The sequence below is a fragment of the Amblyomma mixtum genome, chromosome 8 (genome assembly GCF_055824585.1).
Source record: "Amblyomma mixtum isolate Tamu chromosome 8, ASM5582458v1, whole genome shotgun sequence".
In the NCBI taxonomy this organism is placed as follows: domain Eukaryota; kingdom Metazoa; phylum Arthropoda; class Arachnida; order Ixodida; family Ixodidae; genus Amblyomma; species Amblyomma mixtum.
Window position 1 is genome coordinate 113,277,958 of NC_143019.1, and position 72,089 is coordinate 113,350,046.

General features: G+C 48.3%; 1 protein-coding gene across 1 annotated transcript; it reads right to left on the reverse strand.

The window, feature by feature from the left end:
* Positions 1-38,152: 38,152 nt before the first annotated feature.
* LOC149333986 ((3R)-3-hydroxyacyl-CoA dehydrogenase-like) lies at positions 38,153-59,223 on the reverse strand. The gene is made up of 3 exons (XM_089556155.1): positions 59,073-59,223; positions 43,779-43,972; positions 38,153-38,569 (listed from the first exon to the last, which is right to left on the reverse strand). Exons 1-3 carry the CDS (start codon positions 59,221-59,223, stop codon positions 38,153-38,155), a joined length of 762 nt encoding a protein of 253 aa, XP_089412281.1.
* Between the last annotated feature and the right edge of the window lie 12,866 nt (positions 59,224-72,089).

Here is a 72,089-nt window from a genome sequence, read left to right on the forward strand (position 1 = left end):
ATGGCGAGCAACTTTACCTCGGAGGGCATACGAATCCAGCTTCCGACTATATGTCGCAGATAGCCGACTTGCGTTCTCCCAAGTTGACATTTTTCTGGCTTTACCGTGAGACCGGCGCTTTCTAGTTTAGAGAGCAGATTTGTCAGGTGAACCAAGTGCTCATCCCAGTCATCAGAAAAGATGGCCACATCATCTAGATACCGCACAGCATAGGCCTCCAGACCCCGCAACACGTTTCTCATTAGACTCGAAAAACAGAACGCCGCGTTCTTAAGGCCGAAACTGAGCACCGTCGGTGAGAACATTCCGAATGGTGTGACGAAGGTTGCGTACCTCTGAGCCCTCTCTGAAAGGGGTACTTGCCAATATCCTCTTACGAAGTCCAAAGTTGATATAAATTTTGCGGCACTAACCTGTTCAATCCTTTCTTCAATGTTAGGAATAGGAAAGATTTGTTCATTTGTGAGTACGTTAAGTTTTGTGTAGTCGATGCATGGTCGCGGATCTTTTCCCGGGGCCTCAACGATAATCATGGGTGAGCTATAGTCAATTACTACCTCTTTTATCGCCCCTAGCTCCAGCCTCTTGCGCACCTCACTCTCGAGAATGGCCAGCTGTTTAGGCGACATCCGGTAGGGCTTTGAACTCACGCGGGAGGCATCCTCTTTTAGCTCAATATCGTGCGTCACAAGGTTGGTATGCCCTGGTCGTTTTGAGAACATATCTTTGAATTCTCCGATGACCTCTCGGAGGCCTTGAAGCTGACGCGAATCAAGGACATGCGATTTTACGATCAGCTTCGCAATATCCTCGACTGAGAAATTTTGAGTGACGTTCTCCAGTTCAGGAATGTCCTGTGTAACCTCCTCCTGCAGGTTCACAGTCATATTCACGATTGCTTCGCGTTCCCTGTAAGCTTTCAAAAGGGTTGCGTGATAGATCTTGCAGATCTTTCGCTTGCCTGGCATTCTGACAAGATAATTAGTGGGGGACAGTTTTTCTAAAATAAGTGCTGAACCTTCCCATTGGATTTCTAATTTGTTTGCCTTCGAAGGCCTGAGGTACATAACCCTGTCGCCCGGACTGAATGTGAGCTCTCTTGCATTTCGGTCATAATATGCTTTTGCGCTGGCTCTGCTAGCGTCCATTTCTTTTTCTGCAAGCTTCTTAGCATTGTCCATCCTCTCTAGAAGAGTCAGAACGTACTCAACAACTGTTGTGTCCTCGCTTCGTCCTTCCCATATTTCTCGGAGCATAAGCATAGGTGACTTTAGGTTTCATCCGTAAACAAGCTCGGCCGGAGCGAACCCTGTCGATTCATGCGGCACTGTCTGAAGTGCAAAAAGTGTAGCTGGAATGCAGGTGTCCCAATCTTTTTTATGTTCATAGCAAAGGGCCCGAAGGTTTTTCTTTATAGTGGAGTGACTCCGCTCGACACTATTGGATTGAGGGTGGTACACCGAGCTATGAATCACCTGGATGCCGCACCGTTCGAAGAATGTGGTTGTCAATACGCTAGTAAACACGGAACCCTGATCGCTCTGCACCTCTGATGGGAAGCCTACACGTGCGAAAACAGACAGTAAACCATCGACCACAGCCGTGGAGGTTAGCTCTTTCAGCGGCACTGCCTCTGGGAACTTAGTAGCTGGGACACCATTGTGAGCAAATACTTATTTCCCTGATTAGTTAGCGGTAGAGGCCCGACAATGTCGATCACGAGGCGTTTGAACGGCTCCGTTATCACAGGAACTAGCTGCATTGGAGCTTTGACCTTGTCATGCGGCTTTCCTACTGGTTGGGAACTGTCGCATGAACGCGCGAACTGCTCTACGTGATGGAAACAATTAGGCCAGTAGAACTCCTGCAAGAGGCGTGCTTTGCTTTTCTTTACCCCTAGGTGACCCGACCAGCCGCTGCCATGACAGAGATTTAGCAAGTGCTGTCTGTACTTTGTTGGCACGACCAACGTATCGAAAATTGCCCCTCTGTTGTCCTGATAACGACGAACCAACAGCCCATTTCTTTTTAGCAGCGTGAATTCTTTCTAGCAACTCCTGCTCTGGCTGAACTGTGGAGTTTTCTTAATGTTTTGTCTGCCTCCTGGTCCTCAGTAAACTGCTCCTTGCTTACTGAGAGCAAGCGCTCGAAATGGTTGGACGACGGTGGTAACAACGAACTAGGTTCCGCCGATACTCTCCCTGTTTCCAACTCTCTCTCTGACTCGACCATGGTGCCATCGTCGCCGTCTAGGCCGTCAGAGCTCCTCTCCAGTTGCTTTTCCACAACATGCCCCGTTGTTTCATCTTCGTCTGTTCTAGGGTCACCTCGTACTTTAGCTGGCTTGCTAACTCTCTCGCTCTAGGGCGGGTTAGCGCGCAAACGTCTCCTTGCTCAAAGGTAGTTCCCCTCTCCCTGAGCAACATCTCAGACTTGTTAGAGAACAAATAAGGATACTCATTGGGCAGATTCTCGGAAACAGCGGCTTCCGCAGCAAGGGTACCGAACGGGCCCTCAATACATACTCGGGCTAAAGGAAGACAGGCCGTATCTTCCTGTACGACTTGCCTAATCCAGGCGCATTCCCCTGTGAAATCTGTTGCAGACACGTACGAGGGGTGAACTACATGCATGGTAGCCGCTGAGCCTCTTAGTACTCAGCATTTCTTTCCATTCACTGTGAATTCTCTCATGAATGGCTTAAGTAAAGCCAAGTTCCCATCAGCGTCGCTTACATAGGAAAACACTACTCGCTGATTTGGGCAACTTGAAGCAAAGTGCCCCGGTTGTTGACACTTGAAACATACACTCTGCCTTGGTGCTTCATATCTTTGATTTTTATTGTTTCCCTCCCTCCTCCTGTGCTGGAGGATGGTGGCTGAGCGACGCCGGCTTCGGCTCTCTTCGACTCCGCGTCCAGTTTCCTTTGATCAATGTCCTGCTGTCGGCGTGCTAACTCGAGCTCCTTCTCTCGAAGCTGAAGCTCTCGATCGCGTTGCTTCTGTTCCAGCTCGCGCTGTTCCTTCTCAGCCGCTTTCCTTTTCTTAATCAATTCCCATGTCTCGATAAGCTCTTCACCGTCCGCTCCGAAAGATATTATTGCCTCTATGATTTCCGGTTTCCGCATGGCCTTCCCAAGTTCAACCCCTAATGCTTTGCTAATCAAAATTAGATCCGGCTTTTGCAAAGATTTCAGGTCCATGATGCGCTCAAACACTCGACCGATCCCCTATCTCTTCTTAGCAATGCGTACAACAATCAGTACTCACAACACTGCCAAAAAAAAGCCTGCCAGCTAAATTCAAAAGCCTGGCAAAATACCTCAGGGAAGAAAGGTCGGACACCCAAAGAGCCGCGATCATGGGGTCCACCGACATGGGAGCTCTTGCAACTGCCAACGCTGCTAGGCGATGCGAAGAGCTGACTTCGATCCCACCGGTGCCATCCAGTTGTTGAGACGCGGGTTCTCAGTTGCCGTCGGGACGCGGGTCCGCTGTCGCCGACCGGCCGGAGCAATGATGAGACAGGAGGTTGATAAGGAGCAGAGTGAAAAAAAAAGTATATGTATTCACATATTTACAAGCACGATACACGGCACGATGTAACACGACAGGAAATGACAGAAACAAAGGAGACGGGAGCCCTTAAATATAGTCGGCACAGACTCCCGCCCCTTTTCGTCCAATCAGGAGCGTCCTGGTGGCTGATTGGCCTGCAAGGCTTGAACGCCAACCCCGGTAGCGTTCCGGCAGCTGTCCGGCCCGAACGCACAACGCGCTCCACGATGACGACGCGCGGGCTCGGAGAGACGCAGGCCTGGACGCCGTCCTTGGGGAGCGTCTCGGCAGCTGACCGGCCGAACGCGCAACACTCTCCACGATGTCGACGCGCGGGCTCGGAGAGACGCAGGCCTTGACGCCGTCCTTGGGGAGCGTCTCGGCAGCTGACCGGCCGAACGCGCAACACTCTCCACGAAGACGACGCGCACACTCGTTGAGACGCAGGCCTGGACGCCATCCTTGGGAGCGTTCCGGTGTTGGAAATTCAGGGTCACAACAGCACGCCCTCGCCCGGAAAATCGTGCACGAAGGGAAGAGGTCCGCAGCCACTTCACGAAGTGCCGAGGTCGGTGCTTAGTCTTTGTCCGCCGGCCATCAACGGCTCGCCAACCGGTCTCTCCAGATCTGGAATGGAGGTGGTCAGGACCGGAAACAACAACAGCCAGCCAATGCCCTTCCATCTCCCCAGATATCTGCCAGGCTTCTATCTTACCAACAATTTCGCTGACAGGCGACAGGTTCAATCGCGAGTGCACCGTCGCATCACAGACCATTTCCTTCGCGAGTAGAAAAAAGAAACAGAAGATTACAAAACAGCAAAAAAAATAACAGCCCGTCCAAACCCCTTCTTTTCCTTTCCCTTTTTAGAAGCATCGGCTTAAGCCATCTGCGTTGGCATTTGCCTTTCCTTTTTTGTAATGAACCTCGAAGCTTAATTGCTGCAGAGCAAGGCTCCAGCGCAGGAGGCCACCATTTTTGCCCGACATCCGTTCTAGCCAGATTACAGGACAGTGATCCGTCTGCACGATGAACTTCGTACACCCACACCAGGCACGCGCATTCCTTTTCAGAAGCACTGTTTGCTTCTTCCCTGGCAGTGAGCTTCCTGCTTGCATAAAGGATTGGGTGTTTGTTCCCTTGATCATCTGTCTGGCAAAAGACAGCATCCATTCCCCTGCTGCTCGCGTCACACTGGATTATGAACTGTTTTGTATAATCAGGGGACTTTAACACGGGATCCTTCATCAGGGATTCCTTTAGAGTTAGAAAGGACTTTTCTTTCGCAGGGTTCCAGGCGACGCGCTCTGGTTCAGTTTTGCGCAAAGCGTCGGTGAGGGCGCTAGCGATGTCCGAGTACAGCGGTATGTATTGCCGGCAGTACCCTACAAAACCGAGAAAGGCTCTCTCATCTTTCTTTGTTTTCGGCGGGAGGTACGTTGAAATGGCGAGCAACTTTACCTCGGAGGGCATACGAATCCAGCTTCCGACTATATGTCGCAGATAGCCGACTTGCGTTCTCCCAAGTTGACATTTTTCTGGCTTTACCGTGAGACCGGCGCTTTCTAGTTTAGAGAGCAGATTTGTCAGGTGAACCAAGTGCTCATCCCAGTCATCAGAAAAGATGGCCACATCATCTAGATACCGCAGAGCATAGGCCTCCAGACCCCGCAACACGTTTCTCATTAGACTCGAAAAACAGAACGCCGCGTTCTTAAGGCCGAAACTGAGCACCGTCGGTGAGAACATTCCGAATGGTGTGACGAAGGTTGCGTACCTCTGAGCCCTCTCTGAAAGGGGTACTTGCCAATATCCTCTTACGAAGTCCAAAGTTGATATAAATTTTGCGGCACTAACCTGTTCAATCCTTTCTTCAATGTTAGGAATAGGAAAGATTTGTTCATTTGTGAGTACGTTAAGTTTTGTGTAGTCGATGCATGGTCGCGGATCTTTTCCCGGGGCCTCAACGATAATCATGGGTGAGCTATAGTCAATTACTACCTCTTTTATCGCCCCTAGCTCCAGCCTCTTGCGCACCTCACTCTCGAGAATGGCCAGCTGTTTAGGCGACATCCGGTAGGGCTTTGAACTCACGCGGGAGGCATCCTCTTTTAGCTCAATATCGTGCGTCACAAGGTTGGTATGCCCTGGTCGTTTTGAGAACATATCTTTGAATTCTCCGATGACCTCTCGGAGGCCTTGAAGCTGACGCGAATCAAGGACATGCGATTTTACGATCAGCTTCGCAATATCCTCGACTGAGAAATTTTGAGTGACGTTCTCCAGTTCAGGAATGTCCTGTGTAACCTCCTCCTGCAGGTTCACAGTCATATTCACGATTGCCTCGCGTTCCCTGTAAGCTTTCAAAAGGGTTGCGTGATAGATCTTGCAGATCTTTCGCTTGCCTGGCATTCTGACAAGATAATTAGTGGGGGACAGTTTTTCTAAAATAAGTGCTGAACCTTCCCATTGGATTTCTAATTTGTTTGCCTTCGAAGGCCTGAGGTACATAACCCTGTCGCCCGGACTGAATGTGAGCTCTCTTGCATTTCGGTCATAATATGCTTTTGCGCTGGCTCTGCTAGCGTCCATTTCTTTTTCTGCAAGCTTCTTAGCATTGTCCATCCTCTCTAGAAGAGTCAGAACGTACTCAACAACTGTTGTGTCCTCGCTTCGTCCTTCCCATATTTCTCGGAGCATAAGCATAGGTGACTTTAGGTTTCTTCCGTAAACAAGCTCGGCCGGAGCGAACCCTGTCGATTCATGCGGCACTGTCTGAAGTGCAAAAAGTGTAGCTGGAATGCAGGTGTCCCAATCTTTTTTATGTTCATAGCAAAGGGCCCGAAGGTTTTTCTTTATAGTGGAGTGACTCCGCTCGACACTATTGGATTGAGGGTGGTACACCGAGCTATGAATTACCTGGATGCCGCACCGTTCGAAGAATGTGGTTGTCAATACGCTAGTAAACACGGAACCCTGATCGCTCTGCACCTCTGATGGGAAGCCTACACGTGCGAGAACAGACAGTAAACCATCGACCACAGCCGTGGAGGTTAGCTCTTTCAGCGGCACTGCCTCTGGGAACTTAGTAGCTGGGACACCATTGTGAGCAAATACTTATTTCCCTGATTAGTTAGCGGTAGAGGCCCGACAATGTCGATCACGAGGCGTTTGAACGGCTCCGTTATCACAGGAACTAGCTGCATTGGAGCTTTGACCTTGTCATGCGGCTTTCCTACTCGTTGGGAACTGTCGCATGAACGCACGAACTGCTCTACGTGATGGAAACAATTAGGCCAGTAGAACTCCTGCAAGAGGCGTGCTTTGCTTTTCTTTACCCCTAGGTGACCCGACCAGCCGCTGCCATGACAGAGATTTAGCAAGTGCTGTCTGTACTTTGTTGGCACGACCAACTTATCGAAAATTGCCCCTCTGTTGTCCTGATAACGACGAACCAACAGCCCATTTCTTTTTAGCAGCGTGAATTCTTTCTAGCAACTCCTGCTCTGGCTGAACTGTGGAGTTTTCTTAATGTTTTGTCTGCCTCCTGGTCCTCAGTAAACTGCTCCTTGCTTACTGAGAGCAAGCGCTCGAAATGGTTGGACGACGGTGGTAACAACGAACTAGGTTCCGCCGATACTCTCCCTGTTTCCAACTCTCTCTCTGACTCAACCATGGTGCCATCGTCGCCGTCTAGGCCGTCAGAGCTCCTCTCCAGTTGCTTTTCCACAACATGCCCCGTTGTTTCATCTTCGTCTGTTCTAGGGTCACCTCGTACTTTAGCTGGCTTGCTAACTCTCTCGCTCTAGGGCGGGTTAGCGCGCAAACGTCTCCTTGCTCAAAGGTAGTTCCCCTCTCCCTGAGCAACATCTCAGACTTGTTAGAGAACAAATAAGGATACTCATTGGGCATTCTCGGAAACAGCGGCTTCCGCAGCAAGGGTACCGAACGGGCCCTCAATACATACTCGGGCTAAAGGAAGACAGGCCGTATCTTCCTGTACGACTTGCCTAATCCAGGCGCATTCCCCTGTGAAATCTGTTGCAGACACGTACGAGGGGTGAACTACATGCATGGTAGCCGCTGAGCCTCTTAGTACTCAGCATTTCTTTCCATTCACTGTGAATTCTCTCATGAATGGCTTAAGTAAAGCCAAGTTCCCATCAGCGTCGCTTACATAGGAAAACACTACTCGCTGATTTGGGCAACTTGAAGCAAAGTGCCCCGGTTGTTGACACTTGAAACATACACTCTGCCTTGGTGCTTCATATCTTTGATTTTGATTGTTTCCCTCCCTCCTCCTGTGCTGGAGGATGGTGGCTGAGCGACGCCGGCTTCGGCTCTCTTCGACTCCGCGTCCAGTTTCCTTTGATCAATGTCCTGCTGTCGGCGTGCTAACTCGAGCTCCTTCTCTCGAAGCTGAAGCTCTCGATCGCGTTGCTTCTGTTCCAGCTCGCGCTGTTCCTTCTCAGCCGCTTTCCTTTTCTTAATCAATTCCCATGTCTCGATAAGCTCTTCACCGTCCGCTCCGAAAGATATTATTGCCTCTATGATTTCCGGTTTCCGCATGGCCTTCCCAAGTTCAACCCCTAATGCTTTGCTAATCAAAATTAGATCCGGCTTTTGCAAAGATTTCAGGTCCATGATGCGCTCAAACACTCGACCGATCCCCTATCTCTTCTTAGCAATGCGTACAACAATCAGTACTCACAACACTGCCAAAAAAAAAGCCTGCCAGCTAAATTCAAAAGCCTGGAAAAATACCTCAGGGAAGAAAGGTCGGACACCCAAAGAGCCGCGATCATGGGGTCCACCGACATGGGAGCTCTTGCAACTGCCAACGCTGCTAGGCGATGCGAAGAGCTGACTTCGATCCCACCGGTGCCATCCAGTTGTTGAGACGCGGGTTCTCAGTTGCCGTCGGGACGCGGGTCCGCTGTCGCCGACCGGCCGGAGCAATGAAGAGACAGGAGGTTGATAAGGAGCAGAGTGAAAAAAAAAGTATATGTATTCACATATTTACAAGCACGATACACGGCACGATGTAACACGACAGGAAATGACAGAAACAAAGGAGACGGGAGCCCTTAAATATAGTCGGCACAGACTCCCGCCCCTTTTCGTCCAATCAGGAGCGTCCTGGTGGCTGATTGGCCTGCAAGGCTTGAACGCCAACCCCGGTAGCGTTCCGGCAGCTGTCCGGCCCGAACGCACAACGCGCTCCACGATGACGACGCGCGGGCTCGGAGAGACGCAGGCCTGGACGCCGTCCTTGGGGAGCGTCTCGGCAGCTGACCGGCCGAACGCGCAACACTCTCCACGATGTCGACGCGCGGGCTCGGAGAGACGCAGGCCTGGACGCCGTCCTTGGGGAGCGTCTCGGCAGCTGACCGGCCGAACGCGCAACACTCTCCACGATGTCGACGCGCGGGCTCGGAGAGACGCAGGCCTGGACGCCGTCCTTGGGGAGCGTCTCGGCAGCTGACCGGCCGAACGCGCAACACTCTCCACGATGTCGACGCGCGGGCTCGGAGAGACGCAGGCCTGGACGCCGTCCTTGGGGAGCGTCTCGGCAGCTGACCGGCCGAACGCGCAACACTCTCCACGATGTCGACGCGCGGGCTCGGAGAGACGCAGGCCTGGACGCCGTCCTTGGGGAGCGTCTCGGCAGCTGACCGGCCGAACGCGCAACACTCTCCACGATGTCGACGCGCGGGCTCGGAGAGACGCAGGCCTGGACACCGTCCTTGGGGAGCGTCTCGGCAGCTGACCGGCCGAACGCGCAACACTCTCCACGATGTCGACGCGCGGGCTCGGAGAGACGCAGGCCTGGACGCCGTCCTTGGGGAGCGTCTCGGCAGCTGACCGGCAGAACGCGCAACACTCTCCACGATGTCGACGCGCGGGCTCGGAGAGACGCCGGCCTGGACGCCGTCCTTGGGGACCGTCTCGGTAGCTGACCGGCCTAACGCGCAACACTCTCCACGAAGACTATGCGCACACTCGTTGAGACGCAGGCCTGGACGCCATCCTTGGGAGCGTTCCGGTGTTGGAAATTCACGTTCACAACACCAGCCAGCCAGCCATCCCGTCCGGCCGCCCGTCCGCCCGTCCCTCCGCCCGTCCATCCGTCCGTCCGTGTGCATATCTGTCTGTCTGTCCATCTGTCTGTACACTGTAAAAAAATTTGCTCAAGTTTACGTAGAAACCTGGAGGCAATGCGTTGCCGAGCACTTTCCGCAATTCATAAACGGACGCTTTGAGAAACACGGCAAGTCCTTAAAGGGGTCGTGAAACGTTTTCCGAAAATTTTGAACGACGTGTGTATTTGGAATTCTGACCCTTCATTCTATAGTATACTTTGGTTCGTTTCATCGTCTGGGTTGATTGAATAGCGAAAAAAACTAAATTTCGGTTTCCCAGCGCGCGTCCCCCTCAACTCACAGCAAACGTCATTTTAAGAAGCCAATCAGAGGCTTCTGTCGTTAACACAACATGGCGGCTTAGCGGGGCCTCTTTAGCCATAGTTGACCGAGGTTACAGCACGCATATTGACTCGAATGTGGCAGCGTCGTCTGCTCAGAATGGAGTCTGCTAGCTGTCAAGCCATGGAGGTGTCAAGCTGACACATGTGCGAAAACTTCTACGGCGCGCCGCACCAGTCGCCGCTTGCGAACTGCCGCCTACAGCAAGCAGGGACACGGAGCGGCAAGCATCTTTGCGCCACTAGACTCATGCCCGGCCCACATCCGGTGTAACACTTTGCCACCGCACACCAGCGCCTGCGCGCTGCTACTGAAGTTCGCACCAGAAAACACAAAATAGCGATGTTATCAGAAAGACCGCCGGCTGTACTCGGGCGGCCACAAAGCATGCCTGCCCACGTAGTGCGCTTTCGTCAACGGCGCTGGACGCGGGCGCGCCGGGCGACGAACTGCACTGCTCTCTGGCTGCCCTGGTCGTCGCTAGGCCTGTTTCGCATTGAAGCCGCGATGGACAGCGCTTCGGAAGTAGCCTGGGTTATAATAAAATGCCTGCTTTTGGCATCGCTTTACTGTCAACAGCATCGTCTCACAACAAAACATATGGTCATTGTTGCGGTGCGCTCGGCAGCGGAGCTGTATAGCGGACGCCAGGCGCGCAAGCCGGACCGCAACGGGCAGCGGCAGCTGAGCGGCGGTCCGAGGCAGGCTGAGGCAATGCTTTCGTATTCAAAGCACTTAAGCAGTCTTAAGTGAGCTCAGTAAATTTTCCCAAAATTGCACAGTAGAGTTTGGTTGTCGCTTATGCCCAGCAACACTACTGTAGAACTCCCCGCCTCCGGTGTGTTTTTAAAGAGTAAATCTAAAACATTGGTTTCTCATGTCGCATCCAGGACGAATAAACGTCTGAAGAGCGTTACATATTCAAAGCAATTCTTTGCCACACCGGCCCGAAGCTCTACGACTAGGGTCGTATAGTGACTACCCAATTCGGGAAGATTTTTATCCACCGCTTACGGTTTTTGTTGCCTCGGTCAGCACACCTAGAATATTGACTTTACTTCCTGTGGGATGAGGCAACGAACATAACCACAACGGCCGACCACGATTCAATGCAATCTCCGCCCACAACATATCACTTTGACTGTACAGTATATGTCAATTGTTTGATAGCACACCACGGCATCCACTGACAAAAAAACACCTCCCCTGAAATGAATTTAATCCTTGCGATAACTAAACCCCTGGAAACACTTGTTCGTCCAGAGTGTCCACATTCAGAAAGTATTTAGTCCATACAAGAATGACGGATGGCTGCAGTATCTACGACGATAGAAAATCCATAACTTTTCTCTCAAACGACACTGCAATTCGCAGTAATTCACAACATGCAAGGTTTAGACCAAGGTTGCTGTTTAAAACTTTTAAACATAGATTTTCTTTTAGATAGCAGGGCGCTTTTTTCTGAATAGCATTGTCAACGCGGTAGTAAGCAAGAACGCAGCTCATACCTCCTAACAAGCAGTCTGGTTAACTGATTTTGAATAATTCACTTTTAACTATTACTGTCAGGCTCTTAGTGACAGTAAACATCTCTTAGTGACAGTAAAACCTGATATGGATATTAGTTACGGTGGACTACACGGCTCTTAATAATTAAATAGCCTAACAGCAACGGTTAAAAGTTATCTATTCAATATTAGTTAACCAGCCTGCTAATTAGCACGTCTTAGTTGTATTTTGATCTACTAACAGCTGACAATGTTGTTCCCAAAAAAGCGCTCTTATAAACTCAAAACGGCTATTTTTAAAAATTGTGGAAGCTCCTAAGTGAAACACTGTATATAGGCATCAGAAAGCAGACAAAACATAGAAAACGCAATAAAGACAAACACGAGAGATACGTTAACACAAAAGGTAGGTAAAGCGGAACACCAGCAGTGTATACGCTTGACACTGGCACAATTCTACAGCCTGGAGGCAAAGAAAGGACTCTCCCCGTCAGGACTAGAAGGCGTTTCGTGCGGATGGACAACGTGTTGAGCAGTAGCTTAGTTCCTCAGATAGTAGCGCCGCAGCTGGCGTTGGTTGTGGACGTTGGTATTCCGGGAACGACCTCACATGTCCGCACTTTGCAGTAGCACGAACGGAACTCTGAAAGAAATCATACTCGTTCAAATATACATGAACACAGCGAACACACAAAAACGGTAGTTTGGGCTTCATCAACTACAAGAGATACGAAGTCGTCTTTCGGCGATCACGTTTGGTTTAGTTTCGCTTGCGGAGAAAGGCCGATGTCCTGAATGTCGATGAGGGCGCGAATTCTCAGCCGGTAATGCGGAGCGTTGTCTCGGATCCTGCGCTAAGTGGAAGGTGAGCGTAACTGGCTACTCTATTGCGCTTTCACCGCAGTGTTAGTGTTGACTGTCGATGAACACTGTGCCGCAATACAGGAAAATTCGTTTGATTGCACCAAAGTTCTGCAAAAGGAAAATATTCCATCTCAGGACACCAGGACCAGAGGAGCGTAGCGCATTGTGCTTTTATCGCACACACGTCCTACCTAGCCCGAGTGCTAAGAGTAACACGTCACCATGCTAAACCGAAAAGGTTTCGAGCGTGCCAGCGTTTCTCAATCCAGTATCGTATGAGAAGCGGAAGCCGGACAGCTGGCAGTGCAGCACACTGATATGTATGTACCACAGAATTTTTCACTTTTTGTATGTTTCCACTGGAAATTCAATGAAAAGCATGCCACCTTATCCCTTAATTAAGGCTCTGATTTGTGCAAACTGGCACTGTTTAATTATTCAACAGCACGGGATGACTGGGCATACGAAAGAAACAACGCGCTTCTTTCTTTTTTCGGTCCTGTCCTGCAGGTGCTGTGGCGCATGTGCGGGCCTCGTGTTTTGATGCGCTTGCTGGGGTCACCGTACTTGCACTGCTTTGCCCCGGAAACGAGCTGTCGTAAAAGCTCGTGGCAGTGATCTGAGGAGGGCTAGCGCTGCTGCATCCGAATATGTAACGAGAGCAGCACTGTGCAGCACTGTACTCGAGCCGAGCTGAGTCGTCAACGTACCGGGAAGAAGGCACTAGTCAGCAATGTCTTTGAGTGGACGGTTGGCACTAGTGACGGGCGGCTCTGGCGGCATCGGTGAGGGGAACACGGGGAATCAAGTTTTGGGGAACACTAAAAACCCTCCCTTTCCTGTCGTCCTTTCGTCTATGGTAACTTCCAGCAGGAAGGCAATCACCACTTATTTGCATTACGTGTGGAAAACGTGATAGCATTGCACCGGCAAGGACGCCTTGGGAAACTTCGGGCCAGAACATGCCGGCGAAAAAACCCCGAATGGCAAGGGATACGAGCCCCTTTAGACGCCCGCGTTGTTGTTGGTTCGACTCCTGAATTATGTCCGATGAAAGTTACGACTAGCAATTCTGTTCTAGATCACCCCCCGGTTCGAACGCGACCAGTACAGCACTTGTGTGAGAATTTGGGGCCCAGAGTCTTTGCGCAAAAAAACGCCTCACGGGGCAAGATAATGTGTCGTCGCTCGGAGGGTACATATAAGGAAAGCCAAGTATCGTGCTCGTCGGAGCACATCTTCTTTGCTGACGTCACTTTCTGTCGTCATTAGCTGTATGTGGCGACATCTTTCGCGTTCGAATTCCTTCACCTGACCTTGTTATGTCACACACCTCTTGACTGATGACAACTCCGCGTCTTCTCAAGAATGGGCTCCGCGTGCTTATCGCTTATGGCCGGGTCAGTCATTTCCTCTGCTCTTGACAACGTTAACCAGTCTCATCTTTTTTAAGCCGGAGTGACAATATTTAGAATGTATTAAGTGTATATTTGCAGTTTATTTTTAATGCGATATATATATTTCATGTGCATTTTCAGTTTTTTTTTCAATGTATTATAGGTGTGCTAAGTGGGCAAAAGTTGTACCTTTGACGTATTTCTAAGAACATTCAAAATATTATTCCTAATATACTTGGAAAACATTCGTATTGCAATTTAAGCATAGGAACACAAAAATACGAAATTAATATGAAATAAATATGATATGGACGAAATACATTTTAACACACTCTTTTTTCGATAAGGGGCAGTTCCATTCGGCATTGTTATTACCTGAGAAGAACTGAATCGAGAGGCTTGGAAGAAGGAGTGTAATGGCAACGCTTTATAAAGTTTGTGAACCAGGACATATATTATGCGGCGGTTTGTTCACTTCTCTGGCTTGTTGACGATACGCTTATCGATGCGCGCTGCACTTGTCTGGCAGATTCAGTTGTGCCAGCACACCGCAGTAATGCGCCCTTCGGGGGAAAAGTATGATAAGAGCGCAACACAATGAAACCAGTGCACGCTAACCGGAGCAAGGACCCTGCAACCGCTTTCCTCGTGTGCCGAGAATGTTTGAAATTCCCCGTAATGAACGCTCCCTACAGATGTCAGTACTGTTCTATTTAAGCCCTCTAATGTGCTTTTCAACCGCAGCCAAAGGTATATATCTCAAACTTAACATTAGCGCGCAGTTTTAGGAGATCAATTTTTGTGCTGGCCTGTACACAAAAAACTTAAAAATTTAAAGCTGTTACAGTGGCTCCCTGGCTTAGGCGTGCGGTTCCTGACCCCAAGATCGCCGGTTTGAATCAATACTGCGGTGGCTCCGTTTCGATGAAGGCAAATAGCAACAACACCCATGAAGTGTGCATTGTTAGCACATGTCCAAGAACCTCACAGGACCTGAATTCATTTGGAGCCCTCCCCTACAGCGTCAGTCATAGCCCATGTCTCTTATCAGGACGTAAAATCTCGTATAGCGCATAGAAAGTCTTATTACCCCATTATTAAACTAGCCTATGGCGCGTAGGCGTCAGCCTGCTAAAGAAAAAAAATTGTAAAGTTTTAACGTAGTTGAACCGTGTCGGAGTTGCGAAAGCACTTGAGGCAACACCGCCTTAAAGGCAACGGCATGCAGATCTTGTCGTCAGCCGCGCGGGGAGGGGAGGGGCGTTGATTCAAAGGTTGAGGCTTCACGCATACGCCGGGTTTCCCAGCTTTCCTAGTGAAGTAGCGCTTTCGCACTAAAATGGGTTTTCATCTGATTTTCCCCCCTCTTGGACTGAAGGAGAAAGAAGTTGTTCTGTGTCAGAACGCTGGCTTCACATCTCTGCAGTTTTTTGATAATTTGTGCCGTAATTAGGGAGGTTCTGCTCCCCTTGTGTCAGGGCGATGGAAGTGGAGGCTGCTGTGCCTTCTGTGGATCCCGGTGGGTCGGAAACGGCCGCCCAGAGGAAGCGCCTGTACGCCGCGAGTGACTCAAGCAGCCAGGACACCGTTGTGTACGGTGATGACTACTCGACTCCTCGAAGTGATGACTCCTCGACCGACGATGGGTTTGTACCCGTCGTTAGTAAGAAGGCCAAGCGCAGAGTGCGCAGACAAACTGAGTAGACGTCAACGACGTCCTCAAGTACGTATACGGTCATCACGGCGCGAAGTGCCGAGGCCCATACAGCCTTGTTCGTGCCTTTGGACCCAACAGAAAACCTGAATCTCCTGAACAGGCAAGCCATATCCGTATTCCTTGAAATCCTCGTACCAGGAGGGATTAAAGACGTTAGAGTTAACCCGCACAAAAACATTATTGCCACTGATGTCATGAAGCGAAGCGAGCTGGACAGTTTGGCCGCCATCACCAAACTGGGAAATATCAGTGTACGCCCACTTATTCTACAAGACAGCGGAACCACGGCTGGCGTAATTTACAACGTCGACATCGCTATCCCTGACGCCGACCTGCCCATCTTAATCAAGCCGGCAACCAACAGCATTTCCATAATGCAAGTTAAGCGCCTTGGAAGGTCTACATGCATCAAGCTGACTTTCAAGGGTGACTGCATTCCATCATACGTGAAGGTGGGGCACTTTCGTCACCCAGTTCGTGCATTCGTACCTAAGCCGCTACAGTGCCGGAAATGTATGAAGATTGGTCATGTGAGCGGGGTCAATCACAACTCCATTGTGGGCCCAAAATGCTCTCAGCCACATAGCGGCGACAGTTGCCGCGCGACAGCCTTGAAATGCGCCAACTGTCGTGGCCCTCACGCCTCTTCCTCGAAGGACTGCCCTCGCCTAAAGACAGAGAGGGCGGTACTGAAGCAAATGGTGCGTGATCATTCCACCCACAGAGAAGCCGCTGCAAAGGTGCGACGACGTCGTTCGCGCCGCCGCCGAAGGTCGTTGAAGGAAACAAATACCTTTGAAGAGAAGACCCCAAGCGGCAGTGCAGCTTGTCCGCCTCCACCGACAACAAATCAGGAAAGCCTGGCGACTCATGAAACATGCCCTGCTGCCTCTGACACAACGTGGCCACTACTACCACAGCCTACACCGCACACTTCGTCAGGTACGTTGCCGCACCCCATGTCTGCAACACCTACGACTGATCCGGGCAAAAGGCACGATTCCGACAAGGGCCAAGATATACAAGTGATTGCAATGCTAACGTCACTGATGAATGTCATGCGTGCTCTGCTGTCTGCTTGCGCACGCCAGCAGCACACAACGCACTGCAAGTACTGGACGCGCTACAGCCACTTCTTGCAGCTCTACATTAGAAGGCACCATGGCTCCCCCGGAACAATATTTTACGAAGAAAGTCAAGCAAGCTTTTATTTTTCAGTGGAATGCCCGCGGGCTCCAGTCCCGGATTTCACATATTCGTCATTATGTTTATGAAAACCGCTATCCCATTCTTGTTATCTGTGAACCCAATCTGCCCAACATTTTGCGATTATCCGGTTATGAAGCTTTTACTTCCCCCACCCGCAACAGAACCAGCAAAGTCATCGTCTACAATCGGCGTGAACTTACATATGTGCTTCATTCGGTTCCCCCACACAATGAGAACCAGTATGTTTGCCTCACAGTGAAGAGCCGTGACCTCAAGTTTACGCTTTTGGCTGTGTACATGGCACCGTCAAGCCGCTTTGACGAAAAAAGGTTGAGTGATTTGATGCGAGCCACTTCCGGTCCATGGGTGATTATGGGTGACTTCAATGCTCACCACACCATGTGGGGAGGCGTTGGGATGAACCTTAGAGGAAGAAAACTCGCCTCCTTCGCCTCTGACCATGGCCTCCAGTGCCTGAATGACGGAACCCTGACTTATATTCGAGGGGTGACCTATAGCAGCTGCCTAGATTTGACTTTCGTTTCGCGATGCCTAACCAACAACGTCCGATGGTTTTCGAATGTAGAAACCCATGGCAGTGATCACATCCCAACCTACCTGAATTTTACCGGCCATTCCACGTCCCGTTCTGCCACACGTATGCAGCGCATTGATTGGACAGTTTTTAAAGCACGTATGGAGGATGCATGCATGAAAGGATTCTCGGCAGGTCTTGAACAAAAAATTAAGGAGGTCATGGAGAGCGAAGCGTGTTGCTACAACCCCGTCGCAAAGTACACCGACTTTATTATTGAATTACAACGACTGCGGGCACAACGGCGTAGAGCAGAGCGCAGATACCGACGCACAATGTCGCGCTTAGACCTCAGAGATGCAAGACGCCTACAGAAGAACATCTAGCGCAGAATTCAAGCTCTGTAGACACAACGTTGGAGAGCATTTTGTGAGACACTTGACCCACGAAAGCCTTTGTCACGCGTTTGGAATGCGATCCGTGGCCTTCGCACGTCCCCTCAACAGCGCCACCCGTTTAAATCCCTCGCGCTCCACCAAAAACGCAGCGAGATCGCGGTAGCCGAAGAATTTTGCGCAAGAATAACAGGCCAACGCAACCCATCCACAACGCTGCTCTGGAGTGATGTTCCACCCTCGTGGGATTCACGAATGGATAACCTCTTCTCCATGGAGGGACTTGACGCTGCGCTGGCTTGTTGCAGAAGGTCGTCATCGCCGGGGCCCGATGGTGTGACATACTCCGCGCTCGCCAACGTTGGCCAAGAGGCTCGACGGGTTCTTCTGGATACATACAATAAGTCATGGTGTGAGGGCATAGTTCCTAATGCATGGAAGACCAGTCGTCTTGTACCACTCCTTAAACTGGGAAAATCACCACTCGACATTACAGCATACCGACCAATTGCACTCTCCAGCTGTGTCGGGAAAGTCTTGGAAAGTATGTTGTTAACACGCGTGGAATGGTACCTGGAGCGATACCAACTTTACCCTGCATTTATGTCTGGGTCTCGACGTGGCCGCTCTTCCATTGACAATGTGGTTGACCTTGTATCATCTGTCCAGCACCAAAGAAACTTGAAAAGATTGACTGTGGTACTTTTCTTGGACGTCAAGGGTGCCTACGACAACGTAACGCATCAGGCCATTTTGGACGCGTTAGAAGCTGCTGAGATTGGAGGCCTCATGTTCAGCTGGATACGCAGCTATTTGTCAGGGAGGTAGTGTTTTGTCCAGACTGAAGACGGACCAACCACTTCGCATCTAAATTCGCGCGGAGTCCCGCAGGGTGGCGTGTTGAGCCCAACTCTTTTCAACATTTATTTATTTTTATTTATTTATGAATACTGTCAACCCTCATTTGAGGGTCATTACAGGGAGGGAAAGTGAAGAGAAAAAAAAATGCATATATAACCATGAATGAACAAGATTCTTTGAGCATACAATACAAGAGAGCATTGAAACGCAACACAGTTCACACCACTGTAGAACCACTTGCTATACAAAAAGCAATATTGGACAATCAGTTACGCGCCCATCTGCAAGAATCCCATGCCTAGACGGAATCCCCAAGTGCATTCAAGAATGCCGCTACACCTGTAGACTCAGCAACGTGAGCGGGCAGTTTATTCCAGTGCTCAATAGGATCCGGAAAGAATGAGCAGCGAAAGACGTTAGTTCGTGTCAAGCACGGCCGAATCGCTTTGTGGTGGTTAACGCGGGAGCTTAGTCTACCTGGAGGCTGCAGATATTTTTTTTTATTGATGTTAATTTCTCCGTGAATGATTTGGTAAAATATTTAGCAAATCATAAATGTTATTAATATTATATTATTATTATTATTATTATTATTATTATTGATTTGGTAAAATATTTACCAAATCATAAATAATATTAATATATATTATTATTATTATTATTATTATTATTATTATTATTATTATTATTATTATTATTATTATTATTAATATTATTATTATTATATTATTATTATTATTATTAAATATTTTTAATCTCTGCTTTTTACGTCTTTTTTGTAATGTTTCTAGACTACATGAGTTTAACATCTCCGTTACCGAATCTGTTTTCCTGTATTTGGAACAAATAAATCTCGCTGCACGTCTTTGAATCTTTTCTATTTCCGTTGAAAGAATCTTCTGCCGAGGAGACCATACTACAGATGCATATTCTAGGGAAGGCCGTATGAGAGATTTGTATGCTAAAAGTTTGACATCTTTCGTTGCTCTCCCCAACTTTCCTCTTAGAAAACACAGTTTTCTATGTGCCACCGCACAAACATTTTCGACATGATTGTGCCAACTTAGGTTGTGAGAAATTGACACCCCCAGATACTTGAATGTACTAACATTAACCAAATCGTGACCTGCAATACTGTACTGAAAAGAAATTATATTTCGTTTCTTAGTTATATGGGTAAATGTGGTCTTATTGAAGTTGATTTTCATTTCCCATTTCTCACACCAAAGTGCAAAAGCCTGCAAGTTTTGGTTAATGTTAATCTGATCTCCTTCACATGTGACAGGTGCATAAATGAGGCAATCATCCGCAAATAGTTTCAGTTTAACAGAATTTCCAACAGCACATACTGCGTCTTTGATATAAACTAGAAATAGCAATGGCCCCAGCACAGAACCCTGTGGTACACCAGAATAGACATCCAAAGAGCCAGACTCGCAATTGTCAACACGTACCGCCTGTTTGCGTTTCGCCAAGTACGCTTCTATCCATCTAAGGATGTCTCCATTAATGCCAGCCCTTCGCTCTGAGTAAAGCTGATAGCATCGATAGACGTTTCACGAGAATGTGCTTCGCCGTGTGCGTCGCTTTGGCTCGTGTTTGTTGCGAATACAGATTGGAAATACTTATGGAAGTGGTCGGCCATATTCGTTTTATCTGCAATAAGTTCGGCTCCCACTGTCACCTGCTTTACTCTTTCCTTTTTTTTATCAAGATAGCGCCAAAATTTCTCTGGAGAATTTCGCAGAAAACCACTAAGAGTGTGATTGAAAAATCTTTCTTTTGCAGCCGATAGCAACATTTTTATTTTTTGACGTAAAACCTGTATGTCGTTGAAGTCGGCTTTCTTTCTACGCAATCTTTTCAACTTCCGTTTCGCGTGAATGATATACCTGGTGACCCATGGGTTGCGCTGCTTTGTTTTCTTAACTCTAGTTGGAATGTACCGGTCGACACAAGTACTGATGATAACTTTAAGACGCTGCCATAACCAGTCAACTGATGCATTTTCAGAGGCACTTTCAAATTCATCAAAACAAGTTTCCAGGTAATCCAGGATGGATGTATCATCGGCCTTCCCGTACTCTTTGATTTCTACTCGCACCATAGGTTCCGTAGGAACGTTTGCAGAAGTAAGCACTTTCACGAAAATAATTTTGTGATCAGATATTCCATCGGTGCATTTGTTTCAATATCTCCTACATTATTTGAGAGGAACACCAAGTCTAGTAATGACTGTGACTGAGGCGATATTCGTGTAGGTTGTCCAACTACTTGTCTCAAATTGTGAAAGAAAGCAATATCCAGCAATTTTTCCGCGCTAGAAATTTCTGTATGCCCAGGCGTAGTCAATCCCCAATCAATATGTGGGAAGTTGAAATCGGCAGTCATTAGCAGGCGGGTGCTCCTAGTTACATGACTGAAAAGAAACTCATTTAACTTATCGAGAAAATCGGGTGAAGTATTCGGTGGCCTGTAAATTGCTCCTATGACGTACGCAGCACCAGAAAACATAATTTTACACCACACTGACTCTGGCATTTCGCTCGTAATCGTGGAAACTGAGAGCGATGACTTCACACTAATGGCCACACCACCCCCACGGGAATCTCGATCCCATCTGAGCATTGTGTAGCCAGGAGGAACAATGCAATCAGAAGAAACATCACTGTTGAGCCATGTTTCCGTTATGCAAACGACATGCGGGTTCTCTGAGAGCAATAAAAATTCCAATTCTGTGACCTTGTTAAGAATGCTGCGAGCATTCAACAGAACTATTCTGGGGTATGACTTACTTTCACTTCTGGAAGGTGATCCATAGCTCTCATCGGCCTGGTTGACTCATTGCCACAATCTGTTCAGATCTCAATATACGCCGATGATATCTGTATTTGGGCATCAAGCGTGACCCGTCCCCAAGTTCCTGCGAGACTACAAAAGGCGGCAACGATACTGACGTTATACCTTCGTCAGCAGGGCCTAAATATTTCAACCGAGAAATGTTCTCTCGTGGCGTTCACGCGAAAAAAAATGACATGTTACCCCAAATATATATTAAGGCAACGCCATTCCCTATGAGAAAAACTATCGCTTCCTTGGCGTTGTTATCGATAGGAACCTCTCGCGGAGTCCCCATCTTTACGACATGCGAAAGAAACTGACAGCGATTGTTCATATTCCCTCCTTCCTTGGGGGAAAGTCCTGGGGCGCATCTGTACGCTCGATGCTTCAACTGTACCGTTCGCTGTTCCTGGGATACATGCGGTATAGCTTTCCCATTTTAAACAATATTAGAACGACAAACCTTCAGACAGATGAAAGTGTTCAAGCGCAAGCTCTACGAATCTGCCTTGGGCTACCTAAATGTGCCTCAAGGGCAGCTACTATTCTTGTCGGTGGGGAGCATCCTGTTTCTTCATACACTGCTGCTGAAACCATGAGAACACATATTCGGCACCTCACGCGAGTTCCGAGTCATCATCTTGCAGCTATTCCCGTACTCAGACCACATAATGCGTTTGCAAATGTAATTCAAGCTCACCGTGCCTATCTTCCTTCGCAGTTCGGCCATCCATCAAGGTAATGCTCACCCCTATTGAGTCTCCATGAACCCCGGGTGCACCTATCTATTCCGGGAATTAATAAGAAATCTGATTTAACGTTGCCTGCTCTCAAGCAACTGACACTGCATCATTTGCATTTTAATCATAAACACCGCATACATATCTACACAGATAGCTCAGTGACTTCAACAAGCTCTGCTGGGTCTGTGGTGATACCGGCCAGGTCTATTTTAATGAAGGTGAAGACTACCTATCTCACCTCTTCAGCTGGTGCAGAACTAGCTGCCCTACGAGCTGCAGTTCAGTTAATCAGTCAGGAATCTGCACATGACTGGACAGTTTTCACCGACTCTAAAGCAGCCCTTCAAGGCCTGCAAACTGCACTACGCCGTGGGTAACACGAACAACTCGTTGCCGAAATCCGCAAGCTGTACCATGACGCCACATTGAAAGGACATGACATAATTTTCTAGTGGCTGCCGGGCCACTGCGGCATTCATGGCAATCACCAGGCTGACGAAGCTGCCCGTTCTGCCCACAATGACGGAATCCCCGTTAATATCCCCGTGACGAGAGCTGACGCAGCGTTTGGGCTTCGTTCCTTGAGGTTGGAGCTCACACTTTCAGCGTGGAACACTGGAGAGTTGTGCAACCGTCGTTTCAGGACATTGGACCCTGGACTGCGCCTCCGTCTTCCGTGTGATGTAGCGCGTCATGAAGCAACATTACTGTGTCGTCTATGGCTCGGTGTTGCCTTCAGGAATAAGTATGCTTTCCGGATCGCGATGGCCGACAGCCCTTCTTGTGTGAACTGCGCCTGTGAAGAGACAATCACTCATTTCTTGTGTGAGTGCCCTGCCTTTGGGGCCGAAAGACATAAGCTGCGCTGTGCTCTGGACCGCCTGGATCCTCGCCCTTTCACAGAGGCCAAATCCTCGGTCCGTGGCCACAACAGTCAACCGCCATCGAGGCTTACAAGGCACTCTTTTTTTTTAATGCGATGTTGATTGCCTCAGGGCATAAAACGGCATGTAATGATAAATGAGGATGCCTAAATAAATGAGTAAAGGTTCGCTGATCTAATAAAATCGAGCAGTGAACGATAATGAGGTACTTGTGTCCAAGCGGTGCATGAAGCACTATTATCGGGCAAAAGACCCGCTGCCGCCAGGTGCCGAATTGTTCTCGGCTTCAACGCCGGGCAAACCCACAGCAGGTGGTGAATGTCGGCCTCACCACCTTCTCTAATCCCTCCGTGTGCGGTAACCCTCCCCCGTGGTCTTACCCGTGCAGAGATGGTTGCGCTTCGTAGTATCCGGGTCGGGGTTGCCCTAACTACGGCCGTTACACTCTTTTGTTTTTTTTTGAGAGAGACTGCCTTGATTGAAAGACTGTGATTATTTCCCGTTCCTTCTCTCTTTCCTCTTTAATTCCCCTCATTCCCTTCCCCTGTGCAGGGTAGCCAACCGGAATCCTTTCTGGTTAACATCCCTGCCTTTCCCTCTCTCTGTATCTATCTATCTATCTTTCCCCCGTCTTGGCGCCACCGGGCCATGGATCAATCTCTGGCTGCCCGTTCCACTTTATTTACCCTTATTTTCTCTTCGTCACTACCTCCTCTTAAAGCTCTGTATGCCCATTTTCGCACATTCCTAAACTGTTTCATGTGTCAGGCGCTTCACGCTTTTAACAAAAATGCGGTAACGGGTATAAGTTTCGATTACTGTTGCCCTGCTGCGCCTCTTTCTGGCCTTTCGGAGCTGATTTTACTTCATTCATAGCATTAGGAGGAAACCGTGACCGTTTATTTGAGGTGCTTTTAACCTTCTCTCTTACTCCTCCTTACACCTTCTTAACCTTTCTCTAGCCCCCTCCACCGGATATCTGCCTCCACTTGTAGGACTGGTTGGTGTCAGTCTGTGCACTTTTCAATGTGTTTTCATTCCTCCCTTAATTTTATTCGTTCCATTTTCTTCTTCTCTTCCGCCTTGCTCATTTTTTTGGGGGGGCTGGTAGTTCACGTTAAGCCTGACCCTAACGTATGTTTAAAAGCTGTCACTTCCGAAATTTGCATTGCACCGCCAGGGTCTATCCGAAACGTCGATTAATAAGCGCTGCCACGTTTTATTATTCTACAGCGATGCATTGTTTCTGGCCACGCATTGTAAGCGGTGCGGGTACGTGCTGGCGTTTGATGCCACGTATATGCTTGGTAGTGGAGGCCCAAGGTTAGCCCGTGAGATTTGTGAAGCTTATCATATTAACAGGGAAGGTGATAACTGTGTCAGCACGATATCACTTTGCCTGTCCAAAAAGGAAGAAAAGTATCTTAGGAGCAGTTTGCCAAATTTGGATTTTGTGCTCGTTCTGACTCAGTGTGCGCATGTGCCGTAAGATGTGCCGTGCGCATGTGCCGGCGACGGCTGCGGCGTTGCTAGGCAACGGCGGCTCAAGGTCGTTCGTGCGCCACGGCATACGGCTGAAGTGCGACCACGCGACAAGCCGAGCTCGCTGGCATAGTGTTGCTTTCGCAACAAAATGGTGGTAGATTTGCGTAGTTATGTCAAATCCTGGTTAGGTGTGCTAGGAGATCGGTTTTCCCTTCTGTTCCGCCGTTCAAATCGAGCGTTGACTGATGGCAGTTGTTGGAATACCATTAATGGGTTAATGTCCGTACGCGTGGAATTGGTCATTCTCTGCATTTATAGGTCCCTGGGAGTCTCCCTACAACTCCTGCAAAAGTGTTGCAGTGGTCAAGAGATGCCCCAGTGTCCTTCTATGGCAGGTGCTGCCATCGGTTACGCTTGAGTTGTTCGGGATGGGGTGCGATTCATATTGCTCTTCGCGAGCAGCCTGGCGAAGCTGGTACGAGTTTTAGGAAACCGCCTTTTTTATTTCCACATTGTCTTATACGGTGAGGGTGTGGGCGGGGTCTGTCTGTCTGAAAAACTTTATTACTGTTACATAAGAGGGAGGAAGTTTGAGATGCCTGGAAAGGGCCACGTCTTACAATCTCTAGGTGCGCTCCTCAGTACAGGAGCCCATTGGCGACTGCCGCGGCTCGGGCGCGCTCGACCAGAGCCTTCTGGCTCACCAGCTCGGAGCAGCCGAACCGGGCTCCCTCCCAGTCCTCCCGGGTGGAGTTGGGTTTTGGGGCGAGGTTCGGAGTTGACTGACATGCCCATACCATGTGGAAGATGTCCGAAGACTTCGCATAGTACCGACATTTTCCTGTACATGCAGGATCAAAGTGTTCTAAAACTGCGGGGCACAGCAGTGTTTTCGTGTAAAGACGGAGGAGTGTGCGTTCCTCCGCCTTGTAAGGCCCTTACAGGGCTTAAGAATTGCATGGCTGGATCGGTATAATTAAGTAGTTTTTTGAAAAATGAGGGCCGGATTCGGTTCAGGATCCGTTTCGCAAGGGTCTGAAGGCGCTGCACGGAGAGTGAGTGCGCGGGCGGCGGCATTTTCCGATTCCCTGCCTTTGAGGTCTATGTGAGCAGGAGCCCATACGATCTTTCGAGACGCGGGGGCCCCGAGGTAGTCGCTATTTTGAAAGATACGATACGCAAAGAAAGGAATGTATCACTTTTAAATATTTCTGCAGGCCCCTCTCAAGTCGGTAATGAGGACTCGGGAGTCCTGGTCTGCGGCGGCTAGTGCAATGGCGACCTCCTCTGCATGTGTTATGGCTTGAGCTCGGAACGTTAGGCCGTTCACCACGACGTCTTGCTGGACGACTGCGGCCGTGTACACCTCCCATGTTGAGGGCCGGAGGCTCCTCGCTACCAATTTTGAACTGCTGTTCCCTTGCTAGACTGCTGAACATTACTTTGGTTGTCTGCATGTTAATTTCTAGTCCCACCGTTCTCCTCTGCGTGTCGAACTGATTGATAATGCTTTGCAGTTCATGTCCTGAGTGACTTAGCAGGGCAATGTCATCAGCGAATGGCAAATTACTTAGATGTTCTCCATTAATTCTTATCCCCAACTGTGCCCATTTCAGGCCCCAGAATACTTCTTGTAAACAGGCGGTGAATATGATTGGCGAGATCTTGTCTCCCTTCCTGACCCCTTTCCTTATTAGAATTTCATTGCTGACTTTATGGAGAACTATGGTAGCTCTACAGTCGCTATAGATATCTTCCAATATTTTCACATAACACTCTTCTACACCCTTATTCTGCAATGCCTGCATGACAGCAGAGGTTTCAACTGAGTTTAATGCTTTCTCGTAATCAGTGAACGCTATTTATAGGGGTTGGTTATATTCTCCGCATTACTCTGTCACCTGATTTATAACGTGAATATGGTCTATTGTCGAGCATCCTTTACGAAAGCCTGCCTGATTATTTGGTTGATTGCAGGCTAGGGTTGTCCTGGCTCTGTTAGCGATAACCTTAGTAAATTCCTTGCATGCAACATACAGTAAGCTAATCGGTCTGTAATTCTTTAAGTCCTTCACTTCTCATTTCTTATGAATTAAGATAATGTTAGTGTTCTTCCAAGCTCCTGGTACGCTAGAGGTCACAAGGGATTGCGCATACAGGGTGACAAGTTTTTCTAGCACAATCTCTCCTGCGTCCTTCAACAAATCCGCTCCTCACCGATCCGATCCTCACCCGCTGCTTTACCCCTTTGCATTGCTCCTAAGGCTTTGTTTACTTCCTCCTTCTTTAGTGGTGGGATGTCCCATTGCTGTGCTCGACTGCCTCTCTCAGTAACGTTGTGATTACATTCGCTACTGTTTAGATTTGTGCAAGACTCTTCGGCTACTTCAACTATCCTGTCCATATTGCTAATGACATTGCCCTGTTTGTCTCTTAGGTCATACATCTGGTTTTTACCTATACCTAGTTTTCTCTTCACTGCTTTTAGGCTACCTCCGTTCTTTAGAGCATGCTCGATTTTCTCCATGTTAAACTTCCTTATGTTGGCTATCTTGCGCTTATTTATTAACTTTGATAGCTCTGCTAGTTCTATTCTGTCTCTGGAGTTAGACGTCCTCATGCTTTGGCGTTTCTTATTCACATCTTTATTCTCCTGAGATAGCTTGCCCGTATCCGGTCGAACCATCCTAACAGCTACTTCTGCGGCACAGTACGTAACGTTAGCTGCGAGATTATCGTTCATTGTTTCAATGTTACGGTCTTCTTCTTTAGTTAAAGCGGAAAACTGTTCTGCAGCGATATCCTTAATTCCTCTACTTTCCCTCTCAGCGCTAACTCGTTAATAGCTATTCGCTTCACTAGTTTCCTCCATTCCCTCTTCAAATCTAAGCTCATACGAGACGTTACCATTCTGCGGTCGCTACAACGGACCTTTCTGGGACCTCTACATCCTCTACGATGCCAGGGTGAGCGCATAGTATGAAGACTATCTCATTTTTAGTCTCACCATTGGGCCTCTTCCACGTCCACTTCTGTTTGCTCATTTACGGAAGAAGGTATTCATTATCCGTAAATTACTGCTATCTGCGAACTCAACTAATACCCCTCCCCAGCTATTACTAGAACCTATCCCATAGTCACCTACCTCCTGGTCTCCAGCCTGCTTCTTGCCTACCTTCGCATTGAAGTCGCCGATCAGTACAGTGTACTGTGATTTTACTTTGGTCATTGCCGATTCTACACCTTCATAGAAGCATTCAACGACCTGGTCATCATGGCTTAATGTAGGCGAGTAGGTCTGCACCACCTTCAGATTGTACCTCTTATTAAGCCTAATTACGATAGCTGCCGCCTTCTCGTTAATGCTATAAAACTCCTCCATGTTACCAGCTATATCCTGATTGCTGAGCAATCCCACACCTAGTTCTCGTCTGTCTCTTAATCCACGATAGCACAGTGCGTGCCCGCCCTTTAGGACTGCAGACGCCCTCATCTGTCCTCCGAACCTCACTAAGCCTTATGACATCCCATTTAATACCCGCTAATTCCTCCAACAGCATTGCTAAGCTAGCCCCACTGGATAAGGTTCTAGCATTAAACGTTGCCAGGTTCAGTTTACAATGGCGGTCTGTCCGCAGGCAGACATTCTTAGCACCCTCTGCTGCGTCATAGGTCTGACCACCGCCTTGGTCAGGACTGAGTCAGGACTGAGGGCCGAGGGTTAATTTGTTTAATCATAGAAGATTGCGGCCAAGTACTACACCAGGGTGGACAAATCCATTTCGAGCGTTGTCGGTTCTGGACACCGAGATCAGGCAGCACTCCAGGTCTGGTTATGCAAGTCCATCGACACGTTGTTTTTTTTAAAACCGGTGGAGACTTGCGTGGCACCTGGATTAGAGCCCCGGTCCTGCTGCACGCTAGGCGGATGCTCTACCTCTACGCCAACGCTGCTGCATAATGAATGTAAAGAATTGCGGAAAGGAATGTAAAGAATTGCAGAAAGAATTCCAGAAAGAAACGTGTAAACAATTTTGCAGAAAGAAATCTGTAAACGATTGCAAAAAGAATTGCACAAATATTCAGAGTGCACTTTGACTGTCTAAAGTGCGTAGAGGTAAAAGCGTTTTCCGCACCACTTTGACTGCCTCTGTGGCATTGGTGACATCACCACTGGATGACGTCACACAAAATCAATTACTAATTTCTAAATAATGACGTGTCAATAATTAATGACTAATTACTGATTAAAGACTTTGTGCTAATTAGCCGCTAATTAATGACGCTTAAGCTTGCACTTTAGGAGTGTAACGCGACGACGAGTGCCTAACTGCTGAGCCACCGCGGCGGTCTTAAGGCAGGTTGAGCAGAAAGTGATCGCTTGCAAGTCATTCTATTTTTTGCGCGACAGCGTTGCCACCTATGAGGCAGGTGGGCCACCTAGATAGCGTGATATTGCGGTGTCATCAAAATCTACCCACCGTGTAGTGAGCAAACTGCCCACCGTGTCAAATGGCAGTTAAACCGATGACTGGTAGCTCGGGAAGAGCAATCTACTTCTGAGAGCAGCCCACCGCTGAGAGCAAGTGTCATCGCAGGGCAGCAGCGCTTCGCTTAACCGCTGCACCACTGCGCCAGAAGGGGTACGAGGACTCTTAGGGATCTATGATGGTAAAGTTTATTGTTTTTATTGTTTTTATTGGGGTTTAACGTCCCAAAGCGACTGAGGCTATGAGAGACGCCGTAGTGAAGGGCTCCGGAAATTGCGACCCCCTGGGGTTCTTTAACGTCCACTGATATCGCACAGCACACGGGCCTCTAGAATTTCGCCTTCAAGAAATTCAGCCGCCGCGGCCGGGATCGAACCCGCGTCTTTCGGGTCAGCAGCCGAGCGCCGTAACCACTGAGCCACCGCGGCGGGCGATTGTAAAGTTTAGAATGAACTTCCTTATATATGGGAATTAACCCATCAAGCTGTCGCGTAATAAGACTTAAAGTGGCACTGTAGTCTGCGTTCCAATTTTTTTTTCTTTTGTTCCCCGCCAGCCCGGTAGTCCGTAACTTGCGGTAGTCTTTTTTACAGGCGGTATGTACTGGGAGCTTGTACTCGAATTCGGATGGCGATCCAGCTGGGTTCAACATTGAATAAACCCCTGCTTGTGGCAATACAAAACATCAGTGAGTTTCACTCAGGCAAAAACAGAACAGTCATGCGTGAATTTTTTTATTTTCGCAGTGTTATTGCAACTTTTTTTTGCCATTATTCGTGAAATTTGGATGGCGGGCCTCATCAAGCAAAACGTCTTTGTTCTAAGCTAGGAGCGTGGGTAATGATCGCAGGGAAACTGTACCAGAAATACTTTTCGAAAGAACTGATCATTTCCCGAGATCCACATCTGGGCGGTCAGGCGTAGAATAGCGATGTAACCTTGATGTAAGGACCATTTGTATGAAGAGCACAGTTATGTAGAGGGGCCACAGACACAGTTATGTGGAGGGGCCACAGAAATGCATAAATTGTTTCAGCGCCCTTTTGATAAACTAGACCCGAAGGTGGCGGTCCCGTAGCCAGCATTGGAGTTGTCTAAGCAAACACGGCCACTAAACAAAGCAAATTTTTGGAATTTGAGCTAATTGATTACAATCCCACCGGTGCATGTGGTTGTTTTTTCTTCTGCTTTTCTAATCAATTAGCTTTAAGCAATAACATATTCAGCAATATTCTAAATTGATGAACACCACAAAATAAATAAATTAATTAAAAATCCCCTGTCTCCCTTGGTTTCTGTGGCTGTTGGCTTCTCTCATACTTATAACGAGCCCCTCAATCCCCTTCCCTTGTTTGCTTAATTGCTTAGCGAGGGCCCCGGTTCTGGCAGTCTTGACGCCATAGGAGGCATAAAAGGGTTCTCTCACAGCTTCCACCCTCGTCGCTCGATGACGTTCTACGTCACACCAGCGGTAACTCAGGACGTACTACGTCTGCCGCTTATGAACGTGGGCGGCGCTGATGAACACTCTCAAGTTTAGGTCACATGTAAACATAAAATACCCCCAAAGCAGAAGATCAGACAGCCGTCGCCGTAGCTCAGCGGTGGAGCACCGGACGCGTAATTCGGAGGTCGTGGGTTCGGATCCCACCGGCGGCATGTGGTTGTTTTTTCTTCTGCTTTTCAAATCAATTAGCTTTAAGCAATAACATATTCAGTAATATTCTAAACTAATCAACACCGCAAAATAAATAAATAAATTTAAAATCTCCTGTGTCCCTTGGTTTCTGTGGATGTTGGATTCTCTCATATATATATATATAAACTGGCTGTCGCCAGGAGAGAGAATGCTGAGATTTTCGACAAACTATCAAACGTCTTGAGACAAAGCGACGTCTTCCAGTCCAAATCTCTCAATCCCTCTCATGCAAATTGCGCCATTGGGAACCGCTCTCGATGAGTTTTTTACACCAGTGTGAGTCTTGTAATAGCGAGTTTGGAAAGCTGGCATTTTCGAAAATGTATGCCAAGATGTAGTATAACTTATTAAAAACATTTTCTCACTCGGAATACCACCGACACTTTGGCACGATGTGACCCCGGAACGCAAAGGAAATGATATTTTTGATGCTTTTGGGTACCTCACGTAAGAACGTAAGAATGGGACCAAAGGAGATATCACTGTTTATAGTTAGAGGGTTCAGCGCTCCGAAGACACGCATTATGACAATGCGATTAGAACTTTTTTGAATTTAGCATATCATTCTTCGACAAGCTAAGGCGTCATCCATTATTTTAAGGCACGAGGTCATTTACTGCACTTGGGAATTATTTATCTCGCGTTTACATGCCGGCACGTCTTTCAGCGCAAGTAGAGTTCCTACCTAGCGAGCAACAGTGCGCCCGTCCAGAGTATTTTCCTATGTCAAGCATCAGTATCTGCAGTACAGCTTCCTGCTATGCTTGCAACGCTTCTTGCAGCCATCAAATATATAGAAGCAGTGAAGGTTTTAATGAAGAGTAGAGTAGTTGGGATCTCTTTTAAGGGAAGCAGTGAAGGTTTCAATCAAGAGTAGAGTAGTTTGGATCTCTTATGAAGAGCCTGTTGTCGGGCGTTTGACTGAAGCCTCTCTTTTTGTTAGTGTTGGTTCTGTCACCTCGGCCAATAGGCGTTTGTCTTTAAGAGAACGCACAGCTAAGGTACGCACTGCTGCGGGCGAGTGCTCCCGCACTATAATTGATTTAACCCAGCTAAAACCTTGACCATTTTTTACTTCTGTATTTGTAATCTTGAAAGACAGCCGCATCTTAAAAACGGTAACGTCACTATGAGAACGGACCGGCTGCACAGGCGCGCACATCTTTAATGGAACCGCGCCAACCGGAGCAGGCTAGAGCGGAAGAGGCGGCGATGACTTCACAGGGAACGGAGCTGCCAGACCACGGGTACTCCAGTAGTTTGTCAACGCTCAGTGGGGGTGACTTAACAATCGTTGGCGGTGACGAATTAGTGCCTGATAAGACTGACGTGGACAGCGAGGGCTTCGAATTGTTGAGTCAACGGAAACAACAAACGGTGGGGATTGAGGTCATGTTTTCGACAATTCAGAAATTGAGAGATCTAAAACGTGAAATCCCACCATGCTCTTCGCGACTCTTCAGTTCAGGGGCTCTTGACCTGTACGTCTCCACAGAGCAGAAAGTTGACGTCTTCCTGCACTGCTATAAAATTGGTTACACAGGAGTGAAAGCCCGGCTGCCCCACTCCTACATGAAGAGCACATGTGCTATAACGGGCGCCCGACGTGGTGCTCAGAGTACAGAAGAATAGTTAGCTGTTGGGCTAGTTGGTTTTTCTTCGTCATTATAACCATCTAATTCAGCGCAGAACACATACACCACACAGGAGAGAGGAGCACACAGGGCAACCTTCTAACTTACTGCAAACCACAAGAAGTTCACGTGCGGCGAGTTGTGCGTTGGGAAATGAATGGCCAGTTCTGACATTTGCTCCCAAAAGTAAGCGCCCGGAAAAAATTGACGTCAGTTTCACAAAGCATGCAATCACCGACTTCACTGAAATGCGTCCCCGTTGTTTACCGATCTCAACTGTTTTTATCTGTGGCCAAATATTGTACAAAGAATCAAATGTGCAAACAGTGCGATGCTTGCAACGATTTTCAAACCTGCAAAGCGGACTTTAAGCGAACTGCGGCGGTCGCCTGTCACAGCATTCGGCGCGCGTTCGGAAAGCCACCGCGGCACCCTAGAGAATTCTGGAACAGTGGAGAAAAGAACCCTGGAGAGCACGTTACCTTGTGTGTGTTGCTTTCCCCTCCACTTCGCTCGTCGGCGCGGCGCGAAAGGAAAAACGCCCGCCATCGATTATGCGAGAAGTTTGGAACAAATGCTACTCATTGCCGTCGGAGAAGGCGTAGCCTTGAGCGTGCTGAGTGATGCCCTCTCCAGTCCGTTGGCGCGCCGGCAGGTCTCAAGTCATAAGCGGAATTTTCCGGAAAGCCAGTCTCCGCGCGTTACCACTGGGGAAACCCGCCGGACGCAAGAATGAGATTGCAAATATACAGTTAATACCTTGTGTGTGGGCGCCGGCCTTGGCGCGAAGAAACGAACAGACGCGGCTCGTGCCCCTATATGAAGGACGTTGACCGCTCTCTGTCAGCCCGTGTCGGCGTTTAAGCCTTAGAGAAACGCGCCCGCACGACTGCCAGGACAGCACCACTCGCCCAGCCACGGACCAGCGAGGCAACGCGCGCCTCTTCGTCGTAGCCCCTTCGGATCTCAGGTCTTCAGTCCATCTCAGTGCCTGGTGAACAAATTCTGTTCTTTTAAGGAGAAAGGCTTTCTTGGCTCATGAGTGTCGAGGACAGAAGTCGTAGACAGAGGCTGTCCGCTAAAGTTTCCGCCCGAGCTGTCATTGATAAGTTTTATGGTAAATAAACTGATAAGAAAATTAGTGTCTAGGGCGAAACGAAACCGGGCCGCCGGCTTGAGAGTCGGGGACGCTGCCACTGCGTCACGACACTTCGTCGTTTGAAGCTCAATGACGGAGCGTCTAGTGAATGCACAGTTCTTAAAAACGTATCTTCCAGATATGTACTCAGGCCTACATGAGTAATTGTGGGCGTGCTAATTGCAGATGTAGCAATCAAGAGAGTAACAAATGTTCTCCGTTTCCGCTAAATTTGCTCCGTACTTGGCGTGCAGTCATAGCGCCATTATGCGGTCCTCAATGAAAACCGCCCTCGCAATGTACGGAACTGGGTCTGGTCATCAGATGGCGCAAGTTGCGGACCGCGCACAGCTTTGCATTTCCGCACGTAAGGAGACTTATGTGCAGTCATAATTGTTGTTGGTTTGCCTCTTTCCTTTATTAGTGCACTTTAGGTGCAAAGCCTTTTGTTGCATTGCAGCTACTCTAGAATATTACTTTGCATGTTGCATTGTATTTATCAACCATTCTGTAGGTGCTGGTACTAGTGATTGTGAAATCCTCTGTACCGTCTCTTTGCTGTATAAAGTTTCTTTCTTTTGTGAACCTTTGGCTACCACCCATTCTCTGGACAGCAAACCACCACCGCCTCTGTCACTTGGTTGCTTGTTTCTGGCTTAGCTTGCAATGCTGAGTCGAGAGCATCTCCTTGGAGACCGAATCCGCTACCGCCACACGCTCTTGCGGTGTCTGGGAGTGCACGCACAAGTGTGCAAAGGTGATACCACCGAGTGAGTTCCGGCGGCTGAGCCTTCCGTTTAAGCGCTCTAGACTGTCCGAAGCCGTTCATTATTACACCCAAAACCCAACCTACTAAGAAGTCTGTTCCTCAAAGTGATCATTTGCATCTGTTGGAGTCGGATTCTCGAGTCCCATTATCAAAAAGTGCCCATGTCATTAAGCGCCCGGTGCCCAGCGAGCACCACAGTCCCGTGCGCGCGAGTCCGCTGTTCGAGCTGCTTTAGCAAACCGTGCCCATGTTCCTCAGCGAGCGGATCGCTACCAGACTGCACGGTAGAGAGGAGTCTCTCATTCACCCAAAACGACGTCAGAACGAACTACGTAGTCCATAGTGCGCCCCAGTCGGCACCATTTGTCAAAGTTTTGAGGGAATGCGCTGCGCAAAATGAGCTCAAGAATCAGTCTGGCTTATCTTCTGCTCGGTCTATTTGAAGCCATGCGTTCATATGTCCCAGCTATGCCACCTGTCACCCTGAAAAACTTTCTACAGCTGCTGCTTTCCTCAGAGTCGGCGAATACTGCTTCCATAGGGAACATTCTTTTGCTCTAATATGGTTCGTATGGAACTTCACGGAACTAAAAAAATATCACAGAAAACTGCCACTTATAATGAAATCAAACTGCGCGGTGATCAGCAGTCGATTGGTAGAGCTAAAAGTGTTTTTGAAAGAGGCTAATCAATATTGGCACTCTCGAAAGTTGGCCTGCCAAGTGCCATATCTTTTGGATATGACGCCCTCTAAAGACCGCAGCATAAAGTACTTACTCAACCGAAGTGCACCGCTATATGTACACCGGGAAATTCCGCATGTGTCTTTGAAGGTCACCGATCATTGCTAGGAAGTCATTGAAGTAGCGGCTACGAGGCTACAGCTCGACTCACGAACTCTTTCTGTTGCATCCGTGTACTTGTGTCCGCGGAAGAAGGTAGTTTTGGATCGGTTTCTGCAGGAGCTTTGAGACCGCTGTTAATCTCCTTGCATTATTTGGGGTGATTTCGACGCTCACCCCTCTATTTAGCGCGACAGGCACATGGATTCCTGCGGCCGAAACCTTGAAGACATCATCGACAATTTCGACCTTTCTGTTGCCAAAGATGGAAGCCCCATCTTCTTTCAGCCACCACCTCAGCCACAGCTGACTTAGCATTTGCTTCACGTCCAGGTGAAATTGTCAGCACGACCACACCGGATGGGGAGTGACCATTATCCACTTTTGTGTTTGCTGCGGACTTCCATCTCCATGGTTCCAAAATCAGCAATGTCCACTGGGACAAGTACAGGGAACAAGGAGCATGCTTGTCTGGTAGTACTATGCGCAAAATGCTTTCCAGTAAGATGGCAGCAAACACGTCAGTCGTGTTACCTCACCATTTTCCGGACACCGGATTTAAAGCGCAAGAACCTCTGCGCAGCGCGCAGCAGGGTGGGGCGGCAAATTTTTTTTTTATTCAAGAAATTTACGCAACACAGTGCCTTGGTGCAGAGGGCAAAAGGCGAAAATCGTCGGAAAGAAGGACGACAAAGCCCTCAAAACGACCTTCAGTAGGCTGAACGCCGCCATTCCACTCCACGCAAACTGTGCAGCTCTCAGTGGGCTTCCGTTTGTGTTAGCTTCACTGTATTTCTTCCGATGAAGAATATGGCGAGTCATGGGTGGAGAGTTTTGCTTGTGGATGTCGTCCTTGGAAGCATTCGACCCTCTCGCATTACGTAAACAAAAGCCTCTCGCGTGCTGGACTAAGAAGACTGCCGATACATTTGTACGTGCATATTCTGGAATTGACCCCTGTCCTTGTTTACATCAGCTATGATTGGGTTCCGCCAAGGTCTGAGTGCCCAAGACAGCGTCTTCGCTCTCGTAAACCACATTGAATATCAGTGGGCTTTCGATCTTTCCACACTAGCTATTTCCTTGACGCAGCAAAAGTTTACGAGAGCGTCCTGCAAAGCTGAATACTAAATAGCCTGCACGCCCTGGGTGTGCGGGGTCATTTTATGCATTAATTTATTCGTTCATTTGCGTTTATTCGATTCGAGTCAGGTTAGGGGGACCACTTTAAGCACGGAAAGGGCGTTTCGCGAGGTATGCCTCGGGGAGCGCTTTTGCCTCACCCTCTTCAACGTTGCAATGACAGGTCTTGCAGCGGCCCTGAAGAAAAAACGGCAGTGGTTTAGCTCTGGTTAAACCTGGAGGACTGCGAAAGCAATGAGGAGAGAGAGAGAGGCGTTGGAGAGCGCGCGGCAGCGGCGGCGGCCCCAGCCGCCCACGCACGCTAGCTATGCCCGCTACTGCGCATGCGAGCGCGGCGAGCGCGGTGGCGGCACCTCTGAGTCACCCGCGCAGCGACGGTGGTGGCGCGCCGGCTGAGGGCCATGTGACGTTAGTGCTCCTCGCGCATGCGCAGTGTGGCCTTTGGTCAGCTCCGCGAAATGGCTCGCCGACTCGCGTAGTGTTGCTTTCGCAACAAAATGCCAGGCAGGTCTGTATGTTTAAATGCACAAACGACATTCGTATTTGGTGTACTGCCAACAAAAGCGATTATCCTTGATAGCTCGACAAGCCCTACTTTTGGTGCAGGATTACCTTCCAGGTGCGGGATTATCTATATGAGTAGAAATGTCTTGCATTATCTTGTTTCCAGGAGTTGGAAGACGTTTTTTGTGGTTGAAGATAGACCTTGGTAGTTTGTGCAAAACGACCAGCACAGATGGTTGCCCTCGAAAAACAAGTAAAGATCCAAAACCTTAACGCCTCCATTTTCGGGAGCTTCATACGTAAAATTCAGGCCACGTCCTCTTGTTTTGAACACCTTCAAAACATCGGCAATTGTCCGGGTGGGGTCACATTTCACAAAAACTATAAAATCGTCAACATGACGGAAAACTTTAGTCACCATTCCGTCCAACTCATGCTCAAGGCACCTATGAACCTCGCACAGAAAAATATCGCTCAGAACCGGACCAACTCTTCATCCGATACAGATAGCATATTTTTTAATGTACACGACATTGTTCCAGCCAATAAATGTAAAGTTCAAATAAACAGCCAGAACTCAATCCCGCAGCGGGAAATAAAGGCAACTTCGTCATTTTATTGCGTTATACAATCCTTAACACATTTCAAAAGTTGCACATGCGGTAGCGACTAGAATAAGTCTTCAACGTCAATACTGAACGCTGAACCACCACGCGGATCTGAACTGCAGACGGTGACAGTTCCAGTTGATTACAATCGTAGGGACTGAGCATGCCTACGCACATTTACAAGGTCACAGATATGCGCTGAAAATTGCCAATTGTGATTAACTTCTAAGTTTTGCGATGGTGGAACAATTGCCGACAGAATATTTGCACGGCTAATCTCTCCTGTAGCAAAAAACAACCTCAACCTCAACCGCATATCAGTAGGGTGGGCGTGTTTGCGTTTAGTGTGCTCCTGTAAGTGGCACTTCTCGTAATTCTGGCATTGTTGTGTCCCAATCCGTTTCGGGTACTCCATTAGGCAACAGGCGATAAGATGGTCGGTTGACATCGGACTACGCTTCTGGGGTAAGCCTTCTACCCAATTTATATCCTGCTGCAATATAGGGAAACACCTGGATACCCTGCATCACCCGTTCAAAAAAGGACTTTGCTGCTTGATAGACAGTTCTATTCCACCCATAAAAGTAACTCCAACAGTCCGTTGCTGTGCGCCTTTATGGTAGCATTGCAATTTCCCTGGAAAAATAGAGCAAATTCCTGCTGGGTTGCAAATTAACAAGACCAGCTTTAAGAGATTTAAAGGGCGTCGGTTCCTCTCTAATAACTCATTTAATGGGTTTATGCTGAACCTTTATTAATTACAATGCCTGCTCCTCCAAGAAGAATATAAAACAGAGCGAATTATGTGAAGTTGGCGCCGTTCCACAAATCCCTAAACAACAAGTCACATGTAAAGTCCTCCGCTGACGACCAGCGATGCACCTGTGATGTAGGAGCTTGATCTGGGTGAGCACAAAAACAGGATAGCCTCGGCCATTTCTTCTGGCTTGGCGGCCCTCTTAAGCGGCGTGTTGGATATAACACTGGCCCTGAGTTCTTCACCCAATGCAGACGTCATCGGAGTGTCCGTCCATCCTGGTAAGACGGTGTTGCATCGGATGCCATGAACCGCCAATTCTTTTGCCGCAGCTTTTGTCAGGGCCTCAACGCCGGCCTTCGAAGCGGCGTATGCGCCATGGTTGACACCGCAGAGCTTGGCCGACGAGCTGGTCACGTTTACAATGGCTCCGCCTCCTTCGGGTAGCGTTTTGTCGGAGCGGAGCATTTCCTGACTGGCTGCACGCGTTACTGCGAAGGCACCCTAAAATAGGAGGAAGCGAATAATGAAAGGCAAGCATAAGTTTTACTCTTTGTGCAAGAAAAGTGTGTGAAAGAAAACAATACATTCCATAAGCGTGCTCATATCGAGTGATATGAGGCGTGGCGATCTGTGTGCATTTGCGGGCCCATCTCTTCGGCGTTACCAGCTGCCAATGTTACTTCACCGAACGTGGGGAACATGTTCTGATCACAGATTGCGGGGAAATCCCTACCTGAATACCTGCGTCCACAGTAACCACGCCACGCCCACCTCCTGGACTGCCGGTCGTTTCGCCACAAGAGCCTCTGAAAACCTTAAGCTGGTCGAGAAGGCTAGATCGAAGAACACGACCAGAGGGCTCCTGTTCTGTGCACTGCTGCTGAGAGACTACATACAACCAACACTTTCAGGAATTTCTATTGCCTTCCTCTCACAATAATAGATGTAGATGATCTTGCTCGCAACAGGACTGGGATAACGATTGCGTAGCACAGAGCATGTTGTATGCATTTTCGGCACCCTTCATGCATAGGCAATTTCTCGTACATCCGGAGCGATTTTAAAAGATACTCTTGCTTTACGTTCCCCGAAACCTACACCGAGTACAGTGCGGACTAGCATAGGATCGCAGCAAAATAAAGTCGCATCCGTGTGAGCGATCCACACTAAACCGTAATTACTTTATGAAATCGGTTCATCTCCGATGACAAAGAGTAGGAAGTTGCACATGAGCGCAACATCGAGAAACTTTAGGGGTGATGGAGATGAATGAAGGAATGAACGAGTGGATGTGGCCATGGTGCAGTGAATGAATAAATGAATCCAACCCACTTTTTACACGTGAAGCACACGTGCGCACTCCACACGCCTCTGAGGCCTCCAAAAACTTCGGTGCCTTCTTACCACACTCTTAAAGAAGAAAATGTGAGAGCATTTAGTCTGATATTCCTTAATGTGTCATGAGTGTTTAATGTTCTTGGGATTGCCCCGTCAAAAGTCAATCTAGGCCCGGCACCATCGCCCTTGTATAGTATGCACTAGTCATCACCTTCTAAGATATTCGCGTACCTTCCACTGTAGTATCATAATTGTTTATACCAAATATTTTAGGGGAATCCCCCAAGGTGGAGTAGATTTGTAATAAGGGAGTAATTACTCATTGACGTCCACCCGAGCGCAGCCATACGGCCACAAAGGAAAGCTATACAGCTTTCACGGAAACTTCGTAGTTAAAGAAAAATTCGTCCTGGTCCGGGGTTCGAACCCGGAACCACCGCCACACCGGAGCAGTCGCTCTACCAATTGAGCTAACCGGGACGGCAAGCTTATGGTAGGGCGAGAGCGAATTGATCTATAACTCGAAGTGGGAACAGTGTTGACCAAATATTTTAGGGGAATCCCCCAAGGTGGAGTAGATTTGTAATAAGGGAGTAATTACTCATTGACGTCCACCCGAGCGCAGCCATACGGCCACAAAGGAAAGCTATACAGCTTTCACGGAAACTTCGTAGTTAAAGAAAAATTCGTCCTGGTCCGGGGTTCGAACCCGGAACCACCGCCACACCGGAGCAGTCGCTCTACCAATTGAGCTAACCGGGACGGCAAGCTTATGGTAGGGCGAGAGCGAATTGATCTATAACTCGAAGTGGGAACAGTGTTGACCAAATATTTTAGGGGAATCCCCCAAGGTGGAGTAGATTTGTAATAAGGGAGTAATTACTCATTGACGTCCACCCGAGCGCAGCCATACGGCCGTATGGCTGCGCTCGGGTGGACGTCAATGAGTAATTACTCCCTTATTATAATTGTTTATACTAATCCAACCAACTAATACACATTAATCAATTTTCTGCCGCGGTCCAGCTTCCAAACTTTGGAGGCCCTTATGAATTTTTAGCGGTGAGCCAACTTTCAAATTTCGGGGGTCCTCGCAGTTTCATCTTTAGCAGTAGCCTATGATTGGTCCACTGGTGGTCGTGCGGTGATGATTATGTCACGGCCAGCCCTCTCAATCGCATTCACAGATACCGGCGAGTCGTCATGCCCCTACTGGAGCAGTGGTAGAGCAGTTAACCGATGCGCCACTACGCGGCAAACACAGCCATCAGTGGGGTCTGTGAGACCCGAGCTCCCGTAATGCGCATGCGCAGCTTTATGACGGGCAGGTGGCAGCTGCAATGAATTTGAGAACGGTAGAGTTTTGCTCACAGTCTTATGGGCAGGTTGCCAACTTCCACAGTGGGCAGGCTGTGACCATGGCAAAAAGTCACCTCACTTTGTGGAGACGCGCCCCTACTCGTCCCTGTGGTTCGCTTCACCGCGATGCAGCCTCCCGAGCTTAGTTACCTTAACTAACGAGGGAAGGCACTGACGTCGCAGCGACAGGAGCGATACAGATGGCGTGATTGCTGCGCGCGCGTGTGGTGGAGGCGACCCTCTTCGGCTCGGGAACTTGGAAGTTGGACGCGCGCTGACGTTCATGCACGAAGCTACGCTCTTCACCGGCTCGATGGAAGGAACGTTCTCCCGGCGTGGGCGAACATTCGCTTGTAACCTTGCTGGTGGGTCGTACGTCCTCGATTCCTTAGCGTATTTTGTTGCTAGCTGGCGTTACTGTTGTTGTAGCAATAAATGCATGTTTGAGTCAGCCATAGTGCCGTTCCTTTGTTTTCCCTAAGAGCAAGGCCCGCCGTGGTCGGCGTGCGCTCGGTAGCGTACGCGATCACGGGGTGGGATCTGGGTGGTTTTGAACTGTGTCAGCCGCGGTTAAGCCGGAAGAACGTCTTTACCTCCCCTTTTAAAAGCCCACATCTGGCAGCCCAACGTGGGGCCCGCTCCTCACTCCGCCAATCAGGAAATTTCGTGGGGGGGAATTCCAAACTTTCCAGTGATCTCTGGTTGGTCATTTGGAGTCATGCGAGCCAGATGACGACATAAGAGAAGGGACCACTCAGGGCATTCGATTATGGAGAAGCAGGAAATTGAAAATGACAGCCTGAATGCTATCGAATTAAAAAAGGCAACTTTTTTCGCACTCGAAACTTTATAAATCGACGAGCATACTTTACGTTCATGAACAAAAGGTTAATTATATATTAGCGGCCACTGTCTAAAAGGAGGCGCATATGACCATAGTTTTTTGAAAGCAGAGATTTTTTTAAAGGCTATGATTTCACCGTCTCCTCGCACAGTGCATACAGTGTAGACAATAACGAGCATTTATGTGCATTTCCCTCTGTACTCTTCCACTGAATTAGTATTTTCCTGACGATGTGCTTAAAATGGTCTTCGGAGTTATACAACCTGCCAAGTCTTGCGAAAAGTGTCATTGCATGAGGAGATCACAAAATGAACAAGGGAGGGGAAAACCTCAGGTTGCTTGAGCCAACGTTTCGACAAGGGGACTTGTCTTCTTCTGGGCAAAGCGTTCATCAATGGCAGGGAATAAATAGGGCCTTCGCTCCGAGGAGGAAGGCCCCGGAGGTGGGGAAGGAAAGTGGTGTGAGAGGGGATGCGTGTCAGTAAGGTGAAGGAGGTGAATCTTGATTCGTTAAGCTGCAATAGTAGAAAAACTTATATCCGGGGGGTGTGTAAAGGCTTTGAAGGGGCTGCGACGGGGGGGGGGGGGGGAGGCGCTGGGTGGACCTGGAAAACTCAGATAAGAGGATTAGTCAGCGTGGTACAGGGAAATGAGAACAAGGCAAACAAAATAGGCTGGCACTGGAAGGAGAAAGAAAGGGGGGGGGGGCATTTCCGAGGAAGGACAAGGCAGGGGGGGGGGGGGGTAACAGTAATGTCATGGTTTCCGAGAACTGATAGAAGGGGATTAGGTGAAGAAAAAAAGAAAAAAAAGGTGAACAAAGGGAGAGGGTGAGAAGGCCGGAAATAGGGTGGAAGATATGACGTGGGAAGGGTGCAAAGAGCGATAATATACTTATGCGAGGTTCTAGGAAATGGTCTGACTACGTGCAAGACATTAGTTAATTATAAATTATGCTAACCCTTGAATGTACCTGAGAGATTCCAGGTTTATTCTGGACATGTGAATCCCTGTTGGTTGCAGTGTTTTAAATTTGTGGAATAGGAATGCTTCTCTGTATTTTCTGTCCCTAGTCGATTTGAAGCCTGACTGAAGAATGAACAATTTGAGTTCGTCGAATTTGTGATGGTGTTGATTAAAATGGGTCGACACTGCCTTCTGTTCATTCCGTGTTGTGTCAGCCCGGTGCCCGTTTAATCTGGCACTCATTGTCTGCCCGGTTTCACCGATATATTGTTTCTGGCAGAAGGAGCACTGGAGCATGTAGATAATATTGCAGGTATTTTGTGACTTTCACTACTTTAAAACAAGCCGCGTTTGTCGTGCAAGTCGTCCCTGAGTGCGCGCAACCTGGTGGGATAGGACCAGCTGGGCGTTCTAAAAAAGCGGTGTAAAGAAACGGTACATACACCTCTCAGTTGTTGGTTATTACTTGGAGGATACATTCGAGTACAGACCTAGATACCTGTAGAGCAGTACCAATCAAAACTGAACTATAAGTTAACCACACTTTTCTGAATATTAGTACTTGCAACGTGCTAACTCCCTTTTGCATCCGTCAACACCTTATCTTCATAGCCCATTTCTTACAGCATCAGACTTCGAACAGGTCCTCTAGGACGTTTCCAACTCATGTCCAGGATCAAACTAGTTAACGACTCATGTTAATATTCCGCTCTTTGTCACTTCGGTAGAGTAAAGACACTCATGCTTCGTGCTATGGTATGAAATGCGTCTGAGCTAAACCACTGTGTAGGTGAAATACTGCTATCTCGCTGTCTCTAGGCATGATCCTGGCATTTATTGAGAAATGCAAGGGCTCAGACAAGGGCTACTTTTCATGCGTCGCACCTGGAGCGTGCAACCTGCATGTAACCCGTTGGATATTTGTGGACGTAAAAGGTTGCACGAAACGCCAGGAAAGAAAGCGACGAACATTTGGGAAACTGATTTATAACTGTTACCTCTCATTAATTCATTTAGCAATATGAGCATTGTTTGGGAGGCCGTTACAGTCGTCGGCTGTTAATTAAGATACTTTTGATTCTTGGAAGAGCACCACAAAGACAGGTCACTAGCCATTGAAGCATTTCATATTTCATCACGCAGGCTACCATAAACACAATATTTAAAACGGATCACAAGGGATACTTCCAGATCAACTCCCACCTTCAGATTAATCCGGATCACTTCATCAAACAGTTCGTCGGTACAGTCAGCGATGGGTGTGAGGCCAGAAATTCCAGCACAGTTGACAACGATACTGAGAGGCTGTGGGAACATGGTGCGGATGTTGTGGAAAAGCTCGTCCACAGATGACGTATTACCCACGTCAACATGCATCGCACAGTGTTTTGGACCACCTGCGCAGATACAACCCGAAGCATCATATTCGACACCATATCGAAAGTTTCAGAGTTATATGGCGCTTCGAACACGTCAAAAACATATGAGACAGACTGGACAAGCTGCGCAACCTAAGCAGAAACGCAAAACCCTATTTCCCACTCATCTCACGTGACTGCATCTAACAAATATATAAGCATATCTATGGAATTCAGGACCTAGCATTGAATGCAATGATGGATTTGGCGCACGTAAAGGGCTCGTGCCCTAACTCATTTACTCTACTCGGTCCTTGGACACCGGAACAGGAGTGGAAAGGGGGGGGCAGCCCCTCACCTCGAAGCTTCATTTCTTTGAGCTCAGAGCATATTTCTAAAAAATACTTGTTCTACGGCGCTATTTATGTAAAGCGCACCGTGGCTGAGCTAGTTGGCTTTGTAGCCAGACTTCAAGCTTTTCGATGGAGTAAATTAAATAGATCACGCCACAACAGAATTCGTTCACTGGCTGACACCTGTTCATTTGTAGGATCAGTAGAATTGAAACTGTATATGCGGGACCGTTTCTAGAGCAGTCATTCTTTCCACGTGTGTTTAAGTGAGCGTAAATGAAACGAAAAGGCAACAAAAATGGAAACAGCAGAGCGAGAAGATTTTAGGTTAAGGAGAATGATTACCGGTGCACTTCATGTTCATTACTGTGGGGCGAAGCCCACATAGCGTGGAAGTTTCAATGAACCCAGCGTGCATTTCTTCTGCAGAACCTAATATTTGTATGGCCTTGTGTTCACATTCTAGTGGTCCAGTTTTCGTTTTATTTGGCGCTGATTATGCACCTTTATAAGGCTGGCCATTTAAGTTTTATATGCTTTAGACAAAGGAGCCTTCGGAAGGCCGGAACAAAATAAACAGAAGAAATATTGAATAAATGTTTAGCCGAAACCACTGTTAAAAAACTCCATGTCTTTCCCCATCCCCAGTCAAGCTAGCTGGAAGCTAGCTGAGCCACATAATTGTAAACGCGCTTGAAAAGACATGCCCTACCGCCGATCGCGAATAGCACTTTGGTGGTTCCTGCGAAGCTGCCTGCTTCCTCGGCAACGCCGGGTCACGTCTGAAGTCGCACGTGCCTTGTGAGGCATAGGGCAAACAATGCGCTGATGCATACAGCACAGGTGTTTGCGCTTCACAACCGCGCCTCTAGTTCCCAATCCTTCCCTACAAGTGTACCGCCGTCGGCAAAAAGCTCGCAGCACGGGTGAAGAACGACGCATGCTCTTCAGCTCTTCACACGATGGGCTGTAGGTTGCTGGTGAAAACTTGTAAAATGAACAGTTACAGCAACTGGTGCAGCTGCTGGCCGCAGTTATCCGTGCTTGGCGTCAACGGCAAGAACGCACTTCAGGGGGATAGCCACAGTCGTGTTCGCAGACCGACATTTGCCAAAAACCGCGTCGAACGGACTGGCCCTCCCTTAGCCAACACTTCGGCACACGGTTCCCTGCATCCGCATCGTACGCACGTTCCTCAAAAACCTTCGTTTACGCGTCCAAAAAAAATGGCTGTGGCTTATCTAAGGTAAAGCCTGGATAAGCGAAAAGCTCTCGCTGCTTTTCAGCCAACTCCCAAGCTACTACTTCTGGATCGGTGTTTCTGCGCCGTCCGGCTGTTGCTTCTTCTTCTCCTTCTATGGCGAGTGTCTGCGCCTGTTCTATGGGCAAGCGCGCCTTTTATACGCCGCCTTCCAAATGTGCACGGCTGCAGAGAAAGGTCAAATGGTGGCGAGGATGGCCGCCTCTTCTATGGCCGCCGCCACCGCTCACGCGTTATCGCCACGCCTTGCGAAAGAACCTTCTCCTCTTGGTACGGCGGCGTGGACCGCGGGGCAGCGGCGAAGGGTAAAACGGTGGCGAAGGGGAGAAGCGGCGACGTTCAGACGACGGAGTCAGCGCGCGGCGGCGACGACGGCTGCGGCAGCAGCGGCCACCTGCGCTCAGCGTGACGTCGCTCGGTTTCGCGCACGCGCAGCTGTGGCTAAAATTCACCACGGCGCACGCCAGAACCGGTGTTGACGAGCCTAGTGAAGCTTTTCGCTTCAAAATCCCCGCAGCCAGCCAACGATCTGACGTCCGCCGTGTTTAAAAGCCAAATGGCCGTGGAGGAGCGTCGGTGCTACCTCGAGATTCTAGACGATTTCCTCCCCTCGAGCAGCGATTCGAGGCGGGTGTATGATTTCGGCGGTTACTCTCTCGGAATACCTGCTTCTTTCCACTGTTGCCACAGGACAGTTTCTGTGGTAGCCACCCTGCGATTGTGAATTCCACGCACTCGCCATACTCTCCACCACAGTAAGCAGTCGGAGGCTAATTACCGCGGAAAGGGAAAGGCATGGCGAGAGCGCTACAAAAAGAGACAGGTTGCCACTCGGAGGCTGGTTACCGTGGAACGAGAACTGATATCGGAGGGAGAGGAGGATATGGCGAGAGTGTAACAAACCATAACCAGATAGGGGTTGCCAATATGCTCTTGCCATGTCCTTTTTTTTCCACGGTACCCCTCTCTTTCCGAGGTAACCAGCGTCCGAGTGGTTCTCATGGCAACGCACACACCGGTTACGCAGACTACTGCTACTACTACTACGACTACTATTAGGTCTACTACTGCGAATTGTACTATTAATACCAGTGCTACTACTACTATTATTACTACTACTACTGCTACTACTACTTCTGCTACAGCTACTCCTACTACTTCTACTGTCATTGCTACTGCTGCTGCTGCTGCTACTACCTCTACTACTCCTACTAATTCTAATACTAGTACTGTACTACTGATACAGGTATTTCTACTTATAATACTGCTACTACTACTCCTACTGCTAATTCTTGTATTGCTGCTGCTATCATTAGTACTAGTACTTCTAATTCTTCTACTGCTACTGCTATTACTACTCCTACTACTGCTACTGCTATTACTACTCCTACTACTGCTACTGCTATTATTACTACTACTCTATCGACATGAAGTACAGGAACGGGCGCTTAACAGCTATCAAGGAAAGCTGGGCTAGTTGGTGTGTCATCATTATTTAAAAGCTTAGCGCATAAAACAAGGACAGAGACATAGGAGACAGGACTAGCGCTAAACATCAATTGATGATTTACTGCGAAAAGCAGGTACATAAAAGCAGTCTTACGGCACATGCGCACACTGAGTCAGAACGAGCACAAAATCCAAATTTGGCAAACTGCTCCTAAGATACTTTTCTTCCTTTTTGGACAGGCAAAGTGATATCGTGCTGACACAGTTATCACCTTCCCTGTTAATATGATAAGCTTCACAAATCTCACGGGCTAACCTTGGGCCTCCACTACCAAGCATATACGTGGCATCAAACGCCAGCACGTACCCGCACCGCTTACAATGCGTGGCCAGAAACAATGCATCGCTGTAGAATAATAAAACGTGGCAGCGCTTATTAATCGACGTTTCGGATAGACCCTGGCGGTGCAATGCAAATTTCGGAAGTGACAGCTTTTAAACATACGTTAGGGTCAGGCTTAACGTGAACTACCAGCCCCCCCAAAAAAATGAGCAAGGCGGAAGAGAAGAAGAAAATGGAACGAATAAAATTAAGGGAGGAATGAAAACACATTGAAAAGTGCACAGACTGACACCAACCAGTCCTACAAGTGGAGGCAGATATCCGGTGGAGGGGGCTAGAGAAAGGTTAAGAAGGTGTAAGGAGGAGTAAGAGAGAAGGTTAAAAGCACCTCAAATAAACGGTCACGGTTTCCTCCTAATGCTATGAATGAAGTAAAATCAGCTCCGAAAGGCCAGAAAGAGGCGCAGCAGGGCAACAGTAATCGAAACTTATACCCGTTACCGCATTTTTGTTAAAAGCGTGAAGCGCCTGACACATGAAACAGTTTAGGAATGTGCGAAAATGGGCATACAGAGCTTTAAGAGGAGGTAGTGACGAAGAGAAAATAAGGGTAAATAAAGTGGAACGGGCAGCCAGAGATTGATCCATGGCCCGGTGGCGCCAAGACGGGGGAAAGATAGATAGATAGATACAGAGAGAGGGAAAGGCAGGGATGTTAACCAGAAAGGATTCCGGTTGGCTACCCTGCACAGGGGAAGGGAATGAGGGGAATTAAAGAGGAAAGAGAGAAGGAACGGGAAATAATCACAGTCTTTCAATCAAGGCAGTCTCTCTCAAAAAAAAAACAAAAGAGTGTAACGGCCGTAGTTAGGGCAACCCCGACCCGGATACTACGAAGCGCAACCATCTCTGCACGGGTAAGACCACGGGGGAGGGTTACCGCACACGGAGGGATTAGAGAAGGTGGTGAGGCCGACATTCACCACCTGCTGTGGGTTTGCCCGGCGTTGAAGCCGAGAACAATTCGGCACCTGGCGGCAGCGGGTCTTTTGCCCGATAATAGTGCTTCATGCACCGCTTGGACACAAGTACCTCATTATCGTTCACTGCTCGATTTTATTAGATCAGCGAACCTTTACTCATTTATTTAGGCATCCTCATTTATCATTACATGCCGTTTTATGCCCTGAGGCAATCAACATCGCATTAAAAAAAAAGAGTGCCTTGTAAGCCTCGATGGCGGTTGACTGTTGTGGCCACGGACCGAGGATTTGGCCTCTGTGAAAGGGCGAGGATCCAGGCGGTCCAGAGCACAGCGCAGCTTATGTCTTTCGGCCCCAAAGGCAGGGCACTCACACAAGAAATGAGTGATTGTCTCTTCACAGGCGCAGTTCACACAAGAAGGGCTGTCGGCCATCGCGATCCGGAAAGCATACTTATTCCTGAAGGCAACACCGAGCCATAGACGACACAGTAATGTTGCTTCATGACGCGCTACATCACACGGAAGACGGAGGCGCAGTCCAGGGTCCAATGTCCTGAAACGACGGTTGCACAACTCTCCAGTGTTCCACGCTGAAAGTGTGAGCTCCAACCTCAAGGAACGAAGCCCAAACGCTGCGTCAGCTCTCGTCACGGGGATATTAACGGGGATTCCGTCATTGTGGGCAGAACGGGCAGCTTCGTCAGCCTGGTGATTGCCATGAATGCCGCAGTGGCCCGGCAGCCACTAGAAAATTATGTCATGTCCTTTCAATGTGGCGTCATGGTACAGCTTGCGGATTTCGGCAACGAGTTGTTCGTGTTACCCACGGCGTAGTGCAGTTTGCAGGCCTTGAAGGGCTGCTTTAGAGTCGGTGAAAACTGTCCAGTCATGTGCAGATTCCTGACTGATTAACTGAACTGCAGCTCGTAGGGCAGCTAGTTCTGCACCAGCTGAAGAGGTGAGATAGGTAGTCTTCACCTTCATTAAAATAGACCTGGCCGGTATCACCACAGACCCAGCAGAGCTTGTTGAAGTCACTGAGCTATCTGTGTAGATATGTATGCGGTGTTTATGATTAAAATGCAAATGATGCAGTGTCAGTTGCTTGAGAGCAGGCAACGTTAAATCAGATTTCTTATTAATTCCCGGAATAGATAGGTGCACCCGGGGTTCATGGAGACTCAATATGGGTGAGCATTACCTTGATGGATGGCCGAACTGCGAAGGAAGATAGGCACGGTGAGCTTGAATTACATTTGCAAACGCATTATGTGGTCTGAGTACGGGAATAGCTGCAAGATGATGACTCGGAACTCGCGTGAGGTGCCGAATATGTGTTCTCATGGTTTCAGCAGCAGTGTATGAAGAAACAGGATGCTCCCCACCGACAAGAATAGTAGCTGCCCTTGAGGCACATTTAGGTAGCCCAAGGCAGATTCGTAGAGCTTGCGCTTGAACACTTTCATCTGTCTGAAGGTTTGTCGTTCTAATATTGTTTAAAATGGGAAAGCTATACCGCATGTATCCCAGGAACAGCGAACGGTACAGTTGAAGCATCGAGCGTACAGATGCGCCCCAGGACTTTCCCCCAAGGAAGGAGGGAATATGAACAATCGCTGTCAGTTTCTTTCGCATGTCGTAAAGATGGGGACTCCGCGAGAGGTTCCTATCGATAACAACGCCAAGGAAGCGATAGTTTTTCTCATAGGGAATGGCGTTGCCTTAATATATATTTGGGGTAACATGTCATTTTTTTTCGCGTGAACGCCACGAGAGAACATTTCTCGGTTGAAATATTTAGGCCCTGCTGACGAAGGTATAACGTCAGTATCGTTGCCGCCTTTTGTAGTCTCGCAGGAACTTGGGGACGGGTCACGCTTGATGCCCAAATACAGATATCATCGGCGTATATTGAGATCTGAACAGATTGTGGCAATGAGTCAACCAGGCCGATGAGAGCTGTGGATCACCTTCCAGAAGTGAAAGTAAGTCATACCCCAGAATAGTTCTGTTGAATGCTCGCAGCATTCTTAACAAGGTCACAGAATTGGAATTTTTATTGCTCTCAGAGAACCCGCATGTCGTTTGCATAACGGAAACATGGCTCAACAGTGATGTTTCTTCTGATTGCATTGTTCCTCCTGGCTACACAATGCTCAGATGGGATCGAGATTCCCGTGGGGGTGGTGTGGCCATTAGTGTGAAGTCATCGCTCTCAGTTTCCACGATTACGAGCGAAATGCCAGAGTCAGTGTGGTGTAAAATTATGTTTTCTGGTGCTGCGTACGTCATAGGAGCAATTTACAGGCCACCGAATACTTCACCCGATTTTCTCGATAAGTTAAATGAGTTTCTTTTCAGTCATGTAACTAGGAGCACCCGCCTGCTAATGACTGCCGATTTCAACTTCCCACATATTGATTGGGGATTGACTACGCCTGGGCATACAGAAATTTCTAGCGCGGAAAAATTGCTGGATATTGCTTTCTTTCACAATTTGAGACAAGTAGTTGGACAACCTACACGAATATCGCCTCAGTCACAGTCATTACTAGACTTGGTGTTCCTCTCAAATAATGTAGGAGATATTGAAACAAATGCACCGATGGAATATCTGATCACAAAATTATTTTCGTGAAAGTGCTTACTTCTGCAAACGTTCCTACGGAACCTATGGTGCGAGTAGAAATCAAAGAGTACGGGAAGGCCGATGATACATCCATCCTGGATTACCTGGAAACTTGTTTTGATGAATTTGAAAGTGCCTCTGAAAATGCATCAGTTGACTGGTTATGGCAGCGTCTTAAAGTTATCATCAGTACTTGTGTCGACCGGTACATTCCAACTAGAGTTAAGAAAACAAAGCAGCGCAACCCATGGGTCACCAGGTATATCATTCACGCGAAACGGAAGTTGAAAAGATTGCGTAGAAAGAAAGCCGACTTCAACGACATACAGGTTTTACGTCAAAAAATAAAAATGTTGCTATCGGCTGCAAAAGAAAGATTTTTCAATCACACTCTTAGTGGTTTTCTGCGAAATTCTCCAGAGAAATTTTGGCGCTATCTTGATAAAAAAAAAGGAAAGAGTAAAGCAGGTGACAGTGGGAGCCGAACTTATTGCAGATAAAACGAATATGGCCGACCACTTCCATAAGTATTTCCAATCTGTATTCGCAACAAACACGAGCCAAAGCGACGCACACGGCGAAGCACATTCTCGTGAAACGTCTATCGATGCTATCAGCTTTACTCAGAGCGAAGGGCTGGCATTAATGGAGACATCCTTAGATGGATAGAAGCGTACTTGGCGAAACGCAAACAGGCGGTACGTGTTGACAATTGCGAGTCTGGCTCTTTGGATGTCTATTCTGGTGTACCACAGGGTTCTGTGCTGGGGCCATTGCTATTTCTAGTTTATATCAATGACGCAGTATGTGCTGTTGGAAATTCTGTTAAACTGAAACTATTTGCGGATGATTGCCTCATTTATGCACCTGTCACATGTGAAGGAGATCAGATTAACATTAACCAAAACTTGCAGGCTTTTGCACTTTGGTGTGAGAAATGGGAAATGAAAATCAACTTCAATAAGACCACATTTACCCATATAACTAAGAAACGAAATATAATTTCTTTTCAGTACAGTATTGCAGGTCACGATTTGGTTAATGTTAGTACATTCAAGTATCTGGGGGTGTCAATTTCTCACAACCTAAGTTGGCACAATCATGTCGAAAATGTTTGTGCGGTGGCACATAGAAAACTGTGTTTTCTAAGAGGAAAGTTGGGGAGAGCAACGAAAGATGTCAAACTTTTAGCATACAAATCTCTCATACGGCCTTCCCTAGAATATGCATCTGTAGTATGGTCTCCTCGGCAGAAGATTCTTTCAACGGAAATAGAAAAGATTCAAAGACGTGCAGCGAGATTTATTTGTTCCAAATACAGGAAAACAGATTCGGTAACGGAGATGTTAAACTCATGTAGTCTAGAAACATTACAAAAAAGACGTAAAAAGCAGAGATTAAAAATATTTAATAATAATAATATAATAATATTAATATTAATAATAATAATAATAATAATAATAATAATAATAATAATAATAATAATAATAATAATAATATATATTAATATTATTTATGATTTGGTAAATATTTTACCAAATCAATAATAATAATAATAATAATAATAATAATATAATATTAATAACATTTATGATTTGCTAAATATTTTACCAAATCATTCACGGAGAAATTAACATCAATAAAAAAAAATATCTGCAGCCTCCAGGTAGACTAAGCTCCCGCGTTAACCACCACAAAGCGATTCGGCCGTGCTTGACACGAACTAACGTCTTTCGCTGCTCATTCTTTCCGGATCCTATTGAGCACTGGAATAAACTGCCCGCTCACGTTGCTGAGTCTACAGGTGTAGCGGCATTCTTGAATGCACTTGGGGATTCCGTCTAGGCATGGGATTCTTGCAGATGGGCGCGTAACTGATTGTCCAATATTGCTTTTTGTATAGCAAGTGGTTCTACAGTGGTGTGAACTGTGTTGCGTTTCAATGCTCTCTTGTATTGTATGCTCAAAGAATCTTGTTCATTCATGGTTATATATGCATTTTTTTTTCTCTTCACTTTCCCTCCCTGTAATGACCCTCAAATGAGGGTTGACAGTATTCATAAATAAATAAAAATAAATAAATGTTGAAAAGAGTTGGGCTCAACACGCCACCCTGCGGGACTCCGCGCGAATTTAGATGCGAAGTGGTTGGTCCGTCTTCAGTCTGGACAAAACACTACCTCCCTGACAAATAGCTGCGTATCCAGCTGAACATGAGGCCTCCAATCTCAGCAGCTTCTAACGCGTCCAAAATGGCCTGATGCGTTACGTTGTCGTAGGCACCCTTGACGTCCAAGAAAAGTACCACAGTCAATCTTTTCAAGTTTCTTTGGTGCTGGACAGATGATACAAGGTCAACCACATTGTCAATGGAAGAGCGGCCACGTCGAGACCCAGACATAAATGCAGGGTAAAGTTGGTATCGCTCCAGGTACCATTCCACGCGTGTTAACAACATACTTTCCAAGACTTTCCCGACACAGCTGGAGAGTGCAATTGGTCGGTATGCTGTAATGTCGAGTGGTGATTTTCCCAGTTTAAGGAGTGGTACAAGACGACTGGTCTTCCATGCATTAGGAACTATGCCCTCACACCATGACTTATTGTATGTATCCAGAAGAACCCGTCGAGCCTCTTGGCCAACGTTGGCGAGCGCGGAGTATGTCACACCATCGGGCCCCGGCGATGACGACCTTCTGCAACAAGCCAGCGCAGCGTCAAGTCCCTCCATGGAGAAGAGGTTATCCATTCGTGAATCCCACGAGGGTGGAACATCACTCCAGAGCAGCGTTGTGGATGGGTTGCGTTGGCCTGTTATTCTTGCGCAAAATTCTTCGGCTACCGCGATCTCGCTGCGTTTTTGGTGGAGCGCGAGGGATTTAAACGGGTGGCGCTGTTGAGGGGACGTGCGAAGGCCACGGATCGCATTCCAAACGCGTGACAAAGGCTTTCGTGGGTCAAGTGTCTCGCAAAATGCTCTCCAACGTTGTGTCTACAGAGCTTGAATTCTGCGCTAGATGTTCTTCTGTAGGCGTCTTGCATCTCTGAGGTCTAAGCGCGACATTGTGCGTCGGTATCTGCGCTCTGCCCTACGCCGTTGTGCCCGCAGTCGTTGTAATTCAATAATAAAGTCGGTGTACTTTGCGACGGGGTTGTAGCAACACGCTTCGCTCTCCATGACCTCCTTAATTTTTTGTTCAAGACCTGCCGAGAATCCTTTCATGCATGCATCCTCCATACGTGCTTTAAAAACTGTCCAATCAATGCGCTGCATACGTGTGGCAGAACGGGACGTGGAATGGCCGGTAAAATTCAGGTAGGTTGGGATGTGATCACTGCCATGGGTTTCTACATTCGAAAACCATCGGACGTTGTTGGTTAGGCATCGCGAAACGAAAGTCAAATCTAGGCAGCTGCTATAGGTCACCCCTCGAATATAAGTCAGGGTTCCGTCATTCAGGCACTGGAGGCCATGGTCAGAGGCGAAGGAGGCGAGTTTTCTTCCTCTAAGGTTCATCCCAACGCCTCCCCACATGGTGTGGTGAGCATTGAAGTCACCCATAATCACCCATGGACCGGAAGTGGCTCGCATCAAATCACTCAACCTTTTTTCGTCAAAGCGGCTTGACGGTGCCATGTACACAGCCAAAAGCGTAAACTTGAGGTCACGGCTCTTCACTGTGAGGCAAACATACTGGTTCTCATTGTGTGGGGGAACCGAATGAAGCACATATGTAAGTTCACGCCGATTGTAGACGATGACTTTGCTGGTTCTGTTGCGGGTGGGGGAAGTAAAAGCTTCATAACCGGATAATCGCAAAATGTTGGGCAGATTGGGTTCACAGATAACAAGAATGGGATAGCGGTTTTCATAAACATAATGACGAATATGTGAAATCTGGGACTGGAGCCCGCGGGCATTCCACTGAAAAATAAAAGCTTGCTTGACTTTCTTCGTAAAATATTGTTCCGGGGGAGCCATGGTGCCTTCTAATGTAGAGCTGCAAGAAGTGGCTGTAGCGCGTCCAGTACTTGCAGTGCGTTGTGTGCTGCTGGCGTGCGCAAGCAGACAGCAGAGCACGCATGACATTCATCAGTGACGTTAGCATTGCAATCACTTGTATATCTTGGCCCTTGTCGGAATCGTGCCTTTTGCCCGGATCAGTCGTAGGTGTTGCAGACATGGGGTGCGGCAACGTACCTGACGAAGTGTGCGGTGTAGGCTGTGGTAGTAGTGGCCACGTTGTGTCAGAGGCAGCAGGGCATGTTTCATGAGTCGCCAGGCTTTCCTGATTTGTTGTCGGTGGAGGCGGACAAGCTGCACTGCCGCTTGGGGTCTTCTCTTCAAAGGTATTTGTTTCCTTCAACGACCTTCGGCGGCGGCGCGAACGACGTCGTCGCACCTTTGCAGCGGCTTCTCTGTGGGTGGAATGATCACGCACCATTTGCTTCAGTACCGCCCTCTCTGTCTTTAGGCGAGGGCAGTCCTTCGAGGAAGAGGCGTGAGGGCCACGACAGTTGGCGCATTTCAAGGCTGTCGCGCGGCAACTGTCGCCGCTATGTGGCTGAGAGCATTTTGGGCCCACAATGGAGTTGTGATTGACCCCGCTCACATGACCAATCTTCATACATTTCCGGCACTGTAGCGGCTTAGGTACGAATGCACGAACTGGGTGACGAAAGTGCCCCACCTTCACGTATGATGGAATGCAGTCACCCTTGAAAGTCAGCTTGATGCATGTAGACCTTCCAAGGCGCTTAACTTGCATTATGGAAATGCTGTTGGTTGCCGGCTTGATTAAGATGGGCAGGTCGGCGTCAGGGATAGCGATGTCGACGTTGTAAATTACGCCAGCCGTGGTTCCGCTGTCTTGTAGAATAAGTGGGCGTACACTGATATTTCCCAGTTTGGTGATGGCGGCCAAACTGTCCAGCTCGCTTCGCTTCATGACATCAGTGGCAATAATGTTTTTGTGCGGGTTAACTCTAACGTCTTTAATCCCTCCTGGTACGAGGATTTCAAGGAATACGGATATGGCTTGCCTGTTCAGGAGATTCAGGTTTTCTGTTGGGTCCAAAGGCACGAACAAGGCTGTATGGGCCTCGGCACTTCGCGCCGTGATGACCGTATACGTACTTGAGGACGTCGTTGACGTCTACTCAGTTTGTCTGCGCACTCTGCGCTTGGCCTTCTTACTAACGACGGGTACAAACCCATCGTCGGTCGAGGAGTCATCACTTCTAGGAGTCGAGTAGTCATCACCGTACACAACGGTGTCCTGGCTGCTTGAGTCACTCGCGGCGTACAGGCGCTTCCTCTGGGCGGCCGTTTCCGACCCACCAGGATCCACAGAAGGCATAGCAGCCTCCACTTCCATCGCCCTGACACAAGGGGAGCAGAACCTCCCTAATTACGGCACAAATTATCAAAAAACTGCAGAGATGTGAAGCCAGCGTTCTGACACAGAACAACTTCTTTCTCCTTCAGTCCAAGAGGGGGGAAAATCAGATGAAAACCCATTTTAGTGCGAAAGCGCTACTTCACTAGGAAAGCTGGGAAACCCGGCGTATGCGTGAAGCCTCAACCTTTGAATCAACGCCCCTCCCCTCCCCGCGCGGCTGACGGCAAGATCTGCATGCCGTTGCCTTTAAGGCGGTGTTGCCTCAAGTGCTTTCGCAACTCCGACACGGTTCAACTACGTTAAAACTTTACCATTTTTTTTCTTTAGCAGGCTGACGCCTACGCGCCATAGGCTAGTTTAATAATGGGGTAATAAGACTTTCTATGCGCTATACGAGATTTTACGTCCTGATGCGAGACATGGGCTATGACTGACGCTGTAGGGGAGGGCTCCAAATGAATTCAGGTCCTGTGAGGTTCTTGGACATGTGCTAACAATGCACACTTCATGGGTGTTGTTGCTATTTGCCTTCATCGACACGGAGCCACCGCAGTATTGATTCAAACCGGCGATCTTGGGGTCAGGGACCGCACGCCTAAGCCAGGTAGCCACTGTAACAGGTTTCAATTTTTAAGTTTTTTGTGTTCAGGCCAGCACAAAAATTGATCTCCTAAAACTGCGCGCTAATGTTAAGTTTGAGATATATACCTTTGGCTGCGGTTGAAAAGCACATTAGAGGGCTCAAATAGAACAGTACTGACATCTGTAGGGAGCGTTCATTACGGGGAATTTCAAACATTCTCGGCACACGAGGAAAGCGGTTGCAGGGTCCTTGCTCCGGTTAGCGTGCACTGGTTTCATTGTGTTGTGCTCTTTTCATACTTTTCCCCCGAAGGGCGCATTACTGCGGTGTGCTGGCACAACTGAATCTGCCAGACAAGTGCAGCGCGCATCGATAAGCGTATCGTCAACAAGCCGGAGAAGTGAACAAACCGCCGCATAATATATGTCCTGTTTCACAAACTTTGTAAAGCGTTGCCATTACACTCCTTCTTCCAAGCCTCTCGATTCAGTTCTTCTCAGGTAATAACAATGCCGAATGGAACTGCCCCTTATCGAAAAAAGAGTGTGTTAAAATGTATTTCGTCCATATCATATTTATTTCATATTAATTTCGTATTTTTGTGTTCCTATGCTTAAATTGCAATACGAATGTTTTCCAAGTATATTAGGAATAATATTTTGAATGTTCTTAGAGATACGTCAAAGGTACAACTTTTGCCCACTTAGCACACCTATAATACATTGAAAACAAACTGAAAATGCACATGAAATATATATATATCGCATTAAAAATAAACTGCAAATATACACTTAATACATTCTAAATATTGTCACTCCGGCTTAAAAAAGATGAGACTGGTTAACGTTGTCAAGAGCAGAGGAAATGACTGACCCGGCCATAAGCGATAAGCACGCGGAGCCCATTCTTGAGAAGACGCGGAGTTGTCATCAGTCAAGAGGTGTGTGACATAACAAGGTCAGGTGAAGGAATTCGAACGCGAAAGATGTCGCCACATAGAGCTAATGACGACAGAAAGTGACGTCAGCAAAGAAGATGTGCTCTGACGAGCACGATACTTGGCTTTCGTTATATGTACCCTCCGAGCGACGACACATTATCTTGCCCCGTGAGGCGCTTTTTGCGCAAAGACTCTGGGCCCCCAAATTCTCACACAAGTGCTGTACTGGTCGCGTTCGAACCGGGGGGTGATCTAGAACAGAATTGCTAGTCGTAACTTTCATCGGACATAATTCAGGAGTCGAACCAACAACAACGCGGGCGTCTAAAGGGGCTCGTATCCCTTGCCATTCGGGGTTTTTTCGCCGGCATGCTCTGGCCCGAAGTTTCCCAAGGCGTCCTTGCCGGTGCAATGCTATCACGTTTTCCACACGTAATGCAAATAAGTGGTGATTGCCTTCCTGCTGGAAGTTACCACAGACGGAAGGACGACAGGAAAGGGAGGGTTTTTACTGTTCCCCAAAACTTGATTTCGAGCCCTTGATTGCTCCACGGCAGCTTGAAGTGTGCCCCAAATATGCTTACGCGGACTGCCCACTTGTTACAATTGAAGTATACTTTGGACGAATCAAATTTGTGTTTACGAAAGTACGCTTTATATACATTGCCAACATGCAAATATCATTTCCCGTAACGCGGTTACGATCGCGAGACTGTTCTACGGCAGCTAGAAGTGGACTGAAAATACGTGTACAGGGATTGCCCGTTTGTTAGAATTGAAGTACACATTGGAACAATTAATTTCATATTTACGAAAGTACACTTTTTATTCATTGACAAGTAGTAAAACCGCATACTTGTTTTTTCAGACGTGTTGGAAGCATCCTTAAAGTGAGGTATTTTTGGCAAATTTTAAGAATATATTTCGAGTACCAAGCATGAACTTGGAGGAACCTATTTCATACATATTTTGAGTGCATTCATTATCAGAAATTATATTTACAATACAATCTGAATAACCCGTCGTATATTGCGAAAGAATTAGTTTTCGCTAAGAGAAAAGCTCCAAAAGATGAATAAACATGTGCTACGGTGTACCGCGGCCTGCCAAAAAAATTACACGGCTCCTCACATTGAAACCTGTACCGCCAAGAAGAGAACGAAATTTAAACAGGAATTGTTCGATGAAACCTACCTGGAAGAGACTGCGCCAGTTTCTGCGCTGCTTCAAGCCTTATGCAAGCGACGACAACTGTGGCACCGCGTGCAGCCAGAGCGCGGCAGGCGGCCTCACCGATGCCGCCAGAGCCGCCCGTCACTAGTGCCAACCGTCCACTCAAAGACATTGCTGACTAGTGCCTTCTTCCAGGTACGTTGACGACTCAGCTCGGCTCGAGTACAGTGCTGCACAGTACTGCTCTCGTTACATATTCGGATGCAGCAGCGCTAGCCCTCCTCAGATCACTGCCACGAGCTTTTACGACAGCTCGTTTCCGGGGCAAAGCAGTGCAAGTACGGTGACCCCAGCAAGCGCATCAAAACACGAGGCCCGCACATGCGCCACAGCACCTGCAGGACAGGACAGAAAAAAGAAAGAAGCGCGTTGTTTCTTTCGTATGCCCAGTCTTCCCGTGCTGTTGAATAATTAAACAGTGCCAGTTTGCACAAATCAGAGCCTTAATTAAGGGATAAGGTGGCATGCTTTTCATTGAATTTCCAGTGGAAACATACAAAAAGTGAAAAATTCTGTGGTACATACATATCAGTGTGCTGCACTGCCAGCTGTCCGGCTTCCGCCACACCTACGATACTGGATTGAGAAACGCTGGCACGCTCGAAACCTTTTCGGTTTAGCATGGTGACGTGTTACTCTTAGCACTCGGGCTAGGTAGGACGTGTGTGCGATAAAAGCACAATGCGCTACGCTCCTCTGGTCCTGGTGTCCTCAGATGAAATATTTTCCTTTTGCAGAACTTTGGTGCAATCAAACGAATTTTCCTGTATTGCGGCACAGTGTTCATCGACAGTCAACACTAACACTGCGGTGAAAGCGCAATAGAGTAGCCAGTTGCGCTCACCTTTCACTTAGCGCAGGATCCGAGACAACGCTCCGCATTACCGGCTGAGAATTCGCGCCCTCATCGACATTCAGGGCATCGGCCTTTCTCCGCAAGCGAAACTAAACCAAACGTGATCGCCGAAAGACGACTTCGTATCTCTTGTAGTTGATGAAGCCCAAACTACCGTTTTTGTGTGTTCGCTGTGTTCCTGTATATTTGAACGAGTATGATTTCTTTCAGAGTTCCGTTCGTGCTACTGCAAAGTGCGGACATGTGAGGTCGTTCCCGGAATACCAACGTCCACAACCAACGCCAGCTGCGGCGCTACTATCTGAGGAACTAAGCTACTGCTCAAAACGTTGTCCATCCGCATGAAACGCCTTCTAGTCCTGACGGGGAGAGTCCTTTCTTTGCCTCCAGGCTGTAGAATTGTGCCAGTGTCAAGCGTATACACTGCTTGTGTTCCGCTTTACCTACCTTTTGTGTTAACGTATCTCTCGTGTTTGTCTTTATTGCGTTTTCTATGTTTTGTCTGCTTTCTGATGCCTATATACAGTGTTTCACCTAGGAGCTTCCACAATTTTTAAAAATAGCCGTTTTGAGTTTATAAGAGCGCTTTTTTGGGAATAACATTGTCAGCTGTTAGTAGATCAAAATACAACTAAGACGTGCTAATTAGCAGGCTGGTTAACTAATATTGAAGAGATAACTTTTAACCGTTGCTGTTAGGCTATTTAATTATTAAGAGCCGTGTAGTCCACCGTAAATAATATCCATATCAGGTTTTACTGTCACTAAGAGATGTTTACTGTCACTAAGAGCCTGACAGTAATAGTTAAAAGTGAATTATTCAAAATCAGTTAACCAGACTGCTTGTTAGGAGGTATGAGCTGCGTTCTTGCTTACTACAGCGTTGACAATGCTATTCAGAAAAAAGCGCCCTGCTAACTAAAAGAAAATCTATGTTTAAATGTTTTAAACAGCAACCTCGGTCTAAAACTTGCATGTTGTGAATTACTGCGAATTGCAGTGTCGTTTGAGAGAAAAGTTATGAATTTTCTATCGTCGTAGATACCGCAGCCATCCGTCATTCTTGTATGGACTAAATACTTTCTGAATGTGGACACTCTGGACGAACAAGTGTTTCCAGGGGTTTAGTTATCGCAAGGATTAAATTCATTTCAGGGGAGGTGTTTTTTTGTCAGTGGATGCCGTGGTGTGCTATCAAACAATTGACATATACTGTACAGTCAAAGTGATATGTTGTGGGCGGAGATTGCATTGAATCGTGGTCGGCCGTTGTGGTTATGTTCGTTGTCTCATCCCACAGGAAGTAAAGTCAATATTCTAGGTGGGCTGACCGAGGCAACAAAAACCGTAAACGGTGGATAAAAATGTTCCTGAATTGGGTAGTCACTATACGACCCTAGTCGTCGAGCTTCGGGCCGGTGTGGCAAAGAATTGCTCTGAATATGTAACGCTCTTCAGACGTTTATTCGTCCTAGATGCGACATGAGAAACCAATGTTTTAGATTTACTCTTTAACAACACACCGGAGGCGGGGAGTTCTACAGTAGTGTTGCTGGGCATAAGCGACAACCAAACTCTACTGTGCAATTTTGGGAATATTTACTGAGCTCACCTAAGACTGCTTAAGTGCTTTGAATACGAAAGCATTGCCTCATCCTGAGATCTGTTGCGAGGTTCATTAATGATTTCTTCCTTGTTAATGGCACACCTACTCATCAGCATACAGTAGTTCGGAAACACATACACCATGTTCAACTTTATTCGCCAAGAAGCGACGCGGTTTTGTGGCTTGTGGGCTGCGTGCGCACCTCGCAATTTGAAGCTCTTCAGTGCTGTTCCCGTGAACTTCGGAAGAAATTATTGTTGCGAAAGCAACACTACGCGAGTTGCCGAGCCATTTCGCGGAGCTGAGGCAAGGTCATACTGCGCATGTGCGAGGAGCCGTGACGTCACACGGCGAACAGGTGGCGCGCGGCCACCGTTGCTGCACGGGTGACTTAGAGGTGCCGCCGCTGCGCTCACCAGTTGCGTATGCGCAGTAGCGGCGCATAGCTAGCGTGCCGGGGCCGCCGCCGCTGCCGCGCGCTCTTCATCGCCTCTCTCTCTCTCTCTCCTCCTTGCTTTCACAATCCTGCAGGTTTAACCAGAGCTAAGCTACTGCCATTTTGTTCTCTTCCTTGCTCTAGGCGTCCCTATCTTACGGTCTACTGCTGATGTCATGCGAGAGCATCTTGACGTCACCGAAGAATTTCGTGTCATGCACGACGACGGACGGCGGCTGTTGCGCCAATGGGCCATATAAGGCTTTAGCCATAATACACAGTATGTCGAGGTAAACAACGGTGGGCAGAGGCCTGAATATACACGCTTCTGTCGAACGTAGTTTTGTTTTGCCAACACTGGTTAGAAAAGTTTATTTAGCATTGACGAGGAGACGAGGAGTCACAACGGGAAGAATATAGAACACTCTAGTCAGGACGGATATGAGAACTAAGACGACAGGAAAAACACATCAGTGCAGCAGAAAATTGATGGCGATATACAAATGTACAGAAATGAGATAAGCATGGAAATTACATACAAGGGGCTTGAAAATATGAATAATGTAATGCAATTACATCGTATATACAATGAAGGTGTGCATAATTTGTTTTGAACTTTACACTGCGATGTCAGTGCACGTTAAAGAACCACAGGTGGTCGAAATTTCTGCAGCCCTTCACTACGGCGTCCCTCATAGTCTGTGTCGCATTGGGACGTTAAGGGCCCATAAACCAAACCAAGCATACGAGGTCTGTTAGAAAAGTATCCGACCTTTGGCCGTAGAAAAAAAAACATGCATAACTGGAGCGTTCCAAACCTAGTCACCTTCAAAGTAGCTACTTGGGACTCCACACACTTCTCCCAGCGGTGCTGCCATTTTGGGAAGTATTCCGAAAAGGCCCCTTTCGGAATGGAGTTTAGCTCAGCTGTCGTTGCAGCCATAATGTTCTTCCTTGTCTGAAATCGCGCTCCTTTCAATGGCCTTTTGATTTTGGGAACCAGCCAGAAATCGCGGGGGCCATATCAGGAGAGTAAGGAGTCTGTTGAACTACAGGAGTCTGGTTTTTCGCCAAAAAAGTCTGAATCAAGTGCGAGGCATGTGCAGGAGCATTGTCGTGATGGATGCGCCACTTTCCTGTTGACCTGAACTCCGGGTTCTTGCGCCGCACAGCATCACGTAGGCAACAAAGAACATCCCTGTAGCACTCTTTGGTCATTGTTTGATCCTGTGGAGGGCTTACTCGTGGTCTGCCACACAGAGGGTGTCAAAGAAAGCAGTCAGCATCACTTTCACATTACTGCGCACTTGGCGGGCCTCCTGAAGTCTTGGTGACGTGGAATGCTTCCACTCTGACGACTGAGATCTGGTTTCCGGGTCGTACCTGTACACCCAAGACTCGTCACCAGTTATTATGATGTTCATGAAGTTGGGGTCACTGTTTGCGGAATCCAGCATGTCCTGTGAAACTTCAACACGAAGCTGCTTTTGCTCCACCGTGAGCAGCTTCGGCACGAATTTCGCCGCAACTCTCTCCATGGCCAAATCTTCGGTGATAATGGAATGTGCGGAAAAATTGCTCATGTCCACCGCTTCGTCAATTTCTCGGATAGTCACGCGACGGTCCCGCATCACCACAGCGTTCACTTCGGCAATGACCTGGTCATTTCGGCATGTTGATGGCCGACCGGAGCGTGGCTCGCTCTCCCCGATGTGCGGCCGTCTTTAAACCAATTCTACCACTGTTTAATTTGTGTGCTGCTCATAGCATCTTCACCGAAAGCCGTACTGAATATTCCGAATGGTTTCCACTTGGTTGTCGCCCAGTTTATGGCAAAATTTGATGCAGTAGCGCTACTCCTGTCACTCCGCCATTTTACTTTCAATAAAAAACCGACGAGAGCACTGCGCACCGCCTCACTCAAATGCTGCGTCCCAGCTACTGACGCTATCGGCAGGCGGGAAAAAATTCTTACATGCGCACGAAGGTTTAAGGTCACGTGATGCAAGCGCGCTTGTTTCATATCCATCAGGTGTTCGCAAAAAAAAATAAAGTCGGATACGTTTCTAACAGACCTCGTATATCTACAGAGAAGAATTATGCTATCATTGTGCTGCCTACATACGGGACACCTAACTAAGGGAACAGGATACATTGAGCCGGAGTACCCATATTTTGCGCCAAACAAGTGGCGAGGTTAAACAAACTATGTATGCCGAAAACTTGCCCACTCAGGTCCGTCGAATACGGACACGAAAGGGCACGAACAATGACGGAGAAATTCCTACCCCCCAAGGAAAAAGAGCTCTTCAGTAAGGAAGTTTAGAGCTCCCCTCGAAGGCGCGTCATGATCGCAAACAGCGCACGCCGGCAACGACTTGAGGCACAGCCACACAACGGTTGCGCCAGAGGATGAAACCTCCTGTTACTGTCAACTGCTGCGCAAAGCAGCCACGAGGGCAACGGCTGTTTGCTATAAACAGGTTAACTCCAACGCCTCGATAGGCACGTGCAACGCTCGCCTCCCCCCCCCCCCCCCAAAAAAAAAACAACAACAAAAGACAAAAAAACACCGGCAACCACGTATTCCTGCAATGCATGCCGGTTTGACTTCGGCAGCGGGCAGTTGGGGCACTGCGCTGAACGCACAGCGCCCCATCTCTGCAGCCGGTCCCTCGTAGGCAGAACTCCCTACTCCAGGCGGCACATGAAATCACGCAACTGCCTAGGGAGAAAGGACGCTGTCACCAGCAACCAAGAGACAGAGTCCGCCCACCGCTCGCGCTCTGGAGGCATCAAACGCCTCAGCAACTTAGCTACTCAGTCCGCAGCGATGTCTAAACCTGGGCTGACGTAAACAGGGTGCTGATAAGACGCCACAGCAGTTTCATAAAAGGCAGGCACCTGTAAAGCCTGCGGAATTTGCAGGTACCAATTCCCTGAGTCATGTTCCCAGAAAAATGGAGGCGAGCGCCTGCGCTGTGCAATCGTCCCCCCGAAAAAAACGAAGCAGAAAGCGGATAGCCAGCAACCGGCAGCAGGCCGACACAGAGAGGGAGGAGAACCCACTTCTCGAACAGGGCTACCTAAGTGCTGCACGACAAATCAGCTCCGTGCGACTCCCCTTTCTAGAAAAACCAATTCAGCAGAAAATGAACCGACCTAGACACTCGCAGAGGCGGTCAATGCACCACACCGCGCCGTAAAAAACCAATTGGACAGAATACCGCAGCCTCAACAAGAGCGGCTCAAAGTTACCAGCCATCGCAACTCTGCTGCGTACCTCGTGTAGAGCAAAACTCTGCATCGAAGCAGCTATTGCCCGCGACACGTAACGCTATCCCAAGAACACGGACGCTATTACTTTGCTTGCGCTATTGGCACAGGACTGCTGAGCCTCGTATTAGGCTCACCAAGTACAAAGTATTTACATTCGTCCAAACTCAGGGCCGCCCCAGACACTCTGCAGTACCTTTCACAGAGGAGCCAGCAGTGGAGACTCGACTCATCTCATAAATACAGTTATGTGATCACTGTAAGCTGTCACTCTAAAAGCCTCACTGCCAGGAAGAGGCAGGCCATGCATGCCTGGGTCTCTAACACACAGCCCGCAAATATGGTGCTTAATGTTCGTGTTGCTTTTTGTGTGAAAATGAATACGCTGTTTTGAAACTGTCTCCCCTGCGATAATGCCTTCGAGGCGACGCAGGTATTCTGTAAATAAATAAATAAGCTTAGACCAAAGAGGAGAGGCGCCAGGGGACAGCCCTGTCGTCGGCCGGCCTGTTCTCTCCACTTTCAAAAATCAGCGCGCCCGCACCACCGCCCTTGGTCTTACCAACCTTACTCCAGTGTCAGGTTCGTTCGCCGATGGCCGAGCTCCGAGAGAGACATTGACGGACCCCCCGTCTAGCATGGTCGTGGTGGTGGAAAACGTTTATTTGCTCTATTTTACAATATTTTTTTTGCGGCTTCAGATGGAGTCTTCCATGGCCTCCCCGCCACGGACGAGCCTACAAGGAGTCAGCTGGGTGGTCTCCTGCACTGTGGTGTTGTTTCCGAAGACAATGTAAGGCAGGATGACGTCCAGGTTTTGTGCTGGGCATCGACATACATGGCGAGCATGTCAGCGATAGTTTTGTTCAGGCGCTCGGTCAGTTGGTTGGTCTGCAGATGGTATGCAGTTCCCCTCCTGGGGCTTGTTTGGCTCTAGCATAGGATGCCTTCCGTCAGTTCCGCCGTGAACGCTGTTCCTCTGTCCGTGATGAGCACATCGGGCACGCGGTGTCGCAGAAGAATGCACTCCACAAAATATTTGGCGACTTTTGCTGTTTTTCCCTTCTGTAGGGCTGCCTTCGAACCGGCGTTCGTCCTGTCTCCTCTACATTTGTTCCTGTCTTTTTTAGCCGCTGTAATCTCTCACAATGGTAGGGCTGTTGTCTCGTCGTACCGCTTCAGGTAGTTGCTCCATATGATAATCCACTTACTTCCAGACGTTGGTTTCGGGAAACGCCCAAGCAGGTCCATGACGATCTGCAGGAAGAGCTTGAAGGTATCCAGGGCGGTGTCCTTAGCCCTACATTGTTTACTCTGACTCTCATCGCCCTCCCTGAGAATCTCCCCAACACCGTCTAGATGTGTATGTACGCCGATGACATCTGCATTTGGGCCTCCTCTGTGACGCGTCCCCAGGTGCGTGCAAGACTTCAGCGGGCAGCATCGATCACTTCTTCCTTTCTCCAGAAGCAAGGTCTCAGCGTTTCACCAGAAAAGTGCGCGCTAGTGGCATTTACACGTAAATGTACGACTCCATATCCGGTACGCATCGACGTTCAAGTCATTTCTTACAGCAAAACGCATCGTTTCCTAGGGATCCTGATCGACCGCAATTTATCATGGAGCCCGCATTGCACTCTACTGAAAAAAAAGCTAACATCTATCGCTCATTTACTGCGATTTCTAGGTGGAAAATCTTGGGGCTCGTCGGTCCAGTCAATGCTGGAGTTGTACAGAGCTCTATTTGTCGGATGCTTGCGGTACAGTACACCTGTACTCTCAAACACGTGCAAAACTAACATGCGTGCCCTCCAGTCAGTGCAGGGTCAGGCCCTTCGCACATGCCTAGGTCTACCTCGGAGCGCATCAACACTGGGTAGCATTGCACTCGCCAAAGACCACCCGATATCTACTTATATTGTCCTAGACTGCTTGCGAATGCACATACGTCATATCTCAAGGATTCCACAGCATCATCTTGCGCCTCTGCCACTGCAGAGACCACATTCTGCATTTGCAAAGGTGATAACGACGCAACAGTCGTCGATCCCACAACAGTTCACCCCGGCAGCACTACCTCCCTCTCCTCTGTGGTGTATGCGGCTCCCATGTGTGCGCCTTGCTATTCCGGGGATAGCGAAGAAGTCAAATTTATCGACGCCAGCCATTAAGCAACTGACACTGTCCATGCTCCACTTCGAATATTCGGACCGCACTCACGTCTATACGGATGGATCAGTAACCTCTACTAGTTCTGCTTGCGCTGTGGTCGTTCCTGCGCGACAGACTAAAATTCACCAACTAATTTTGCATCGGACTACCTCTACTGGAGCAGAGTTGGCTGCACTTCTTGCGGCAGTACAGTATATCTCACAACAATCACCTCAAAAATGGGCTGTTTTCTGCCCTACAAAGCTGCCCTACAATGTCTTCAATCTGCCTTGAGACATAGCGACCATGAGCAACTTACAGCGGAGATACGATATCTGCACCACCAGGCAATCGAACAAGATCATGAAATCATCTTCCAGTGGGTACCAGGCCATAGCGGCATTGTTCGTAACGCCTTAGCTGACGATGCTGCTCGATCGGCTCACGATACAACCAACACTGTCCGCATACCACTGACAAGAGCTGACGCAGCAAGGCACCTTCAACTGCTCGCCCGAAACCTGACTGTAACGTCGTGCTCTGCCCCTGGAGGTTGGACACCCCGCTCACATCACTTCAACCTCTTGCTCCAACATCATATACCATTCGGCCTCCCCCGCGGTGATACTACGCTGTTGTGCCGCCTGTGGCTGGGAGTGGCGTTCACAAACGCCTATTCCCATCTGATCACAATGGCTGACTCTCCTGCGTGTGACCAGTGCGGTTGTGACGAAACGATCAGCCACCTCCTCTGTGACTGCCCTCGTTTTGAGCGAGAGCGCGGTGTCCTAAGTGTTTCTCTGCTCCGCTTGGACTCGCGTCCTTTAACAGAGTCTAACGTTCTGGGGCCTTGGACTCAACCTTCCAGACAACGGAACGCGGTGAAAGCGCTCCTGACTTTCTTAAGGGGCTCGGGGTTGCATTTACGCCTATAATCTTTAAGTTTTCAGTGCGCGCCCTCTGTCCCTGTGACATGGTGGTCGCTGGACACTTAGAAAACTCATTTCCTTGCCGCTCTTTTTCCTTTTTTCCCCTTTGTTCCCCTCCCCAAGTGTAGGGTAGCCAACTGGGCATCGCCTGGTTAACCTCCCTGCCTTTCCGTCCTTTTCTCTCTCTCTCTCTCAGAAATCCTGCTCGTCGGGAGGGATGGGTCTTTCGTTGTAGACAATATGGGCAGGTTTTCACATAATGTGCTACATCGGCAGGCAATAGGGACCAGTAATACATGTCTTGGGTTCGGTGAAGATTACGACAAAGAACGAGACGTCCAGCTGTCGGTTCGTCTTATTAAGCCTGTAGAAACTTCTCGGAGACGCGCAGGTTCCACAAGGAGGTAGGCTTTTCGTTCGCTCTGCAGTTCGTCTTCACAAGGACATGATTCTGAACACAGAACGAAGGCAATATTTGTTGGAACCAGGCGAAGGTTGAAGAAATTTTGCCTTCCAAGTATTCGATGAGGAGTTTTAGATCGGATCCGAGCGTTCCTGCTGTGCAAAAGAGCGGGAGCTGAGGGTTCCCAGGAAGGCGTTCTCATCGCCGACTGGCGGCGGTGCATCTACAGGGGCTCGTGACAGGCAGTCGGCGTCAGATTGTTTGCGTCCGGAGTTGTTGTTTGTTGTTTGGGCTTGTTTACGCAACGGTGACATGAAACTGCTGGAAGCGCAAGATGCATCGAACGAGGCGGCTGGGGGTGTACTTCAAAGTGGCAAGCCAGCACGGTTCGTGAAGATCTCTGACCACCTTCAAAAGTCGTCCGTACTGGTAGGGCGGAATTTTGACATGGCCCAGATGATGGCAACACACTCCTTCTGAGTTTTCAAATAGTTAGCCTCGGCCTTGGACAGGAAACCTGTAACGTATGCGATTACTTTCTCCAGTCCGTCGCTTTTCTGATCGAGGACGGCGCCTAGGCACACGCTGCTGTCGTCGGTATGAATTTCAGTCGCGGCGTTTTCATTAAACTGTGCCGAGATCAGTGGGGACTGTCAAGGACGATGCAGTTCGATGAATAATTCTGCCTTCGCACTTCCCATTTAAATGGTGTCACTCAACTTCACGCACTTTAGCGTGCGTTCCCAGACACCCTTGGAGCGTGTGGGGTAGCAGGCCTGGACTCAAAGGAGATGCCCTCGACTGAGCATGGCACGCTCAGCGGAGACCAGCTAACAAGTGACAAGAGATTTTTGGTCGTTTGGTGCCCAGTTCGCCAGTCGCAAGCCGAAGAATGTATCCGAGTCAAAGATTCACATACAAAACAAAGTTTATACAGCTAAGAGACGATGCAGAAGATTTCACAATCACTAGTACAAGCATATATAAAGCGATTAACAAAATATTGCAACTTATATTGCAAATATTGCAACAAAATATTGCAAGTTACACTTCAGAGAGAATAGAACACAGGTTTATTGGTTTATTGGGGTTTAACGTCTCGAAGCAACTCAGGCTATGAGGGACGCCGTAGTGAAGGGCTCCGGAAATTTAGACCACCTATGGTTCTTTAACGTGCACTGACATCGAACAGTACACAGGCCTGTGGAATTTCGCCTTCATCGAATTCGGCCGCCGCGGCCGGGATCGAACCGGCGCCTTTCGGGTCAGCAGCCGAGCGTCGTAACCACTGAGCCAGCGCGGCGGGGTAAAATACAATACAAGGGCAATAAAGGAAATATTGCACCTAAAGTGCACTAACACAACAGAAAGGCAAACAAACGAAGCACAATTTGTTCACCGGGCACTGCGACAGTCCGACGACCAGAGGTTGACAACGATGCTGTCCCGCTGACTGGCGCGCGCTGCCTCGTTCAGCCGCGGCTGGGCGAGCGGTGTGGTTCCAGGAGTCGAGCGGGCGCGCTTCACTGAAGCTTAAACGACTGCTCGGACTAGACGACAGCGGTCAACGCACTTATTATAGAGGCTTGTTCCGCGTCTGTTATTCGCACCAAGGCAGGCGCGCACATACACACAATATCGGATGTGCAGTCTCTTTCTCACGCCGGGCACGCGTCCCTGATTGGTCAAAAGCCGGGAGTGGTTTCGAGGAGCATCGCGAACTTTCTGTCGTGGCACCGCCGCCGATGCGCGAGTGAAGGGGGAGAGGACATCACTTAGCACATGCAAGGCTACGCCCTCTCTGTCAACATCGCGTAGAGACGAGTCCAACACTGTAGAACATTCATTCATTCATTCATTCATTCATTCATTCATTCATTCATTCATTCATTCATTCATTCATTCATTCATTCATTCATTCAGAATTTATTTAAGACAACGAAAAGGTTGTCCAGGGTGACGTGGCAAAAGGCATACTTTGCCTGACGAGGCCACGCCACCCGGATGACAGGCGGCACCACAGGCTACAAAAACCAAGAAAGAGCATTACCTAATAGAAAACACATTCAATATTTTTTACACAATACATACGACATCCTTACAAAACACAGGCTTTCGGCGGAAAAACAAACAGCATACTTCAAAACACAATTCGACCATAGCAGTATTTACAAAACATACACTAGTGATAGGTATACGTTCAGTTTTCACCTTTAAGGTTCATTTATGAGCATTGCTTTAATTAGCATTTTGTATTTACGTATATCGCATTATCGCATTATTGTATATCGCATTATCGCATTGTATTATCGCATCGCATCGTATAACATTCGATGCGATGGCTGACGCAATCCCCCTGCGCGCCGTGTCGGTGAGCGGTGGTGGAGTGGGCAGCCACACACACGGCTAGGCCTCTGGTGTTTCTTTCTCCCCCGTTGTGCGACCCGCGCTGGCGAGATGCGTCCGCGCGGCGCTGTTTTTCTGTCTTTGTTTCAAAAATTCGCCGAATTTTTTGACACTTCCCCTTCCTTCAAGAATATTGTGCAACAATATTCGCAAATCACAAAATTCGCACGCACGTGCATGCGCTTAGAAAGTCAAAGGCGAATGCCAAAATAAATACATCACTACAAAGATGTGTTCAAATACATAACACAGTACAATAAACAGAATACACTTTAAAACACGCCGTGATTCGTTAGGACATTAACACAAAATTACAAAAAGGAAGCCCACAAGTACAAGGCATACATTCGCCTATACTTCCTGATCCGGCCTACTGAGTTCACACTCGGCGTAGTGGCCGTGCTTGAGAATTCGGGGGCACTCCTGGTTCCCTTGCGCACGCGACTCTGGCCTTTCTTCCAGTCGCGCATCCGACTCTTATTCCTGTCTCTACGGAGGTTTCTCTCGTTTACGCGGTTTTGGCTCCGCTGCCTATTCCTACTCGTCTGTGTTTGTGCTCAAGCTTCTAGTGCTTCCTCTTTTCCTGTGGCTAGCGCGTCTGTTGCGAAAAAATTTAACTCCAGTTCGCCTATGACGGCTCCGCCTTTCGTGTTTTCTTTCTTCTCGGCGTGCGCTCTCCTGTTTGCGTTTGCGACTCCAGACTGAGTCCTTGCTGAACGCTAGGCTCGTTCGTCTGAACTTCTTTCTCATTTTGCTGCGATGTTTGTGCAGCTCGCTTGTATCCCACTGAGCTGTTCTCAGCTTTTTTCTTTTTGTTTCCGTTTTCTTCCTGGATTTTCTCCTGGGCTCCTGCTTTTCGGTTTCACCTGCTTCGGTGGTGTCCGACTCCTTTCTTTTTCTTTTTTCCTTCTTCCA

What these genes read in the sequence shown, in the direction of transcription:
- LOC149333986 (XM_089556155.1), bottom strand. Translation starts at nt 59,223, where the DNA reads ATGTCTTTGAGTGGACGGTTGGCACTAGTGACGGGCGGCTCTGGCGGC. An exon ending in ACTGGCGCAGTCTCTTCCAG is followed by an intron (nt 43,973 to 59,072) that starts GTAGGTTTCATC and finishes GTATCTGCGCAG; the next exon opens with GTGGTCCAAAACACTGTGCG. An exon ending in TGATCCGGATTAATCTGAAG is followed by an intron (nt 38,570 to 43,778) that starts GTGGGAGTTGAT and finishes CTCCTATTTTAG; the next exon opens with GGTGCCTTCGCAGTAACGCG.